General features: G+C 38.9%; 3 protein-coding genes across 5 annotated transcripts; 2 read left to right on the top strand and 1 right to left on the bottom strand.

Moving 5' to 3' along the window:
- Positions 1–40,757: 40,757 nt before the first annotated feature.
- sf3a2 (splicing factor 3a, subunit 2) lies at positions 40,758–44,159 on the bottom strand. Its single transcript, XM_041803726.1, has 8 exons — positions 44,011–44,159; positions 42,953–43,235; positions 42,798–42,844; positions 42,080–42,189; positions 41,915–41,964; positions 41,588–41,728; positions 41,435–41,503; positions 40,758–41,329 (listed from the first exon to the last, which is right to left on the bottom strand). The coding sequence occupies exons 2-8, from the start codon at positions 43,148–43,150 to the stop codon at positions 41,057–41,059; spliced, it is 888 nt and encodes a 295-aa protein (XP_041659660.1). The 5' UTR covers positions 43,151–43,235; positions 44,011–44,159; the 3' UTR covers positions 40,758–41,056.
- Positions 44,160–44,741: 582 nt separating this feature from the next.
- On the top strand, positions 44,742–50,893 carry plekhj1 (pleckstrin homology domain containing, family J member 1). Its single transcript, XM_041804371.1, has 6 exons — positions 44,742–45,369; positions 45,545–45,612; positions 45,741–45,807; positions 46,681–46,771; positions 48,917–48,980; positions 49,364–50,893. Exons 1-6 carry the CDS (start codon positions 45,276–45,278, stop codon positions 49,454–49,456), a joined length of 477 nt encoding a protein of 158 aa, XP_041660305.1. The 5' UTR covers positions 44,742–45,275; the 3' UTR covers positions 49,457–50,893.
- Positions 50,894–51,370: 477 nt separating this feature from the next.
- fzr1a (fizzy/cell division cycle 20 related 1a) lies at positions 51,371–62,991 on the top strand. 3 transcript variants are annotated; one of them, XM_041804315.1, is made up of 14 exons: positions 51,371–51,518; positions 53,066–53,139; positions 53,646–53,774; positions 53,956–54,019; positions 54,486–54,616; positions 54,705–54,790; positions 54,883–55,066; positions 57,541–57,606; positions 57,903–58,005; positions 58,131–58,315; positions 58,400–58,633; positions 59,046–59,150; positions 61,889–61,981; positions 62,118–62,991. In XM_041804315.1, the coding sequence occupies exons 2-14, from the start codon at positions 53,071–53,073 to the stop codon at positions 62,157–62,159; spliced, it is 1,491 nt and encodes a 496-aa protein (XP_041660249.1). In that variant the 5' UTR covers positions 51,371–51,518; positions 53,066–53,070; the 3' UTR covers positions 62,160–62,991. The 3 variants fall into 3 exon arrangements, with proteins under 3 accessions (XP_041660249.1, XP_041660250.1, XP_041660251.1); XM_041804316.1 differs by having other exon boundaries at positions 51,371–51,523; XM_041804317.1 differs by lacking the exons at positions 61,889–61,981; positions 62,118–62,991 and adding an exon at positions 60,463–61,140.
- Positions 62,992–72,089: the final 9,098 nt, after the last annotated feature.

The following is a 72,089-nucleotide window of genomic DNA, read 5'->3' as shown; positions in this document are numbered from 1 at the left end:
CAAGATGGATGTGTGAAACAAATCCATCTGGTGTGTTAGGTTAACCTTAACCCTTTTTTGCCACATTTCACTACTTAGATTGTGGCTTTTGCTGAGGTATTTTTCAACAGTTTGGCTCTTTGCTTGAGCAGGGTTGAGTAACGCTGCTTTAGCCAGTTGGCTTGCATCCTGTAGCTAAATGGGCGGAAGTCATGAGACTGCAAACACATAAAATTCTTTCAAACAACCTTTAACATCCTTGATCAAGGGCACTGTAGCAAAAAAATAGCTGCAACAGTTTTTCTTATACAACTCAGCCACCCACGCTTTCAAACACAGAAAAGATTCTTTTTCTTTTACTAACCTTCACTGCTGTCCTGTATCAGAGAACATAACAGATACTCTTTCTGTTAAAATAATGTCTCCAAAGAGAAACTGGCTTTCTCCTCTCTGTTGTCCCATTTCCTGTCCTTGTGCTGCCTTTAGCCTCCCAGGATGTCCGATCTGCATGACAGGAGAAAAGATGGCACATTAATCACCACTGGTACTACTCACAGCTCCCCTGGCAGCTTCTTTAACACACACGCAAACATTAGAGATAATAGACTCGAACACCCTCGAGCTTTTAGAGAAGAAGCACAGGTTCAATGACGTTTAAGCTCTCGGGGGCATCTCTCGGGTTTAGAGAAGGAAGGCTTAGAGCTGGGTTTGGAAAGGTCAGAGAGAAGGTCAGAGAGGGATAGGGGAGAAAAAGATCCTGAAAAGGAGGAAAGTAAAAGGTGGGGATTGGAGCAACAGACGGAGAGATTAAGCGGCATGAAAGAGGGAGGTCTAAATCGGAATATTTAACGCTTGAAGTGGAGGAGGATTGACAAGTGAGTGGGTAGAAGTGATGGGAAAATGGAGGCTTTGGCAAAAATACAGTATGAAATTGGTAGCAGAATTAGAGTGCATTTTGGAGACACGGTGGCAGAGAGGCCAGAAAAATGAAAGGATTGTGCAAAGAGGATAAGGGAGAGGAAGGTGGGAGAGCGGTTACCTCTGTTCACCTCAGACTGAAAAATATATCCTCAGCTATAGACTAAACAACACACCCACATGCATCTCTTCTCTCTCTCTCTCTCTGTCTTTGACAGTGGTGAGGTGGAAAGCTCAGCCCCAGACCCTCTGAGTCTTACTTCAAGTCCGTGCCACCACCAATTCTCTCTCCGTCTCTTTTGTCCTCGCTGGATAGCTGAAGTGAAATCAGGCCTGAAACACACAGCGATTATTCCAGCACGCTGCAGTTTATTACACCAGAACCACGCTCTGCTGCAGATGCATCCAGTGAAGAGCTTGGCCAGTAAACCACACAGGCCCTCACCACTTGTTTCATTGTTGTTTCCCTTCTGGTAATGGTTTTATATAAAGATTTTGGATTTGAAGCCTAATCTGAGATGCCAGGGGCCTTCAGCCAAGTATAAAGCCGGTAAACCCACAGCCAATATGTCTTTCCATAAACAGAGACAGGTAGCAGCAGCTGGTGCTCTGAGCTTTTGACAGTACTGTGCTATGATCTCACTAATGTGATGTAATGCACCATTATAGTTTCTTAGGGCTTTAAATAGCCATCTGCAGCCATGCAGTATACAGCTAAGGTATGTAATGCTTCCATAAGAGCATGTATAGGGAAATTTGTAGCTCATTAAAGGCGCTCAGAACCACAGACTTATATCAGTATAGACATGTCTCTGTCTCCTTCTCCAGTACATACAGTGCATTCAGAGACTATTCAGACCTCCTTCACTGTTTTCAATTTTATGTTGCAGCCTGACACTACAGTCATTTAAATTCATTTTCTCTCATTAAACTACACTCAGTGCCCCCATCTCAACAGTGAAGCATGGTGGTGGCAGCATCATGCTGTGGGGGTGTTTTTTTCAGCAGCAGGGACTGTGAGACCAGTCAGGATTAAGGGAAAGCCGAATGGAGCAAAGTACAGAGGTATTCTCCATGAAAACCTGCCCCGCATTGCTCAGGACTTCAGACTGGGCCAAAGGTTCACCTTCCAACATGACAGTGACCCTAAGCGCACAACCAAGACATCACAGGAATGGCTTGAGGCAATTCTGTGAATTTCCGAGAGGCCAGAAACCTTACATGAACCTAAAAATGGTTGTCCACTGACAGTCCCCACCATCGTTTCTTAAATTCTCATTTAGGTAAAGAATAAAGCATAAGTTCACATTACACAAATTAAACACTGTAAATTTATCCATTAAAGACATCAAAAAAGTCACTTTCACTGTCTTAGAGCATATCTTACTTCGGTGCATGTTCCACATACAAAAACGCACTGAATTTTAGCAACACTGACCTCTTGTGGCGCTACATCAACAGCAGACAGAACAAAGCTAACTAGCTTAAAAACCAGGCTCAAATTACAGTCATAACATGTAAATAACATGACTAAAACACTCTAACTTTAGTTGAAAATACATCAGAACACAACACAAAACCTTTACAATTTTTTTTTTCAAGGATAGACACAAAGAAATACTCAGTTATTACCTGAGAAATTATAATATGAATGAAGATGCTCTGACACGATGCTTCCATTCAGGCAGCTTCAGCAAGAATGAACAATAATACCCAGCTGCAGCCGCAGATACCGTACAAACCACGCCCCCTACAAAACACACCCACTCGTGCTATTTGCTTAGTTTAAGGTTAACTTAGATTAGTTTAGATAGGCCTTAATTAGCTTTAGGTTAGCATTTTAGCATAGCATTTTTATTTCCACTGGATAGATTTAGGGGTAGCTCATCGGGGTAGGTTTATATTTTAATTGATTAGCTTCCTGGGGTTAAGTTTGGCATTTAAATTCCACTTGTTAGCGTTAGAATTGATTTATTGTATAGATGGATGGGGCGTGTTTTGTACGGAGCGTGGTTTGTACCGGCTGCAGCTGCAGCTAGACCCTTCTCAGAATGAAGCATCATGGCCGAGAGCATAGCTCCTCCTCCAGACCCAAGTAGGCATGAGTAACCAATCACAGGCAGCATTTCTCAGAAAGGCTTAGCAGGTAGATCACAGATAAACTACTCTTGACGGGAAAATCTGTTTAGAGTAGCCTACTTTCAACCTTTTTAGAAGGATTCTATTTTAAACACTTAAGTCTTTTTAACCACTTTTAACCTTGCATGAATTTTAACAATTACCTTTATGACCATTTTAACAATAAAATCACATATCTAGGTCACCACAACCATTTTTAATTACTGTCCATTGATTTTTAACTGACTGCATTTTAAAATAAAATTTAATCTGTCACATAAGCACACCAGTTAAGCATGCTAGCGTCTGCTGAAAGCTTGTCAGGCCTACAGTGTATAGTTATGGTTGCTAACGTAGGAGAGGACAGTAGCTAGGGTGGGGCTCAGTGAAGCCTCCATTGGAGGCATATAGGTTGTCTGGAATCACATGATCCCAAATGTCTGTTGGGGGTCAGGAAGTGGGGGCCAGCTGTTAGGAAAGAATGGGAATGGAGGAAAGTTAGGACTTTACAGTTCTAAATAGACCTCTATGCAGTAATCATCAACAGAAATTTTAGACATAAAATGAGTACAATCCCTACACTTTACAAAAAGTGATAAAGCCAGATGAAGTAGCGAAAAGCCTTTCACTACCTTGGGACACAAAAGCAGTTTAAGAATTAAGAAAATGTATATTTTCAAACTTTGAACACTTAGCTTAGTCAAGCTCAAAACATGACCTTTTTTTGGGTTGCATTTCTCCATGCAGTAATCACTACTTGACACCCAAGGGGAGTTTTCTGCTGCTGGGTGATGCCATCTACAAAAAATCTATGACCCCCAGGTTGCAGTTCAAGTTTTACATTGCGTTCCACATTATTATGCAAACAACGTTTTTCGATTTTCTACATATCAATGCAAATGACAGTCATAATATTTTTCAAGTCATCAACAGTTAAAGTATAATTCAAACGTTTTTGAACAAACTTCATGATGATAACTATTATTTAAAAAAAAAAATAAAAACCTCAAAATGCACTTTTCCACGTGTTCCACATTATTAAGCAGGCCACAGGTTTCAGGAATATGGGAAAGAAAAAGGATCTTTCTGCTGGTGAAAAGTGTCAAATAGTGTAATGCCTTGGACAAGGAATGAAAACATTCGATATTTCAGGAAAAATTATGCATGATCATCGTACTGTGAAGAAATTTGTGGCTGATTTGGAGCACAGACGGGTTTGTGCAGATAAAGACATTATGAGGAAGGTTTCTGACGGACATCAGATTAAGAGAGCAGATGCTAAAATGCCATTACAAAGCAGCAAACAAGTATTTGAAGCTGCTGGTGCCTCTGGAGTCCCACCAACCTCAAGGTGTAGGATCCTCCAGAGGCTTGCAGTTGTGTATAAACCTACTATTCAGCCACCCCTAACCAGTGCTCACAAGCAGAAATAGTTGCAGTGGGCCCAAAAATACATGAAGACTCATTTTCAAACCGTCTTGTTGACTGATGAGTGCCATGCAACCCTGGATGGTCCAGATGGAGGAGTAGTGGATGGCTGGTGGATGGCCACCATGTCCCAATGAGGCCAGGACGTCAACAAGGAGGGGGCGGAGTCATGTTTGGGCCGGAATCATGAGGAGAGAGCTGATAGGCCCCTTTAGGGTCCCTGAAGGTATGAAAATGACCTCTGCAAAGTATATAGAGTTTCTGACTGACCACTTTCTTCCATGGTACAAAAAGAGAATCGTGCCTTCTGTAGCAAAATTTTCTTAAAGCATGACAATGCTCCAGCTCATGCTGCAAAGAATACCTCTGTATCATTGGCTGCTATGGGCATAAAAGGAGAGAAACTCATGTTGTGGCCCCCATCCTCCCCTGACCTCAACCCTATTGAGAACCTTTGGAGCATCCTCAAGCTAAAGATCTATGAGGGTGGGAGGCAGTTCACATCAAAAACAGCAGCTCTGGGAGGATATTCTGACATCCTGCAAAAAAAATTCTAGCAGAAACTCTCCAAAAACTCACAAGTTCAATGGATGCAAGAATAGTGAAGGTGATATCAAAGAAGGGCTCCTATGTTAACATGGCTCTTGTCCTGTTAAGATGTTTTTGATTGAAATAGCTTTGATTTCAGAAAATATGACCCCCTGATGCTGCAATTTCTACAAATGACCATTTTCAGTTCTTTACAACCTATAAAATGTTTTAAAAAGCTGTTGTGCTTAATAATGTGGAACAGTGCATTTTGAGGTTTTTATTTTTAAAAAAATGATTTTTGTCATTATGAAGTTTGTTCAAAAACATTTGAATTATGCTCTAATGGCTGATGACTTGAAAAATATTCTGACTGTCATTTGCATTAATATTTAGGAAAATCAGAGAAAAATATAATTTGCATAATAATGTGGGACGCGGTGTAGACTCCCTTAAGGACCTCAGAAGGCATAATAAGTCTGCTGTGCAACATTATAAAATGTATCTACCATCAAGGCAACATCTGTAGCCATGACAACAAGCAGTTTTGTTGTATAGCATCAGTAGTGAGTATCTTTGAGATGCTTACATCTCCTTTTTCATAAGTAAGTGTAAGTGTGTGTGCACCAGCAGGTTCTTTTCATTCAAGTGTGTGCAATGCAGATGTCCCAACAGGTTTTACAACTGACAGACACAGAAATGTGTTATCCTTTTAGACCCCTTGATGTGAATGTTTGTGTAGCCTCTGTGTGTATGTGTAAAGAAGTGTTTATGAGTGTGGAAGCAGAGATGTGTGCAGTGATGCATGGCCCACTCTTCCTCTGTGCAGGACATAATAAGCCAATCAGGCAGGCTGATGGAAAGAGGTGAGTGATGAGAGCTGCGTCTCCCTGCAGAATGAGTCTGAGCTGGATGGATGATGTGTGCTGATGCAGGCTGGGGCCGCTTTTTACCTTTAATGTCCACACAACACCTGAGACCAAGGCCACAGCAGCAGAGTCAGACATGGCTTTTTATGGGCCTCATTGTAACAGAGATCACATACACATGAACTATTGTCTCTGCACAAGCCTGGCCAAAGACATGACAGAATTGAAACATTGTTTATACTTTATGCATAAAGCTGGCAGAGGGATTAATTGCTCCGGTACAAGTTTTGCTAAGTCTTTGCTCTGTTTACAATCACAAAGTGCACCAATTATCATTTGATATATGAACAAATTAACAAGTTCTTTGTCAAACCTCTTGGCACTATACATACACAGAAAAGACAACAGAGATAAATGAGGCTTGGGCCTACATTATTTACTGCTCTCTCACTGCATTGAGAAAATAAATGTTATTTTACTTTGGCACCTGGCAAGGAACTCCTACGCACAGCTGAAATGGAAACAGTCTTGGAATATTATTACGAGGCATACATTGTTCACACTCTTATCACCAGCTGCAGATCCACAGAAACAGAAACACACAATCGAGCAGCTGTTTCACTAAACAGGCACACAGACTTTACAGGCAGCCTGTCACACATCTTCCTCTTGTATTGATCCTGTATTGATTGTTGGTTTTTCTCTGCAGTTCTGAATTAGACTGAGCTGTATATCTGCCTCCATGCCAGATTACAATAAATGTCAAATACAGACAAATAAAAACATAACTCCAGAGCGCTAAGGATGCATAAACTATGTGAATAATCATCAGTGTTTCTAGATGGCATTTCAGGGCCACAATCATGCAAATAGCAGCGTAATCCCTCCTCAAATATGCAGCCATTCACACATGCAAAATAAAAATTTCAGCTCAACAAAGGGGCAAAATAAAACAGCCAAAAGCATCTACATATGATGCCTGAATGTTCATAAGACAGCTGGTTACCTTGTTTAGGCACATCACAGCACACAATTATGCACAGGCATGTACACTGTGCATACACAATCAACAAACAGGGAGTGAGAAATCTACTGTCAGGTGCCAGGACTCACTTGGTGGGCACAATAATCACATGTGTGAAACCACATGTGAAATCAGACAGGCTTGTCTCAGTGCCTGCAGTGGTGAGATAAACAAAAAACAGCTACTGCCCATTCGTCAGTGTGTGTGTGTGTGTGTGTGTGTGAATCTGAGACACAAGCTCGTAGGAGGCCAGAGTGACAGCTCAGTGTATAACTGTATACTTACCGCCATCTTTTCTTCCATACTTCCTCTGTCTCCTGTTTTTACTCTGGCTGCATCATTTTACAGCCTGTAAACACAACTGAGACCAGATCTGCATTCACGAAAAGGAAAAACATCCTAATAGGGCACATACAGAGACTTTGTCACTGCTTGTTAGCCTGTCATAATGTGAGATTTGTTGCCTAACAACTACATAGTTGTCAGGCTGCTATAGTGCACTAGCAAGTTAAAAAAAAAAAAACTTAAGCACTGTTCTTTTCATATATGAGGTTAATAATAAAAAAGCATCTGTTGGTTCAACCCTGTACATGTGTAATATTCTTTCACAAAACATCTGATTCTGCTTTCTTTTAGAGTCAAATGTACTTTCTGTAATTAAGGCATTTAAAATTCAAGCAGAAGGTTTTTCTTACTCTCTATAGTAAGTCACACATGAATATTATATTTGATCCTTATAAGTCATGCCCTGTTGGAATCTGCTCGCAAGAAGTGTCTCTTAGAATTATACATAAAACAGTAAGATATCATAGGATACGACAGTGCAAAAAAATGGCAAAAAAGGAGTGTTTCACAATACTTGATTTTACCTCATGATCTGAAAGGATACGACACGCCATGATACAACATAATATGATGCAATACAATGCCAAAGCATACATTACAAAACAAAACAGCCTTTACAAAAAGGTAGGATACAATACAATAAAACACAACATAATGCAGTTTGATATGATACGTTTAGTTAAGACAAAACACAATATGATATGATGCTATACTAAACAATACTATATTACAATACTATACTATATGATATAATACTAAACAACACTACACTATATAATGTGATACAATACATATGTTACTATCCTACACTACACTATACAGTATGATACGATTTGATACTATACCATGCAATACGTTATGATATGATGTAGTATGATACTCTAGCCTACAATATGAAATGGAATGCTACAATAAGATAGGATACAATACCATTATACGATATGATACTGCACCATACGATGCGAAACCAAACACTACAGTATGATACCATATGATACAATATGATTAGATTTGATATGGTATGATACAAAATCAAACTAAACAGAAACAATTAAACCAAAATTATACCAAACTGAAAGTAACACGAGAGAAAATAATACAATTCAAAAAGGAAAGACATGAAAAAACATGATAAAGTACTAGACAACATGACAATATCCAAACTACAATACAATACACTACCATATGATACGATGATTAGATACAATATAACACGATACAATACAATACAGTATGATATGATATAATACGGTGCAATAAGGTATGACAAGAAACAACACAAAAAATGTCATGGTATGGTATGATACTAAACAATACAATACAAAACAAAAGGAGTGAAAACACAATACTACAATTCAATACAAAACGCTACGATACACAACATTATATTACAAGATGATAGAACAAGAAACAATAAGAAACGCAAGGATATAATATAGTATGTTCAGAAATGATATGAATTGCTACACAAAGATACAATACAAAACAAAACTATATAAAATGCTATGTTCCAAAATTTATGCTATGATATACTACAGTACAATGTGATACACTATGACAGGCCTATTCAATTAGCGTGCCTGGGGGCCACATGCAGCCCAAAACCAACCCCCAATTGGCCCAGTCTATGGTCATGCCTGAGATGCAGATGGTACGTTTTCATAAATTCCCACAGTATTTCAGACCATGAATGCAACACTCTGCCTAGCCTAGCAACAGTCTACCTAAAATGCATTGCATTTTTTTTTTAAGCATGGCTAGCAATGATGAAAGAAGTTGCCCCAAGATACCAAGTATAAAACACGTCCTTTTCAACTGTAGCTACAGCTGTGACCAAAAGTATTATTTACAGAATTTCATTTTAGTTTTTCATTCTATTGATTTTGTTTTTATTCAAGTGGAAAAAAAAACATTTCTACTACCTCGGGTTATGTTCAAATACAGCTCTGTTGTTTTTGGTGTGCTTTTGTCATGTTGCCAAATTTAAAAGGGAGACTATGAATTAAAAAGAAGACATTTTTCATCAGATTGATCTGTATTGGTTCCATGATGGTTCTACGATATGATACAATATGATATGACATAGTATGATACAATATGGTTCAATAAAATAATGAACGATGAATATATATATCATATAATACAATATGATATAATACATAAATATGATAAATATGATAAAATACGATACAAAACACAAGGATACAAAATGTTGTGCTTCAAGACAATATGATAAGAAACAATAAGAAAAGCCATGATATTACACGATACAGAATTTAATGAAGCAAAAACAAACAATATAAAGCCACCCCACAGATGATGAAAATAAAACTAAACTAAACAATACTCAACTATAAGATATGATAGGATAGGACAGGATTAACCTGACAAGGAAAACCTCCCATAGAGAGTGTTTGGGTATGTGAGAGCCTTTAAAAAAACACTCGGAGGGTGACTGGATGGTTCTGGCTGTCACATCTTTACAGGCCAATCAGAGCAACAGAACAAAGACCTCAACGAAATGATACCAGACAAAATAGACAGAAACTTGAAAAATAAACCAAACAATACAAGCCCACATGATTCAGCATGATACAATACCACATGATGAATTATGACATGATACATTTTATTGACCCTTTAGGAAATTTTCTCTTGGATTTAATGGGACATACATGTCTTCATCTCTATCCTCAGTGTAGTATGCAGATCTGGGTCAGTGCCACCAGAAGTATTTTAAGTTGTATCTAACTCAGGAAAACTTTCCAAAGTTTTTAGTTTGACACTACAGTGAAGTTGTGCCACAAAGTTTTGGAACCATCCATTTAGTCTTTAAACTCAAAGTTTGCAGAGGATTTAGGGATCTTATTAGTTGCTTCTTGAGCACCAACAGACACGTCCTTGTCCTTTTTTTTCCTTCCAACTCCTGTCAACTCTGCATCTCCTTTCATCACAGGGACAACGTCTGACAGAGTCTAATAAATGATTCACTGAACAAGATCCAAAAAACAAGTCACCACTTTGAAGTTTTGGGTCCACTTTGACAGAAAATACCTCATGTATGTCAAGTAAGAGGCCTAGAGAAGGAGGGCATGAGGAAGGGGGGTACACAAAGATGGAGATGGAAAGTTCATGTCTGTGTAGATGCATGTGTGTTGTCTTTTTCTACTTTGATCTCTTTTGCTATTATCCGCTTTCGCCTGCGGTCAAGTGTGCAGCTGTCATGGCTCCCCATGAAACAAGCAGACAAACCGAAAGGGGGGTTCCTGTTGAGCGAAGGCTGTGATGAGTCCTCAATTCTCTGCTGTCACTGCACACATCACGGCTTATGTAAGAAGGAGGGAAGGCAGGAAGGAAGGAAGGAAGGGAGGGAGGGAGGTAGGGAGGGGTAGAGGAAAACAATAAGCAGGGAGAAGATGAAGAAGAGGAAAAGTGTCAAGCAGGCAGTGAAAGAAACAGAGGGAGACGGGGAAAGATGGGGAGAGCTGTCATCATATGGAGTCTGACTCATTCCTACTGTTCTGGATATAGAACTGAGCTGAGAGGCATGTAGCTAATGTACGACAGCTCCAGAACAATTACAGTCCTTCAAACGAGGATTAGTCTCATAATATGTGAGAGAGCGGGCCTGTCTCTGCAAAACTAAGCCAAGAAAGAACTCCATGTCCAACAGAAATGCAACCAAAATGTGTCTAGCTGTAGACTTTTTTGACTGCTATTTAGAACTGAGAGACTTGCTTCATGTGCAAACATTTTGGTTAAATCTCTAAGGCATTTCGTGACATTTTTCCTTGAAAAATAATTGGATTTTCAAAAGAGCAAAGGGGATAATTTTTGTATTTTCCCCAGATCTGATTTAAATGATGTTTTTATTGCTTTTTTGATGTTTAATCTCTATTCCTTGAGCAACAGATCAGTGCAAACTTGAATCTGTTCAACAGAATGTACATATTACTGCATCTGTCAGCTTCGTTCCTCATATTCTATCATATTTGCTGATCCATTGTGTGTGTAGTTATCCACACACGGCAGTTTAAGGGCCTCTGCTTGGCATGTTCTCCCTCTGTAAGTGCCTGCAGAAAAGCACTGGCTGTGAAAGCCGCAGTCAAATAGCTGTAATTATCTACAATCAGTTGACAACCAGGGGCTGGCTGAAGGCTGCTCACACACAAACACTGCAGAAGGAGGACGACATCGAGGGGAGTGGAGGGTAAAATATCTCGGGCAAAAAACAAGAAAATGGCCAAGACGTAAGATTCAACCCAGCGAGGAAGATTGTGATAAATATGTTATGACTAAAATCACAAATAAGAAGCAGCAGATGGGAATTTAAATCAGTTTACAGGAAAAGAAAGATTGTTTTCTCTAAGGCCTTAAGCCTCCTATAAAGCTCATGTATTTCTCCCATATTTTAATTTATAATGCACAGAGGTTGAAAGGGTGAACACACATTGCATAAATGCATGCATATATTCCTTTTGCATTTCAGTGAATTCACTTTTCATTGTTAATATAAAGGCTGTTGACAAGTGAATCCATTTTGAAATTGAAACAGTTTTCAATAAAAGCACATTATAAGACTGTTTAGTTAATTGCAAACCCATTTCTTCAAAAGCTGGTACACTGTGGAAAATGTCAAATTTAAAACAAAACAATCGAAACCCCGAACTTAATAAAAAATATCAGAATTATCCTTGAAAAGCCAGTAAATTGGTCTGATTCTGTCATTAGGCAGATCCATCCTGCAAAGCTTAAAGCTGAAACATTTATTCCCTATCAGAGAATAGATGGACTCAGCGTCATTCGAGAAAAACAAAGCAGTAGAAACAGGCGGGGTTTAGTTCCACTTCAGTTGTACATGACGGAGGCCGGGTGAGGAGAGACCAGGACAATATTTCTTTGTCAAAAAAAAATAAGAACTGCACTGGAGGCTTTTCTTGGTGAAAAAGATGTGTTCACTCTGCTCCTGTCAACAGTTAACAGCTCACATTGTGTAGTTTACTCCCAAGGGCTGACATACCTTCTTCTATTTTAATGCTCTGAGTATTTTAATGGCGTGAGTATTAGGGCTTGGTATGTCCCGCAGCCTTGAACACTGATTTGAGATGATAAATGTGTTTTAATAAACATATCCTTCACTGAATTCACAACAGCAGCTTTTCTTTATTGTAGAGGATAAAAGATGATTATTAATTAGCTATTAATAAATACAAATACATTAGTATTTAACTTTTTAAACTTAAAATGACCCTCTTTAATGTCTTTGTCAGTGGTGGGTAGAGTACACAGTTACAGTACTCAAGTAAAAGTACTGATACTTAATAATAATAATTACTCAAGTAGAAGTAAAAGTACTCATAAAAATAAGTACTTGAGTAAGAGTAAATAAGTACCTCATTTAAAAACTACTCAAGTAGTGGGTAACTTCATTTTGTGCAATTTATCAAAACGTATTGCATTACAACATTTTATTCAGGGGTAGTTTGTAACATCAGGAGTGCCACATCTATTTCCTGAGAGGGGTGTGGTCAGGGGCGGAGTCAGACTGTTAATTACCGTTTAAAGCCACAGACACAGAAATGGCTCATCCTGAGCATGGCTGAAACAGAGGGTTTTTTAGACATGCACAAATTCTATACTGGAGTGTTTTTTCAGCAACAAACTTCACAGGCATGTTGGGGGGGGCTCCGAGAAAAATTTAAACTTGTCTTAAAAGGGTAAAATATGTCCCCTTTAATGTTAACACTTTGCAAGTTTATGTATTTATGTATTTCATGTTTAATCCTTTTACACTGAGAGGAAAGCTAATCAGAGTCAAATTCCTTGTTGCGTGAGCGTACTTGGCCAATAAAGCTGATTCTGTTTTCAAGCCTGCTCTGGCCCCAGGACTACACCTCACGATGCCAGCTGACTTCTCTAGTCTCGGTAATACATCTCAGTCATCTCACATGCACATTTGCACTAATAGATCATACTAACTGTAATGCAACTCACCGTGGTAAAATGCCTGATATGCATATTTGCACCAATTAACCTATTACCACAATAATTACTGATTTAATGTATTTACTGTACTCAGATGTTGAAGTAATTTTTCCACTGTAACTCAGATACTGTGGAGGCTCCCTCACCTAATATGCACATTTCACTAATCAACTGTGTGAAATGATCTTATCTCATGTAAAGCTGCCCACACCCTTACATATTTCATACTTCTGATCATGTCTAGTCAGCATTCTTGCACCCTTTATACACCTTGCAACCATACAATCAATACACATGGACTTATATATCCTAAAAAATAGTAACAAAGTTGTTACACATTTGTTTGGTCCATATTCAGATTGTATGTCTTGCCTTTAAAACAGTGCTATATAGCTGTAACTTTTTGCACAAACAGCTAAACAGGCAGTTAGCAATGTGCTAACCGTATGTCAGCATGTCAGCTGTATTGGTGGATGGGGACGTGAGTGGAAGCAAACGGAAGCAAAAAACTGTACTGTAGAAAATCTGTACATATTTATGATTTTGTCATGGTTCCAGTTTGGAACCAGTTTACCCAAGAAGTCCTCTGAGGTTTATGAATGACAATTGGAGCAACAGGGAGGTTTCGAAACAGACAGACAGACAGACAGCTCTCCAATTATAGTAGTGAGATATTCACTGTCCTCCTTTCTAAATAAAGGCATAAAAAGCCAAAAAATATACATTAAACTCGAAAAGCACTCAGAGAGCACAGACCTCCGCCATTAGCCCTATCTCCCAATGGTAAAGAATCCTTTAAAAAATTTCCTGGATACAGACGGTGATCCAGATCACTCTTAAAATCTAATCAGTTCTTCCTTATGCCATTTCCTGAAAATTTCATCAAAATCTTTCCATAACTTTTTGAGTTATGTTGCTAACAAACAAACAAACCAACAAACCCTGCCGATCACATAACCTCCTTGGCGGTGCTTAGTCTAGCATTTTTGCCCTCAGCACATTCTCCTAAAAGGGGCAGGGCAGACTGAAATCCCTTGTGGCTTAGAGTAAATAATATTTAACTGTATTACATTCAAAGTGAGTCAAGCTTCACTTAAACAGGGTATTTTTGTTAAACCTAACACCTATGATCTTGCCTTCAGAGATATCTCTCAAATGCACGGGGTTGACTCTGCCACCGCCAGCTCAGACTCACACAGAGAAGCTCAGTGCTCGTAGGCTCCTCCATTAGACAGAGAGGAAAGATGACAGATATGTAAGAGAAGAGTTTAGGATGCTGTTGTGATAAAGACCTTTCAACAGCCTTCATATGAAGTAGAGGAATATTTTAGCATGATGAAACTGAGCTTTAATTTCGCAAAAGAGACGCAAAAGTGATGTCCACCTGAAGTCACTAGATATCACAGAGCACAAAGTCAGCAGAGAAGATGATTATTTATTTGTATGATTTACACATGAAATATGAATATGAGATCATTTAGTTTTAATTATTTATTAGTCTCTGCAAACAAAATTCACCTTTCTCCTCTTGTTTATCCCATCTTCCCATCTCATCTAGCTGTGTGCAAATTACAACTGAAATTGATTTGCAGGTTCACCAATTCATAATGAGTTTAAGACACTGAAATGAGTTATTGATCATAGACCTGATTGCATACAACTAACCTGCAGAACACATATTGACAAGAAAAGGAGGGCCATACCTCAATAAAGGCAAAAAATATCAAATAATCTTTGGTACTAACTGATCAAACCTTGACATTTTGCATTTTCACACTCACGTGTGTGTGCCGAAGCTCCTTCACATGCCCATGATGTGGTTATCACTTTAAAGCAGTAATTAATCACTCTTCCTTGGTGCAGGAGGTTTCATTACTTGTCTCCCACAGGCACACACTCTTCTGCCCAGGCTTTAAAGCTCGAGTATCTAACACTCAATGAGAACCGTGTAGGATCAACTCTACTCCCCTTCCCTTCCTGTTCTTCTCCGTGTTTGGGCTCCTTAGCTCCACCCCTCTTCTCACATACCTCCTCACGAATGTGCACATCCGCTGAATCGTATACTGACGGTGGCAAAGCTCTTGTAGAGTGATTTTTGCTCCACTTTTCCACTGAAATCAATGGCCGAATTATAGGTTAGAAAACACTTCGTCCCAGCATGAACATGTATCAACTTCTCACTGTGCTGAGGCACAAACGCACCTACTATGGCGGGCAATAGGAACGCTCCCTCCGTCCTGAGCTGTGATTGACTGCGAGAACTAGCCTCCTCAATGGCTGGAGCACTGTCCCTTACTGGTTTTCCTCAAGAGTGAGAGTGCAGCGCGAGGTGTGTTATTCTGTTAGATGGCTTCAATACAAGCCTAACAGGTTGTGTTGTTTCTGTGGGCATATGACACTAAAAATAAATTGCTTACTGCAGCTTTAAGGCTGTGACAGAAGCTGTAAAACACCGGCCTGGAACCACACTGAAAGGCCTCAGATGAATAGATGGTAATTAATACACATAGCACCTGGGAGACGGTGTACAATCTCAGGGCAAATTACCCTATCAATAAACTGGCCTACAGGCACAATGAGAGACAGAAGGAGAGAGGAGAGTAAACTGTACATGTGAGGACCAAGCATGTCACAGGTGTGACATGCTTGGAAAAAAAAAAATGGAGCGACTCTGATTTTTAAAAATGAGTCCATCACTCAATCGTAGTTCAGTTTGAAGGGGTGTGACAAGGGGGGTGCCCTGAGGTGGCACAAGCCTCTCCAGTGGCTAATTGGCTAGCCTAGATGCCACATGATGAAGGGGAAAAAACACATCAATGAAAAAGGCACACCTGCACACTAGCTGGCACGCTACAAAATATCTTCATTCAAATATTTCTGACACCACTGTAGTCCTGTTCAGGTGTTACTCCATAAGCCTAAACTGTAATAGTTGTCTGGCTCATCAGAGCTATACTCAAGTTCAAACCAACAGCTTAATAGTATGTCATGCAAGAGAGCATCATTGACTTAATGGACTTAATTTTATTGATTCTCACAGTATCCTGACAGCACAGGAGCGATGCAGTTCAAAGAAGAACAAATTTTAACTTAACTTAACATAACCTGTTGCTCACCTGTTCCATTTGTTTTATCTGTTAACATGGAGGAGGTGGGGTTTGTGTCTGGGTATACTGTGCCTTCTCTGCAAGACCATCTCAAAATGTCATTCATGCCCTTAAAGTCAATGATGAGAAAATGCATAAAAGTACTGTTTCTAAATTAAGAATATACACAAAAACCAAAACTGTCAGAAGGAATAAAAGATAATGTGTTTTATGTTAAAAGAAAAGATATCCGTGTCAGATCACCTTGGCTTAAAATTACAATAAAATCACATGGGAATCTGTAGCAACAGGATGATAAAGTAGAACTTAATATTCCTGATCAAACACTACCAATTGGATTCTCCTTGCCTTTTGAGAAATCCAATATCTTCAACCCAATTACTCTTCTCTCTGCTTTGCTTCTCTCATCTTGCTCCTGATCTCTACTGTGTGCTCGTCCCATAATGATGAAACAAGGCTGGAAGAAATTTAAAGAAAAAAGATCAAGGATGAAAAGCATGGATCTGCAAATGGAGAAAATGTTTGCTGAATCTTTTCTCTGATCATACCATTACCTGTGCAAGAGTCATCCACCCGCTCCGTTCTCGAGTATGTATCTTGGTGTTACTCTTCCCTCCATGGAAAAATGAGGGACAGATTGTCACACTGTTTGGACATTTGAGCATTAATATGCCTGAAGGCATGGCTGCAGCAGAGCCCTCAGCAGGACTCGACTCTTGATCCGGTCAGGAACACGTTGTGGTCTGTAGAGGATCAAAGCCCGAGCAAGTCGCCCGAAGAGATACAGAGACCCACATAAGACCATCAGTGACTCCACGAGAAACATGAAGGCTCTGGTTTGAGATTCAAAGTGAAAGATGAAAAGCTTGGAGACATATGACCCACTCCATGTGGATACATGCTCTTCTGGCACAGGTTTTACACAGTCAGCATTTCTGAGAGAGAGCATGTTTAACACACGGCGCTGGAAGGCAAGCAGATGTCCTGTGAGGCTGTCTGATAAATGAGGGCTGTGGTTTGTCTCCAAAGATGGCAGCTGCTTTCCTTGTCCGTGATGATAATGCTTTAGGTCTTTCAAGAATTATCATTAAATCAAAGTTAATGAAGCAATAAAAATGCTAAACAGATAAATATGACAGGAAAATCAGTTTATGGTTGTTTAGTGGGAGAAATGAAAATACATGAAGGTTCACCTCCATCTATGTATAGAGCATAAAGTCTCCAAAGGGAGATTTATAGCTGGCTCAGCAAATTAGCAATCAAGACAGCACATGTACATGTGTGCATAGAATATTTAAAGCCTCCTTAACAAGCACTCACAAGCCAAGGAAAAGCTTTAAGTTATGCTAAATAAATTCAACATATGCAGAAACATTTCAAATGTATACATCTATTCCACATTCCCAGGGTAAGGTGGTTTGAATGGGCTAGCAAAGCTAAGCTCTCCCTTCCTTAAGGTGGGAAAATTATTCTTTGTATAACATACACAAATTGATTTAAATAATGAATAATGGTTGACTGAACAGGATCAGTCAAAGCAAACCATTGGCAGAAAAAATGTGAGATATCTAAATGGACTTATGTTCACAACCCAAGCACTGCGGCATCTTCTTCCATCCACCTCTGTAATGAAAATGAACGACATTTGCTAATCATTCAGTCTAAATCCATTCAACCGCTGGGACAACTGCCTGAGAAGACTGAACCACCTTTGGTCAGACTGTGTTGCCAGCTCCAGGCAGTGTTATCTAGAACACTATATCACCTGCAATATGGGAATGCCCTGCATATACCACCTTCAAAACCCATCTAAAGAACTGGCTCTAAACAAATCAAACCCTCACTCACTGTTGGGCAGATGTGCTGCAGCAAATGCACACATATACATTGCATAACATGTACGCGTTGTTCCAGTCTGCCTTGCATTGCACTTCTCCCCTGAAAAAGAGATCTTTGATCTCAATGGGACTTACCTGGCTAAAAAAAGGTTAAATAAAAAAATAAAATAAAAATGTATCATTCTGGTTTTGTTCAATGCATGCTTACATATGCATGCATTCATTCAACCAGCCTGCTTTGTGTACTGTAACTGCTATGTTTATTGTGACTATATGTTTTTCAGTATGTGTGATTTTATTGTATGCATGTGGGGGGCAGCCGAATATCCAAATTGTCACTTTTGATGGAGTATTATCTTGCTGGCTCTGTCCACCCCAGGCGGCAGGAGATTTACCTCAAGGGTTTCCCAAACAGAGAAACTTGAGAAGAGTGGACCAAAAGGCATTTCAGCGTACTCCGAAGAGCACACAAAAGCATTGATGCCTAATGTTGTAGTACTCGAGTCCAGGACTCGGACTCGAGTCCGACTCGAGTCCTGATATAGAGGACTAATGACTCAGACTTGGACTCAAGCTTTAACTGCATCAGGACTCGAAGATGAAGAGGAGGACTCAAACCTTTTTTGCTGAAGACTATTTTATTCTGTAATATTTGTAATATTGTTCTTGCAGCGCCCGGTGTGCGCTCACGTGAGTCTAACCTGCTGTCTGTGAAATAACTAGAGGTGAGAGAGCAGGAGGAGCGGGGGAGCCTGGGTGACAGAGATAGGGGCTGATAGGTTGACAGGTAGCTTAAACCTGTGGCTCTTCTCTGTTTTCCCGCTGTAATCTTTAGAAGAAATCAAACTAAAATGCTGTTGGCCTACCTTTGAATCATGGAAAATCTTTATCAGCTGCTCAGCCTCGTCATATAGCTGTTGTTGCTGCTGTACGATAATCCTCCTCAGTCTTGGACAGAGTGATAAAAACTCTTAAACCTTGTAGTGAGTCCTGTTATATTAAAATATCAATCCAACATTGAAATCTGCATTAACATCGGCAAGATAACTCTGATTAGAGAGCTAAACAAGGTGGCATATGGTAAAATTATGATGTGTTTAATGACAACTAAGACTTTAGCGTATCAAAGGGAGGACGAAGTTAAGACCTTTTTAGCAAGAAATCAGAATAAATCCAGTCATTTTAAAGGGGGAATATTTAATACAAGATAGATGTAAAGCATGTGATCAGTTAAAAACATGTCTCAGTTTTCCATCCTAAATACACAAATAATCCTGTTAATATAACTAATATTATCGATGAAGAGTGTAACAGCTCCTCTAGCCCTTTAGAATAAAAAGTTGAAGAAATTCATACTTTAATGAAACACATCAATGTAACTCACCTGGAAAGCTGTTCTGATAAAACTGCCATACTACAGCTACATCTGAGCTAATGGCTACAATGGAGGCTGGCATTACAAACAGCTTATAGTACGACTCAACCCTGCCTCATGTTACCGTCTCATTCTCTTCAAATTACGCTGATGGTCCTAACAAATGTTATCGATTGGAGCTTTGCAAGACGGATTTGCTTGATGACAGTAAAGTTGCAGTATAATCAACTTCTGCTCAATATTTATCAGCTCCAACTCCAACATCTATTAGTTTTAGTCACCATGGTTTCCTCCTGTGCACAAACAAGCATGGTGTAGACCAAAGCTGGAGTATAGACCAGGCTAACTGTGTACACCCCACTTTATCTATGTGAAAGTTGGACAACAATGCACCAACTGCTACTGCATGTTCAGTTTGATTATTCACCATGCATCCCAAGCTTGTCCCTTGTGTGTAAATAATCAGAATCTGAAGTGCTGACGCTGCTCTGAAGAGGGTTTCGTCAATAAAGAAGAGTAAGAGCTGAACAGAAGCATGTAGCCGTTTCATTAAAGAATAATAAATTGTGGAGATTACTGCTGAAAGATCCAAGGAGAATAAATCATTTTCTACTGCAGTTTGGCGGTCTCATCTTCATTTCTACAAGAGACCATTTATCAACCAGGACAACACAGTTCCTCCTAAGTTCACCTCCTCTGTGTTTAATCACAACACAGCATCCATGCTTCAGCTCTCACTCTGAGTCCTGATGAAGTGTACAACATCCACAGATATTTTCAATTTCAATTCATCTTTTGTCGCAAACTGTATCTAACATTCATAACTTTTCTTCTCTGAAGCTGTGTTAACATGAAAAAAATAAACAAATCAAAGTTCACTGGTCAGAGCTTACTGAACATTTCAAAACAAAAATCCATAGGAAATATTCTACAACTTAAAGTGTCCTTTCCCAGGTAGATTATAAACCTTACAGCTAATTTCAAAGATAGGGATAGATACTTAATTAGATTATTAAATCCTAAAAGATGTAAAGTGTGCATAACCATTGCTTCCAGCCCTTTTAAAGATAACTTTCCAATAGCCAACTGTTGTTTCTTTTTTGTTTTGAGATAAAACCTGTCTTTGAGAGTGGCTGTCAGAAATGCATGGTCTGCAGCCAGACCCCTCTTAAGATTTTCAATGAAGGTTTCTGAATTTTCCCATCAAAATGTCCAAAATGCTATGAGAATGATTTTTGGAAAAAGTCAAGGCAAATACAAAAATTGGAAATTTGCATCAAAGTCCCCAACACAAACTTCAGTGAGTAAAGTTTCAGAAATTTCAGAAGAATTATACAATTTTATGACAGAAGTTAGGAAAAGCATACGCTACATAAGCTGTTTTATATATCCTTTGCACAGATATATTTCACATTCATCTTGGAAACAGGGCAGGACTTTTGGAAAATTCTCAGAGGGTAACTGGATGAACGTTCTGTCTGTCATGTTCAATTTGAGCCAATCAGTGACAAGAAGAAATGAGTTAGTTGGGCATGCGCAACTGTGGTTGAAACCTCAGCTCTACAAGCTGGTGCTTCTACAAATTCTGAACAGCGGAGTTTCTCAATGGAACTCTGAGAAACTAAGTTTCCAGATGTGCAAAAAAAAATCTTTGCAAAGACCATCTTTTAATGTGGCTCTTTGATTTTGTTCTAATGAAGAAATGCTGTCCAGTTTTGATTAAACTGCCGCTATACTACAGTTACAATACTGTATGTAGCTACCAAAGCAGTAGACATTGCAAACCCAACCTGCACCGATCACATATCCATGCCAAAGCAGGTAGGCAGAAGAGCAAAAACATATTGTCCTTCATAAAAAGGTGTGGGTGTTGTTTTTGCTTTTTATTTCATACAGAAGCGTGATCCAGTTCAGATAAAACTGCTGCTATACTACAGCTAAAACCATGCCATTAGCTACCATGGCAGTAATCACTGTACTGTACTATATAAACACCGGCAAATCCCATCCATAATGATCACAAACTTATGCCAAGGAAGGCCGGGAGTCAGAATTTTGCCCTTGGATGAAAATACAAGCTGCATACTTAAGGAAGAAAAGTTTGTTTTCTGTTCCACCCTGCCAAATATGAGCTCCTGCAGGGCCGGATGAGTGAATAATGGCTCCTTTCGTAACTTTTCCTTTTCTAAATCACACAAAGGAGAGGACATGCATCATAAATAGCTGGCATGTGGGTGTAGCTTTGCTGCCAAAACCACGTCTGTTACAAATGGGCTGTCAAAACTGACATCAGAAAAGGGCAAAAGCTTTTGTCCTTATTGCACTTTGTCCATTAGTATGTAATGTTATGGCAGCAAATAACCACTGAGAAAACCCATTATGTTGTTATTACATCATAAGGATGTCAGGAATCTGCTCTGATTCAGGCTTTATATCTCAGTAGTACCCTGTGCTGGCTCCAGCAGCCACCTCCTTTTCACCTTTAGCTTGGCTTCCTTATTTACATATAAGTAACAGCAGTAATGTGTTTGTGCTTCATATTTATTGTTTTATCCTACCAAATAACACCATGTTTTAAGTTATCAATAAGAAGTTAAGCAGTAATGGGCTATTATAAAGTGTATATATACAGTATATATATATATATATATATATATATATATGCACACTTCTGAAAACTCTTGGTACCTCTCTGAATATAAGGCTACCTTTTTTCAGAGTGAACTATGCTCATGCATGCTTCTCATTCAAAGCTTGAAAATAAAACTGTTTAGTTTACAGTTCATCAGTGTTAAATGAATGTGTCTGTTTGTGCATAAAGCTGCATATAAAGCAGGAGTCAGATATATCCTAACCATATATGTTGTTAAGATCTGGCTTTCTAAAATTTGAGTGAAATCAACCTCCCTTTGAGTTTGTTGTTCTCAGCTCTGTGTTCACACCAGTGGAATAGCTCTTCCCACAGCTTGTTAAAGTTTTACTCAGAGACACAAACATGCCTCATATGTGATTTTTAATGTTATTATCAGTGAACGCTTGATCTAAAATAATAGAGCTCAACAGTGCCCACCCACTCATCAGCCGCTTTGGTTCCAAAAGTGAAATGCACGATTCAAATCCCCCATAGACATTCCACAAAATCCTTCTGACAATGCCTTTAATGCATGAACCAAGCTAACCAGCTTACCGAATACTCATGACTATAAAATATTTAATTTGTCACAAAAATGCTTTTGAAAACTGAGAAAAAGGAAAGGTACAAGACTGTGTATGTATTTCTTTACAAGGAGGAAGGCACTATGTGTCCCACAATTCATTGTGATTGATTTAATATTTTATTAATGATAGTTTTTCAAGCTTTTAAACCATATATACTATACTGCCAAAAGTATCCACTCACCCATCCAAATAATTGAAATCAGGCGTTCCAATCACTTCCATGGCCACAGGTGTATAAAATCAAGCACCTAGGCATGTAGACTGTTTCTACAAACATTTGTGAAAGAATGGGTCGCTCTCAGGAGCTCTGTGAATTCCTGCGTGGTACTGTGATAGGATACCACCTGTGCAACAAGTCCAGTCATGAAATTTCCTCGCGCCTAAATATTCTACAGTCAACTGTCAGTGGTCTAATAAAGTTGAAGTGATTGGGAATGGCAGCAACTAAGCCACGAATGGTAGGCCACGTAAAATGATGGAGCGGGGTCAGCAGATGCTGAGGCACATAGTGTGCAGAGGTCACAGACTTTCTGCAGAGTCAATCGCTACAGACCTCCAAACTTTATGTGGCCTTCAGATTAGCTCAAGAACAGTGTGTAGAGAGCTTCATGGAAAGAGTTTCTATTGCCGAGCAGCTGCATCCAAGCCATACATCACCAAGTGCAATGCAAAGCGTTGAATGCAGTGATGTAAAGCACGCCACCACTGGACTCTAGAGCAATGGAGACGCAGTCTCTGGAGTGACGAATCACACTTCTCCATTTGGCAATCTGATGGATGACTTTGCCGGTTGCTAGGAGAGCGGTACTTGTCTGACTGCAAAGTTTGGTGGAGGGGGGATTATTTTGTGGGGTTGTTTTTTAGAAGCTGGGTTTGGCCCCTTAGTTCCAGTGAAAGGAACTCTGAATGCTTCAGCATACCAAGAGATTTCAGACAATTCCATGCTCCCAACTTTGTGGGAACAGTTTAGGGATGGCCCCTTCCTGTTCCAACATGACTGTGCACCAGTGCACAAAGCAAGGTCCATAAAGACATGGATGAGAGAGTTTGGTGAGGATGAACTTGACTGGCCTGCACAGAGTCCTGACCTCAACCCGACAGAACGACTTTGGGATGAATTAGAGAGGAGACTGAGAGCCAGGCTTTTTCGTCCAACATCAGTGTGTGACCTCACAAATGTGCTTCTGGAAGAATGGTCAAAATTTTTTATAAATACACTCCTAAACCTTGTGGGAAGCCTTCCCAGAAGAGTTGAAGCTGTTATAGCTGCAAAGGGTGGACCGATGTCATATTAAACCCTATGGATTAAGAATGGGATGTCACTTAAGTTCATATGTGAGTCAAGGCAGGTGAGCTAATACTTTTGGCAATATATTGAATGTGCCTCTTGTATTTTATCTTATTGTAGTGTTTATATTTTAAACGATAATGTCGTTACATGTAGTAGTTTGCAAATTTATTGCTTCACATTGTGGCAGCATGTATCGTCAACACCAACGGTCGACCTCCATTGTTTACAGGCTCAGTAAACATTTCCATGGTAACTGGAGACCCCGCCAAACAGAGCAGTCACTGTGACACTCAAGGATTGTAGGTATTGTAGTATCTTTGGCTGGGATAATGAATAAACTATGTTTTCTTGAAAAAAGGTTGATATCTTACAAACTTTTGTCTTCTACACCAGTATACATCATTGTTTCATTCTCAGGTAGCCTGTGGTTAAGTCTAACATGGATACTTAATAATAATAATCAAATCCACTATGGAGAAAATGAATGGGATTTTTACTTCTACACTGTTGAGCCCTACTAGCCCTACTACTGTTGGAGAAGAGAGATGGCCCAGCCCACCCCACACAGGAGTACTATATGGAATGGCACATTGGCGGACTTTCCCAACTGAAGAAAAGACTTTTATTTAGTCCAAAGTACTTCAGAGAAATAAGAATCAAATTAACTCTGGGCTCTTAATGGAGATTAGTCCTCCAAAAGGCTGCTGTCCATCGTAGTTGAAAAGGGCTGGGGGAGGAGGGAAAGTAGAATAGTTCACTTTGGTCTGAGAGACTGCTACTCAAGTTCACTCAACTAAATCTAATCTCATGTCTTTGAAGTAAAGGTGAACTTTTAAGTCCTGCATTAATGACTTCAAGGTCATTAATGCTTAAGGTCATTTATGTTTTTCATCAAACAGTTGTTCCAAGTGTTGCATGACTGCATCTGATTGCCACAGCAGACACCCAACTAAACTTTCTGCTTCCTAAAATTCAGTTCATTTTCACTCAGCTCACGGCTGCTGCTTCTGTTGTGTACTAGTGTACAGCGCCAACTTCCACATCACCATAAACACCCACACAAACAGATCAAACTTCTTGAAATCAGTCATATTTCTTCTAAACTACTCAGTTTCCACTGCTAGCTATGCCAACCTTCAATTACACTGCCACTCACACAGCACTGACCACAGACCCCGACTGTGGCCGCCCCCTGTGTGATTCATCCATAACCTCCTCAAACATTAAAAAAAAAGGAAACTAACTGCAGAATTCAAGCTTTGTGCTGTCGCTGCTGTAAATAGCCCTGGTTTGAAGGTTTCTACTTTGAGACCATGCAGACTCTGACAACAAATCCCCTCTCTAGCCTATAATAAATAATGACAACGAATCTTAAGGAAAATTATTTATAGATGTTCTAAATGGAACCACTTGAAATAATGATCACAGAGAGGACAGAAACAATAAATAGCACACCTTGAAATAAAACAGTGCAAGCTTTTTCTGCATAAGTTTTCAGTATTCATCCTCTTCTTGACAATTACTGTATAATAAAAGACATGAGTGTGAAAAAGGGTAAAAGTGAGTTCAACTCTGCACACAAATGTCCTTACTACATGAAGGGAGCATATTTTCATATGACTAGCATCATTGCTTTCTACATTATGTGCAATGTTTTACATGTTATTTGTATGGAGAAGATAATTTCAGCGCTGGGCATTAGGGCTAGAGTTTTTTATGTGCAATGATTACTTTCACTCTATGCATGTTCTTAACCCCATTCAGCTAAACACCTGTTTAAATTGCGTTGAACCGACTAGTCTAAAGAGAAGACAATACTTAGAAAACAAATTATACTCAAATTTATCAAAATTATCACTGGGTCACTGTGTTAGTGGGTGTGATGTGAGCCTGATAAACTCTGCACAGCGTGGCTCACAGCAGCAAAAGCTCCTATCAGCCTTGGTTTTCAGCCTCAACCTAGGAACAGCCAGCAGTGCTCTACTAGATCTCACACTGCCACTTGGTTTGTTATGTCATGTTATTGTAGTGTTCGTCATGTGTGGTGTTATACGTGACGACGTCAAGGTGGGCGTGGCCTCTATGTTACCAGAAGGAGGTGAAATAAAGCAGCATGAAAGCAGTCGAGTATGGTTGGTGTTCTCACCGTGTCTCCACCCCACCGGCGAGGGAGTAATTGGCGAATTAAATTTTGTGAGTGATCTGGATCACCTTCTGGATCCAGGAATGTTTTTAAAGGGTTCTTCACTATTGGGAGATAGGGCTAACGGCAGAGGTCTGCAGTCTCTGAGTGCTTTTCTGGTTTTCTCTGTGATTTATTTTATTTCTACTTTCTTTTCATGTCCCCCTTGCTCCTCCGGGAAAAATTTATATTTAAGTTTAACCACACATTTAATGGTGTCTTATGCTTCAGCATTCTTCTCAGAAGAAAGAGAAACTCCCACTAGGTGCTGGACTGTCACTGTGTCCTCTGAGCACAGTCCCCATTATGTTAGGACAAAAAGCTCAACAGATTTCTGCTGTATCTCGCTCTAGAACATATATGCCTGCAGGCAGAGTTTGTGAATCTCATTGGGTACAAAGGCCTGTTTTGCCCTTGAAACACTTGAAGACTTTGCACAAACCTGACTAAGTTTCTTTTTTAACCCCATTATGAGCTGAGAATAAGAAAGAAGGAGATAAGATTGCTTATTGAAATTAAGCAGTAAATGTGGGCTTGTTACATCAAAAATGGTGATGTGGTGATGTGAAAAGAACCTTTTTTGTGTAAAAGAAAATGAATTCAGCCTCAACAACTGAATAGTGTAAAAGTGAAACTCAGTACAATTTTTAAGGTGGTTGCAAGTTCTATATTTTTTTTGCATTTATGTTAACTTCAGTAGATTTCATTATCATTTAAACCTAATGCATAGTCTATGTTTCAATTCTGTCTTTAACTTGGCTGAAAGGGTCCACTATAAACCCAATGGGGAAACTTTTTTGTTTGTAACTTAAGTTGTCTTTGGTTGTATCATTTGGTCAGTAAGGTTAATCTTAACTACTGTTGTAGAGTATTATGTCCAAAGTAATCAAAATTTTGGTGCAGATGTTTTCAATTTACTGGCAGATAGCTAATTTTTACTCACTAGCACTAAAGAAATTTTCCTGGGTTGCAAACCAAATGTATCAGACAACTTGCCATGGAAATGCCACTAAATGCTTAGACAATCATGGTGACAGGGTTGCCAGTTCTGGGTACTAAATCTAGTCCAAAACCAGCCCAAAATCAAGCCCAATGCTAAAACTCAATTTGAGCCAGTAAAACTTCTGCGACACCACATATATTGCTTGGTGTGCTTCTTCTGTGTGGTGTATATGTCTATGGGCCGGTGTGGCACAGAGGTTCTTTGGTTGTGTGCCATGTTCTATGTTTTCCTGCTTCTCTGCTGGTTGATTTAGTTGTCTGCTTTGGATATTAGATACACATACACAAGTCATCTGCGGAAAACCACGGACCTGCCAACCCTGGGACCTAATCTTCGGAGGGAAATTTGTGTCTATACAAAGTGTTACGACAAGGAGGAAAGGTCCGCACACCAAGGAGCTCCCATATCAGGCTTTTATTAACAATCAAGTGACGTTTCGAGCCAGAATGCTCTGCTTCAGACTTGTGTGCCGACCACTTCTCCTTGTTGTCTACTTTGTTTTTGGATCCAGCACCCTTTTCAATGATGTGTGTGATCCACCTTGTATTTTCTAAGCTATCCACCTTATTCCTAGTCCCCATGATCCTTTCCGTGAAATATGGGTGCAACTTCCAGTCCCTTCTATCTAAATGGGACTTTGCATTGAATACAAGATGTGAAACCTGATTTTTAGAACAATTTGGACATTAAATATGTAACTTTTGACTGCTTCACCTCCATCGTTATTATTTCTCTGCCCTCTACTAAAGAGTACAAAGTGACAACATTATCTCGGATAACCTAGACAAGCATATCTAACTAACTTTATTAGCTTTATATCAGTATAGATAGAGATGATCACATTTGTTAAATGAGTTTGGACACCACCTTCAGATAGCATTTCTAGTTTGTGGGGTTGCTGAAATCCTTATTCCACCAACTAATCCCTCTTAAAATGTGGGAATTATATTAAATAAAATTATCCATGAGTCAATTTGTCAGCTCTTCAGTTTGGTAAATGCCAAGTTTTGAATTAATGATGAATTAATACTGAAAGAATTACATCCCAAATGCATTTAATCAGTGAACAACATGTTTAAATCACTGTTGTTAAAGACATATATTTAACTTTGTCACATAATTAGTACCACAATGGAAGCAACAGGTACTGAGCATTACAGAAAATATTATTCAAACATTCAGCTCATTTAACTTTATTGAGTTAACAAAAAGGAAGCAGTATTTATTGCAGCAAATATTTATTTATTTCAGAACAACCACTGTTGACGCTAAATCACTTTAGTAATCCTTTGGAAGAATTGTGTTTTGCTATTATTGCTACTGTATGGGAAAATCCAACCACATTTATAGCAGTAGACCCCCCAGGAATAATGTAGTATCCCCCTTATTTACTTAAAGCTTACAAAAAAACAATGTGAGCATGTGATTTCAAAAATATATCAATATTTACAAATTCGCGGTGAATTTCTATCAAACAACTGTCATTCATAGTTAGTATCTATCACTAGCTGCTGTATTAAATTACATGTAATTATGTACTTTCGCCTTAGCACCAAAAGTCTCGACCATATTCAGATTTACAGTGGTGGCCCCAGGAGCAAGGTGGATACCAAAGTATTAACCCTGCAAAGACAACGAAATGGCCAGATTCCTTGTCTGTCATTAGGCCCTATCCATTTTGAAAAACTTCAACCTGATACACTTGTTCTGAGTCAGAGAATAACTAGTCAGCGTCATTTGAGGACAAAGAAGCGTAGTATTGGTTTAGCTGAATCGACTGCAAGCCTGTATACAACGGCAGGCAGTGACAAGACTGTGGCTACAAAGCATGCATCTCTGACGGCCCCTCTTGTAGACCGTTCATGTGAAATGGCATCACCGTCAGAATGGAAGTGCCGTAATTGCCTGCACAACGTATTTTTAGTTTTTTCCAGGTTAAAAACAAAGGTCATCCATAAACAAAGTCTGCCCATTATATTAATGAAATAACCACATCCAAAACATTGCAGACTGAAAAACATTTCATAAACTAGAATGGCCGTCTGAGGCGGCAGACCCACACCTAAGCAGCGCCACTGATGAACTTACGCTCCCATTGATTACTATGGTGTTCAAAATTTCAAAGTCTAAGAAAAAGTGTGTTTAACATTTAACATTTCTACATAGGCCAAGTAAGCTTTAGCAACTTGAGCTAAAGCTAACACAAGCAAGTATTTTACATAGATTAGTAGCTTACATAGTTGCTTAGTGAGCTGCTTTTGTTACATTAGCTATGTCAGCTACATAGCTACATTATTAACATAGCTTACACAGTTTAGTAGCTATGTAAGCTATACTGGCTATCCTGTAAGCAGACTGCACTCTGCTTTATTAAATATTTCATTAGGTTTTGCATGTCAGGTGTTTAGCTTTTGACTTGTATTATTCTAACCTTTACTCTAACCCTAAACTGAATCTAAGTATTTTATTTCAAAGTTTTGAGCTTGTATTTCAGTTCGGACAGAGAGGGTGTATCACATGAACAGTCTGCGAGAGGGGCCATCGGCGATCTACGATCTGCAGCCAGACCTCTCTCAGCGGTGAAGAGATTAGCATGGATGCTGCCATAGTAGCAGTTTTATCAGAACTGGACAAATTATTATCAAAAGAAGAGAAAAAGAACTTCACTGCAAGCTTTTCCTGGTGGTAGAGAGGTTTCTATTCTTCTCCTGACTAATTTTAGTAAGATTGTGTTAGACCAAGGACTCCACTGATTGTGAAGAAGTGTGTATTGACATTAAACAGATGCCTGTTGGCCTGTAATGAATGCTACAGAAAGACCCAGTCTATCTGACAGATCAGGCTATCAGTCTTTGATATGGTAATGTGTGGTATACCTAGCATGGGGGATACGGTAAAGTAGGAATGAGTGCAACTAACCAGCTAAACAATGAAGTTATCACCTTAGCTGGCATCAGAATTACCACTGACCTCGTCATAAATATTTTAAAAGTCAAATACTAGTAAGATATTAGCCTATGTCCAAGCTGTAACACAGCCATGCACCACTGTAGCCCCATTTAACATACCTTCCCTCCCTGCTCTCTGCTGTAAACTTGCAAATTGACTGGAGCAATGCATAAGTAGCATAGGCATATGATCTGTAGGAGGACCTGGTGTTAGTAATGTCAGCATTAGCCACACTCAGGACACCAATTCGACATTGTTTCCCTGGAGATGCTGTGATATCATATTCAGCTGTGTTTAATAAATTGTGCTCAGTGAAACATTTCTTATCTGTAGTCTAGTAATTAGTCTGATTTAAAAACTGCGTCAAACCACCTTTGAATTTTCCTGCCTCAGAGCATCCCTTAAGTAAAAAGACTCAAGAGGATTCTGATTTGCATACCTGAAAGAAAAAATATTTGTGTACATTTCTGTTCATTTCATCATCTGATACAGCTCTGGTGACTGCTTGAAAGCCCGGACTTTTCTCGGTCAGTTCACCTAAAGGCCACACAGCTCATACCAAATTCCAAGTAATCACTAGGTAAAGGTATGAAGATGTTTCATCTGGGCCGAGTCCCAACAAAGGTGTGAGTCATCAGCATCACCACAAATCTGTTTACCAACACCTCCTCCTCGCTCATAAAGGTGGTCTGCAGCCACCTCAACCTGATAAAACTCAGTCATCTTTACATCTGTTTACTCTGCTGCCTGTTATTGGCCTTAATATCATGTAAACAGGTTAATTTACCTGCAAATCCACAACACTGAAAGAGAATATTCCCTTGTATTACAAAGAATATGATTTACTTAAAAGAATAACACTGAAAATATGATGACATGCTACATTTTTGATACAGAGAGGGCAGATGATAGTCAGCTCATAAACAGGAAATCTTCCAGCCCTTCTGGTAATTTCCTTGACACTTAGTCTCTCTGACAGTTTTCATTTATAGAGCAGACCATGCTGAAAAAGTACATTGATGCCCTCTGCTGGTGAAATGCAAAACAGCCTTCCTGTAATGGACTATTTAACATACAAGTAAAGCAGGGGCATACTCCTAAGAAACAGCATTCAGCATGTATTTCTTATATTTCCATTTTATTCCAAAAAAGACAGAATTTATTGATGTTTTATTCAAAGTCTGCTGCCTAAATACTCAAGCTCATTTTGACTGATGAATTATAATCCCTAAAATACAAAGAGTGTTCCAGTTCTAGCGTTTTTTTCCCTGGCTGGGCATACTCTGTCACTTCCCTCTTGGGAAATGACAGCTGTATGGTGCATGTTAATGTCGACCCTGTCTCAGCGAACGCCACTGACTGACTGACTGACACTTTTTGTTTTTTCTTCCTCTGGCACCTGTGCTCGGCTGTCAGACGGCTCAGAGTGTGACTCTGCTGTCATCTCTGCAGAGGAACAACAGCCTCTGTGACAAAGGTTCCTCCGCTGGCACTCAAGGGACCCCAAATGTTGAGGCAGGTAGGTCCTTCATTTAGCCGGGGTCAGAGTTTACGTTTCAGCATCAGAGAGGCTAAACAGGGGTTAAATTGGAAGCATAATATGATCCATAACCTTTTTCTTTTTCTGTATTTATATGCAGAGTATCCATCTGTCCCTTCAGTGGCGTTGCTTTGTCTATTTATAGGACTGCTAGGACATTAGCTCTGTGTCTGTGTAGAAATGTCATGTAAGACATAAAGGCCTCAAAGCATTATCTGTAAATGTGAAGGTCAAGAAACTGCTTCTGTCTTACTCACAAACTGGACAATTTGACCTTTCAATTGAATCTTTTTGTGTTGACGAATTGAAACTGATGAGACATAGCAATAACTATTTCTGTTGGACAAGGTGAAGAATACTGATAAGAATGTTAATCCATTGAATCATTGTGTTTCTGCAACAGCTGGCAAGCAGAGCATTTCTGAGAATACCAATCCTTTGGCTGCACTGGATTCTGACAACAGCCATGTTAATATGCAAAGCTTTATGTAATATGTACAGTTCTTGCTGTGCTGAATCATCGTAAACAAACTCATTTAGTGTGATCTTATTCGCTCTCTTTCTCTCAGGGAAGGGATGGAAGAAAGCTATGAGACATTTGAGGAGGAGTTAGGGCCACCAAGAGCAGATCCTCCTCCACAGAAGCCTGTTCGACAGATCCGCAGACCAGGTGGCCACACACAAACACTCAGTAATGGCTGCACATGAAAGCCTTCATCCATTGTACATAGCTATATTGTACTACTCTATAAATACCTGGGAGCAGCAGCACAGGGAGCTGAAACATGACTCCTCGGTCAAAGGCAGCAGAGTGATAATGCAGCTCAGACGTGCTGACTGGATGGTGGGTGTAATCAGCCTCAATCCTTAAAACATTAAATCCTCCTTGTGAGACAGAGATACTGAGCTCTTAAACTCTACAAAGTCCATGTGGGAGAATGTTCTTTTTAGGCTGCACACTGAATTTTAGTAATCCATCAACTTCTTTTTTTTTAACGTAGCGCCTTATTCAGGTGAGTGTGAATTTATCAAAAATGAATTCGGCCAATTCTTGATCAATATTGTGTGCATGGCCGCTTCTTCTTTTGATTAATAAAATTATCATCATCCACTACTTGGAGTCTGTCTGTTGATTAGACACTCAAGAAAAAATACGTAAAAAACATGAGAAAAATCCTACAATATTCAAAGTGAGGACACATGTAGCATTCACCCCATTTTTAGCTTACATCAGCTTTAGGAAGGATGACTAACCATAGTGTGTTAGCTACGAATAAAATAACAGTTTGTAAGCTATTGTTATGTTAGCTACCTAATGCTAACTAATACCAAAATACCAACATTATTTACAAAAAACAACTCTTTAATGTCAGAGTGAAAACAGATTTCTATAAAGTAATGTCAATTAAACAAAAATATGAAAGGTAAAGACATGATTGCATAAATATTCACTCCCTTTAAACGGACTGACCTAATTCAACAGAGGTCCAGCCGGCTGGTACTAGTCATCTCACATTTAGTAAAAAGGGGGTCACCTGAGCGTGTCTCTAGTGATTGTAGTATAAAGACGCCTGTGTCTGGAAGGTCCAGTCACTGATTCATAAGTATTCCTGGCTACCATTACACCATGAAGACAAAAGAACACTTCAAGCAACTCAGAGAAAAGATTATTGAAAAGTATAGGTAGGAAAAATTTCCAAGACAACAAACATCCCTCGAAGTTCAGATAAATCCATCATCACTCCGCATAACAACTGTTGCCAGGTTCTTCACCAGTCAAAGCTTTATGTGAGAGAAAACCACCGTTAAAGGTCACATTTTATGCAACATACACTTTTTTCAGGTTTTTCTTGCAAAATATGTGCACCTGGCCTGTCCACAATACCCCCAAGAATCAGAAAAATCTTTCCCTGCCCCCTCTCTTTCTCCACCTTTCAGAAAATGTGTTGCTTTTCAGCAACAATCTTCACATTTTGGGGACCTCTGAGACCAATATAAACTTGTCTTAAAAGGGTAAAATATGTGACCTTTAAAGAAAACTTGTATAGAATCTGGACTGGAATTCCCCAAAAGGCATGTGGGAAACTCTACGGTCAAGTGGAAGAAATTTCTTCAGTCTGACGAGACCAAGATGGTGCTTTCTGGCCATCAGACAGGATGATATATTTAGCAGACAGCACTGAACATCACCACAAATTGTAAAGCATGGTGGTTGGCAGCATCATGTTGTGGGAATGTTTCTCAGCAGCTAGCCCTGGAAGGCTTGTAAAGGTAGAGAATAAAATGAATGCGGCAAAGTATGGGAAAATCCTGGAGGAAAATCTCTTTCAGTCTGCAAGAGAAGATTCATTTTCCGACAAGAAAATGACCTGAAACATACAGCGAAAGCTACACGGAAATGGTTTAAAGACAACAAGGTAGATTTTCTGGAGTGGTCTCAAAGCTCAGACCTCAATCCAAAATTTGTAGCTGGACTTTAAAAGGGTGCTCTCACCCAATCCTCGGGTAACCTGACAGTGCTTTAGCAGTTTTGCTAAGACAAACGGAGTAAAAGTAAAGTTTCCAGATGTGAAAGCCTGATTGAGCCCTATCCACACACACTCAGCGCTGTGATTTCAGCCAAAGGTGCGTCTACTAAATACTGACTTGAAAGGAGTATTTATCTAGTCACTTCCTTTACATTACATGTTCTTATTTAATTGGCATTACTTTGTATGATTCCATTTTAACTTTGACATTAAAGAATTTTTTTCTGTCAAAAAAGCCAAATTATATTGACCATGACTGATTTATAAAATCAATAAAAGTGTAAAACATCCAAGGGGATGAATACTTTACTTACGTAACATAATAATAACATAATAATATAAGGCTCTGACTGCTGTTGGGGCCTCTGGGTGTGGTGCTTGGAAAGGATTCCATCTGGGGACTCCATTGTTTTACTAAGCAACTTCAAGAGGCTAAGTCCTCCTCCCGGGGATAGTCAAGGATTTACAAGAACAAACACCATATTCAAGCCCAGGGATGTTCACAAGTGTGCCTGGTTCAAGAATAGTCTTATCATCAGAATTGTAGCTATATATCTTGGATGGTCAGGTGAAGAGAGGAGTAGAGCTGTCGGCTGATCGTCTCTTGATGTTAAGTTGGATCTGATTGCAGCGAAGGCTGCCAAACAGATCTGGTAAACTTAAACCAGTCATGCAGATGAATTGGGAACATTTGACATGAGGCCTTCAACTCTCATCTCTGGAGAATTTCTTGAGCACCCTGAGGAGAGGTTGGGGACATAGAGTCTGAGTGGTCCATTGTAGAGGTGTCTGCCAGAAGATCACCGGCAAATGTCATTGCTGAAACCTTAGAACTCACTGGTGGACAAAGGGATTGAAAGAATCCATCATGCTGAAAAGACTTTTTGGGCTCCAGTAGTAGCAGACAGGTACTGGGTGGCACATAAGGCGGCAGCTTCAGTGGCGGTGGAATCAAAACCCAGATGTGGGAGAAGTTTTAGGAGGCTATGGAGAAGGACTTTGAGTTCACATCAAGGATGTTTGGCAAACTCTTTGATGACTCAGGAGGCTATGGCTGGGCTTGGCTCCAGTTTTTCTTAGCAGGAATGGAAAACTGCTGACTCAGACTGAATATATTGTTGGACAGTCAAAGAAAAACTTTGATGAGATCCTAAAGCCATCCAACATGCTCACTGATGAGCAGGCAAAATCTGAAGATCAAAGGTAAGACTCACTTACATCCTTGGCAGAGGTCACTGAGGTAGTCACAAAGCTCCTCAGTGGCAAAGTGTAAGGTGTGGATTCTGTCCTGGCCGTGGGACAGTGGACCAGCTCTTTACTCTTGGAGGGTTTCCTGAGGAAGCACTGGAATGTGCTCTGCCAGGGTTGCCTCTTGTCACTGATTCTATTTGTGATTTCACAGGCAGTGTCTTAAGGCCTAACCAGGGAGATGACAGTTCCCAGTTTGGGGACAGCAGATTTTGATTTCTGCTTTTTGCAGACGATGTAGTTCTATTGACTTCTCCAGGGACTTCAAGCTATTGGGGCTGTTTGCAGCCAAGTACAGAGCAGCTAGAGTAATGATCAGCACCTCCAAGTTCAAGGCTATGGTTCTCTGCCCATAAGTAGCGTATTTCTTCCTCTAGTACCCCTTTTCCATCAAACCAGTTCCAGTGCTGATGTATGGATAGAGCTAGCACTGGTTTGGAGTTTGTTCAATCCAAGAACTGATGTAGAACCGTTTGCTTTTCCACAGGATGGATTCTTGCCCCTACAGCTTTGTCATTAAGTCAGACATCAGCGCAAGTCTCCAGTTTCCCAGCAACGCTTGCACCAAAGTCTGGAACAACAACAATAATGACAGATCCTGTTGCTCTTCAAGTGTAGCTGTTGGTTTTTTGAACTTTCCCTAAAGTTCAAACTACATTAGTCCAACGGATTGTTGTTGCTCATTGTGACTGAACATCAAGTTTCAGAAGAAAGGAAAAGTAATCTGAAGTCATCAATAAAAGAAACTCTCACGGTTATCCTGGCAAACCATAGCTGGAAACAGTGCAAACCCCTCGAAAATGAAACTTACCATTCTCTGTGAAAGCAGATGACAGTGTCGAATCCTCCACCATCGTCTGCTGTAGCTAGGTTTAAGGCTCCTGTTGTCCAACAAGATGGCCGGTTTTTGAGCACTGCTTTAATTATCATCATGTGCATCAAACATAGACATGGCTCATAAACTCCTTGGACCACTTCTGCTTTTTTTCCTGTCCATTTTTACCATAGGTTTGCAGTCTTATCTAAAGACAAGCTCGACTCTTTAAAAACACCACTCTTCGTTGTCACTGCTTCTAATGCTAGCCCTAGCCCCAGCGCACAACATACTTCTACATACTTCTACCGGCTCTTTCCTTTGGTCCAGCAAGAAGTTGGTGCAGGTTTTTCTGGCCCAGAACCGTTTCTTTGGCTGTAGAAAAACAAAGAACTGGTACTTAGTCAGACTCTAGCTCTGAAAGCTCTGGAATGGGATTGGTAAAAAAAGGACTGGGTGAAGAGTGAGTCTTAATTCAGGGGACAGGAGGTCAAGTATCTAGCAGTCTTGTTCACAAGCAAGGATAGACTGAAATATGAAGTTTACAGGTGGATTGGCAGGCATCAGCTATATTGCAGGCATTGTGCTGAAAGGTGAGATGGTAAAGACGGATGTATGCTAAACTATGATGGCAAAAAGGCTAAAATTATTACTTTCATGGTCATCATTTAAGCATGTTAACCATATTCTACTTGACTCCATCAGTCCTCATGTTCATGCTTGATGTTTTGCATAACTTGTTCTTTTACTTAATTTGAATAATTTAATCATCTGTTTTATTTAATTAATTTACACTGTAACCCATTTTTCTTAATGCTCTCATGAACATCAATGTGCCTTGGCACCAGATGCCAATGTTGTGCCAATAAAGCTTACTGAATTGAATCTTTTGCATTTCTAATTTAGAGGGTAATAGAATGAAGAACAAGTCAGCTTGCAATTAAGTCTAAATAAATGGTACATTAATGTAATGTGAATAAATAAATACCAGACTGATGGCACGGCTGTTTGTTTTTACGGTTTATAATGCCACCCTTCTGTTAATCTCAATCTGTCTGTTTCAGAAATGTATGCTTCAAGGAAAGTCAGAGAGGTAAGTAGAAAAATAGCCAACATAACCAAATGTTTGTTGTGTTTACAAGTATAATTTCCTCTAAGCCAGCTGTTGTTACTCAATAGGAAATGGCTCCACCACAACCAAGGGCAGAACCCAAGACCCTACCCAGAGAACCCAGCTTCCCTAGAACAAGTCAGTCATTCCCATCACCCTCTTAAAACTTCATCAGCCATTAAGGATTGTTTTGAAATGCTCAACTTTAAATAAACCTCACCTTACTTTCCTGTTGTTCTCCTCAGCAACCTTGCCTAAATCGTTGTCCATTCAAAACCCGACCCAGATTGAAACACCTTGGGAAAATGTCACCCTCAACCGCTGTCTGTTTGTGGCCATTACCATCCTGGTGCTTACCTCGGGCTTTCAGAAACTTCACGGTAAGAAAACCATTTTAAAAAATGAGCACAGATTTACAATTGCACATTGGCTGTAACTCAGTGGTGTCTTTGGACCAAACAGAAACCATGCGAGGTCAGGCACCAGCAGAAGAGGATGAGGAAGTCGTTCTTATAGTGAGACGGCCGAGTGCTTTACGACATAGAGGACTACCAGCAGAGGTAAAAGGAATTCTCTTATTTGACTGATTTTAACCAATCATATGCTGTTTAACTTCCTCATGTGCTCTCCCCCCTTTAGCCTGAGACAACACTATGGGACATCATGTTCTGGTGGCTCCCAGACCTTGATGATGAAGACGAGGAGGACGAGGAGGATGAGGGCTATGAGTCCTTTGAAAAGGTTAAAAAAGCAAAGTCAAAAAGAGGAGCACTGGTACCAGTATCAAAAGGTCACAGAAACAGGCCACTACCTGACAAAAAACTGATGAAGCAAAGAGAGGGGAAATTAAAGGACAGAAAAGCCAAGAGGGCCAGGGATGAGGAAATCAAAGAGAATAAGGATAAAGATAAAACCGAGGATCCTGATAAGGAAGCAGATAACGGTGAAGATGCAGAGGAAGAAGAGGAGGAGGCAGAGGAGGCAGTGCCAAAGAAGAGTACAAAGGTGGTGGAAAAGAAAGAGAGGAAGAAGAGTCAGAAGGGATGAGCTGATTCTTTCTTCTGTCAGTTATTTTTCCACCAATTTTCACAGAAATTAATTGGATGATTAAACTTAAAGGTTGCAGAAATAAAGGTAATTATGTTTTTCTTAAACCAACATCAGTACTTGAACTAAAAATACTTCCGTTTTAATGACTGATTTAAACATTTCAAACATGTTTTGCTTTACAGATGAGATTTTATGTTTTAGGCTTGGTTGTTCAGGGGTAATCCAACAGCATTAAAGCTATCAGATAACATTAAGTCTTCGATTTGGATTTTTCACAAAGTATAAAAGATATGATCACTGAAATATACAAGCTAATCCAATCCTGACTTTCATTTGAATAAAGCCTCCAGTTTCTGTTCAAAACTTCTAAGATGAAAAAAAAAATATGTTACACAAAACAACACTTACAGAAATCTTCTTCATATATTTTGCACTAGAATGCCGTTTTGCTTCTATAACAAACTAGATGAATTACACATTAGGGTTGAGAAAGTGATATTTCCCTCAAACAGCATCAGTATCAAATATGAAATACTTTATTTAAAACAGCAGTGAAGATCTATCAGTCTGTGTAGATTTTGGCGCCCCTCTGTGTGAAGTCTCTTTTTAGTCTGGTTAACTTGATAATCCTTATGACAATACAGGTGCATCCAAAAAATAGGAGGATAAAGCTCAATTCTCATTTTTCTGTGGTTCAGGAGTGACTCCACAAAAGGAACATGACACTTATAGACCATTTCCTTGACTGGTCTGTGTGTCATAGCTCTTGATTCACCAGTCCTTATGAAGTTCCAGTAATTTCTTAAATCTGCTTTGTGTGACAACCCTCTGAAGACTGCTGCTTTTTCCATACACTTTCCCTTCTGGTAAACTTTCCATAAATGTGTTTTGATACAGTCTCTGAACAGCCTGCCCTTTCAGCAATGGCCTTCTATGGCTTACCCTCATTGTGAAGGGTGTCAATGATAGTCCTCTGGACATCTGTCAAGTCAGTAATCCTCCCTATGATTGTTGTGGTGTTTACTGAGCCATAATGACAGAATAAAGGCTTAGGAAACCAATGCAAATTGGGCATTTCCACAATATTCTAATATTTTAAGACAGTGGATTTTAGATTGTCATGAGCTGTAATCCTTAATCATCAAGATTAAAACAAAACAAAAAAAGTATTGGAATATTTTCATTTTTTTAGATGCACCTGTAAAGTCCACATCTAGGCATCTATTTTTGAGAAGAGGTATTTCTCCTCTGTTTTTGCACACATGAAAGTACAAAAATGTACTCACAGTAAGGACCATGCCATGTCAACAGTAGTCTCAGCTTCACAGAAGCTCTCAGAGACTGTGACAGTAATGATGTCCTTGACATGCAACTTTCCTTGCCATTTCTCTGCAATGTCCATTTCATTTTCAAAATTGTCCCACCAACCCAAACCAGACTCCTCCAAAACAGCCGAATAGTATGAGGTTTGTGTTGTATAAAGTAGCACTGACCTCTGTAGTCCATTCATGTGCCACTGTTCATCATGGTAAGAGTTAAGTGTGTACGTGTAAGCATGTCAGAAGTCTACCTAACGTTAACACCACTGGAAGTTTGCTATCTGCCGTTGCCATGTAATCACAGTATTCACACACTAGAGGAGATTGTGACGTTATAAGCCCAAAACTCTGCTTTGCTCCCTGACACGTAACATGCTGTAAATGGAGTTACTAAAAGAAATCTTCTCTGCAAGTTTTCCAAAAGGTGTATTTAGTGACCTAAAACACTGTTTGTGTGTCTATGAAAGGCCTAAACGCACAGAAAAACCTGTTATCAAAAATAACCATCTACATGTGGACCAGGCCTAATTTTGTTCATGAATTAAGTTGATTCATTCCAGCTTTCTCTAAAAACAGGATAAAAGTGAGCTGGATTACTTGATTCTTGGTAGAAATAAGTTGACCTGTCAATATTTTTTAAACATCAACATGGGATCATTCAAGTTCAACTTTTAGCGAATTGTTTATGAACAGTGTAAGCTCAGGTACCATTAAATGTTGAGAGGAAAAAAAGCAATGAATCCGCAGAAGATCAGTGTTCAGCTGTTACGAATTGACCTACTTAGCTCAAGTTATTTCATCTTAGAGCTGCTTCTAAAATGCTGGTTCTTTTTTTTTGCAATATCTAACTTTTCTCTTGATCTTAGATGTATTTCAGGATCTTATGATGCTCTTCCTTTCTGCAAGAACTGATCACATTATAATGTGATGCATAAATAATTTCTTATGTAGTGATGTCTTTGAAAAATAAAAAGATTCAGTCTCAAATCTCTTTCTTCATAGAGTTTTATTACAAACGCAGCACCTTAAAAGAAGAGCCATTTTTCAGTCATAGCTCTTTGTCTGGGTTAAAGCAATTATAGAAAAAAACATGATCATTGTGGCTGCCCTACATGTACATAAACCAAACAAATGTATATTAGTCCACTAAATGTGGACTTGAAAAATCCTCTATAGAAATAATCTACAGAAATTACCTGCCATATCAAAAGGGAAATGTTTCTTGTAAACAGGCAGGTCTGTGTGACTGTGCATCATGAAAAAGAAAACATGACAGCTTGGTCAGAGATCAGTTAGATATTGCAAGACCCTCAGGAGGGGGTGGTCGCATTGGCATGGGGGGCATGGGCATCTGAGGGGCTATATGAGGGGCACCTGGTGCACCAGGTGGAAGAGGGGGGACAGACATCCCTCCAGGCGGAGGAGGAGGCAGACTCTCGCTAGGGGGGCGAGGTTCAACTCCACTCATGAGAGGAAGGGGGCGCTTTACACCTGCAGGAGGTGCCGGGCCACTGGACTGGGTGACAGCCTTCTCCATTTTGAAGTGGAATTGTAGGAAGAACTGAGTGATTGAAAAAAAAAAAACAAGACAGTGTTTAAAAACAGTTTTAAATGAAATGCTCAGACAGGCTTCATGGAAGAAAAAGCTGATTAAGATAATCAGTACCTGTTTAGTTTCTCTGTTCCAGTGGGTCCAGAAGCGGTTTTCTGCTTTATCAATTTCTCTACTGGGAACCTAAAGGAGAAAAAAAGAAAATTTTGTTAACTCACAGCTGAATAGGGCAATGAGGAGCACAAAAGAAGCACGGCTACCGTGTACCTTAAAGGCGATAGTCTCGTACGGTTCAGCAGCCAGGAGCAGATACTGCCAGCGGCGATCAGGCGGCTCGATACGTTGTTCATAAGCAGACATGAAACGATGTCTAGGTGCGATTGCTTCAGCAATCTCTGGGTAGTCAATCTGATGAAAAGGGAGAAAAAGGCAGCTTTCATGCTTAGACAATACAACACTCTAAAAACATACAGGGCATTCACAAAATGTACAAGTAACAGCATTTCTTTAAAGTGGAACACCAAAGTGAATTTGGTAATCTTTCCAAATCAACAACTTTCAAATTAAACTAAGATTTCCTTTGAATCCACTTACCTGGAAAAGTAAGGACTGCTGTCCAGTCTCTGGGTCTCTCTGTTTGGTTACTAAAAATAAGACAGTCAAAGATCATGCATTTAAACACAACAAACGAACTTTGGTGGTCCTATCAGCAGAACAACAAAATAAAAGCACTGACACATAACCTGTAAGCCTGCTTACCTTTGTATCCTGGACGACCAATTTTGACAAACTTTTTGACCTCAACTTTGACCTTTGCTGGAGCAGGCTGAGCAGGAGCTTCTTTAGCCTCCTTGGCTGCTCTCCGCGCTCTGTTACAAAAAGAAATACCAGTACACTGTTTCAGAAAATCTTTTAACAGTGATCCACCACATGTCAGGGATTTATAAAACCATGTTTAAAGCTGATCAAGCCTTAAGCTGGCCACACACTATACGATTTACGACCAAATTTAGTCCAGAACAGACCACCCTGATGATCAAGGCAGTGTCTATATCATCCTCAAGTGTGTAGAGTCGAAATGATTATTATACTGATCCCTTTCATTTAAGAGCCTCAGTGGCATCAAATTGTCAATATAGAACATGTTTGACTACCAACAACAACCAAAAAGAGTGAGCAAACCAAGTAACATCTCAAATTATGTCCGTAGTCTGCCATGTTTTTGAAATTGTTTGAGATTTGAAAGCTTGTCTAGTGTGTGGCCAGCCTAAAATACACAGAGTATTAAAGTATGATTAAATACAAACAAATTTACAAACAGTTATATGCAAAGCTGCAGATCAGCTCAGCCCATGCATGTTTTAATGGAGCAGTAACCTCAGCACAAAGCTTAGTGTTGATCAGACTGAAGAGACAATGTAACATTGAGGTTTCCAAGTGTACAACAGAAAGTAAATTGCCACTACTTGCTACTTACAAGTTGGTCTGATGTTTCTTTCCCTGTGTGTGAGCCAAGTAGCTGCCCTGTGATGAAGAAGGCAGGTGTTTGAGTTTTTCATTACAAGCAAGTTACATCTATAACAAGAAAAAAAAATCAGAAAGAAACATATTTGTTTCCCTGGGCCTCCTTACCTCATTGTTGTGCAGTGTCAAGCAAAGTTTGCACTCATAAGATCCTAAATGATTCTTCATAAAGTAGGGGTCCTTGTTGATATCAATGGTTTCCAGGGCCAACTGACGTAACCGCTCTCGCCTATCACGGTTACTCTCAGAGGCAGACGCCACTCCACCACTCCCCGTCTTCCCTCCAGCTCGATGCTGGAAATCCATTTTTGCAACTGACTGGCTCGATCACACAATAACCCAAGAATGTTTATCAACAGACAGATATAAAAAGTAGATCCTTCCTGGTAATCTGGGAAATGAGCAGAAACCATTGACAAGAATGTTAATAAAGACTAGAAAATAACATTATAAATGGACCAAATATGATTTAGTTCTAATGTTACACTGCTGCTTTGAGATGCATGACAACCTCTGAGAAAATAGTAAAAAAACTTCCACCATGACTCTGTATAACATGTGGTAACTATTCACATTTGTAAGTCACCAAAGCATGGACTTGATAAAAAGTTTTTAGTGTGTCCTTTTGAGATTAGGTTAAAGAACACTTTACGACAGGTGCGTTTGTTTTTATACGCATCTTAACATTTCAGTGCTTACAATGGTTGTTATTTCAAAATAACCTAAAATCTCAGTTTGAATGAGGTACACAATCAAGGCAAGGATCTTCACTCAATAATTCAGTCAGACCAGTATTTCCTTCGATGAAAAGTAAAGGAAATTCCAAAGCACGGATATTTCAAGGTTAGGTCAAAAACCTGAATAAACGGGGAAGTATCATACATTAGAATCACATATGCAGTGTATAGAAGCAATCATAAAAATTAAACTTCACCAGATGTCTGTTAGTTAAAGGTAAAGCTTGTTGATGAATATACACTGGCGTGGCTAATGCTAAGCTAACCGTCATCCCGGCAAGTAAGCATATTGCGTAGTTTAATAAACAAACAACCGGTAGACCTTGTCACGACCCACATATATAACGACAAATAATTCATCTAAGGAAACAAATAACTTTCAAATGTGACTTGAAATGGTCAATTGTTTTCTTTGTCCTAAACACTTACCAGCTCCTCAACGTTACGATCATGCAAACGTATATTTACAGTGCGCATGTCCGTGTGGCTTCCTCCTTTGCGCTTGGCATCGGTTTCCGGTGCACTGCCGCCACCTCCTGGACTGGAGCGATCATTGGACTGGATCAAAAGCATAGCTATAGTATTATTTGTTTGAATAAAGATGTTTGTTAAAAACTCAATTAAAGCGACTGAAAGCAGCCATAAAGAAGTCGTTATTTTAGTAACTCCTATAGATAAAAAATGAATAATTCTGATATTAAAAATTCAATGAAAAATAGGCATTATTATCCCACTGAGTAAGACCAGTAAAACTTAAATCCAATGACTAACATTTTTGAGAATTCGACATGTAGATACAACCCAAAGAAACAAAAAGTATACAAGCTTGATGTAGTCCTGGTATTGTTCGAGTACTAAATTTAAATACCTACTTTTATTCTTAAAAATATTTAAGTTGGTTACTCTTAAAGAAAAAAAAAACAATCACTCAGATGTTGTCGTCTTGCACTCCAGTAATTTAATTTATCATTAAGAAACGTTGACAAAATAAGTCAAACAAAAAATAGTGAATTGATACACGGAGATCAATAACCATTGGTTACACAGATAGTTCAGTGGAAATCAACAAATGAATTCAAAAGCAATAATAACAAATAAAAACGTGAATCTGATTTTCAAGTTGAGAAGTTACAGTCCCATAGTTTTCAGTTACTAATTCTATTTATCTGTTCAGAAAAAATACGTATATAATGTACGACTATTTTTGTTTTAATCCGTTTTTTTTCTAACCTGACACGCCAGGTGGAATTGTTTCGCCAGTGTGAAACAAGGAAACGGGCGTATCCATCTGCTTTGCAAGGTTAGTATTTTTCTAAAAGCAATCAGACAATTTCTCTCTTAGCTGTAGCTTGCCAGGCAGCTTTCAAACGCATCCATAGTGAAATTTGACCCTCAGCGTCTGCCGTACTGTTACCAGCGAGGAGTGTCCGTGCCACCGGGAGGACTGTGTCCGGTGGTGTAAAAGAAGAACTGCTTCGCTTTTTTGATTGTAGAGATGACCAAACGCACGTTTTTACATTTTGAAAACAGTTTCAACCGACAAAGAGACGTTTAAACGACACTATAGACCGCAGGTTTGGTGTTTTCATCCTTTCTTTTTGCTTCATCTGCATATTTTCGGTCGGTTGAAAAGACTCAGATGTAGCGAAAGTATCCCCGTCACCTGAGTATTACTGCGTCAGCGTTTGTCGGTGATGCGTTTTAACGAGAAGGAGCTGGTGTCTCTGAGCCGCCAGCCCTCAGAGAAGGCAGCTGAGTTGGGGATGAGAGGACCCAAGAAAGGAGACGGTAACTTGGTCTATTAAGCATCGAATCAGCCTTATCACAGCTACTTCCGTTTCATGTGATCTGAACTGTATCATTTTAAATTACAGCCTGAAACCATCAGTGACACTGATGTGACAACTGTACCACACTGTGTGTTAATGACGTGCTATCCCGTTTCCTTTTTGTCATCGTACAGTAGTGAAAAGGAGGCTGGTGAAACTGGTCGTAAACTTCCTTTTTTATTTCCGGACTGACGAGGAAGAGGTCAGTTGAATCACCATTTGAACACCTGCATCATATCAATGTTTTCTCTACTACATATGAAAGTGAAACAGCTTAACGGCAAATGGGAAAAACAAATAATCCAAACTGGGCTATTATTATTTTGTCAGCCAATCGGAGCGTTGTTGTTGGAGCAGTGTCGGGTGGAGAAGGAGGACAGCCTGACCTTTTCTGTTGGTGAGCTGCTGCATTTTGATATTATCACTCTCCATGAAACATGATAAGTCTACACTTTCTCGCCTTCTTACCTGCTCAAATTGTGTTGTTAATGAAACGCTCAGCAATAAAGAAAACATGTGCCAGAGTCCATTGATTATGATTTAGTATTGGAGATCTACAGATTTGAGATTTACAGAACAGTACCTGTTTAGAAGGGCAAGAGTTAGATTAGATTTCCACTTTGCCTTTTAGATATGTTTTGCATTGTGTTTTTGCATTATTACAAGAAGAATTTGTACTTTATAAATGTCCTGAGGAGATATTCCTTTTTTTCTCTTAGTTCAATATGTTTCACACAAATATGCACTAACAGGAGACATGCACTAATGGAGAGATGTCAGAGTGAGGGCAGCTCCCACCAAGGAGCGCCTGAGCGATTCAGTGACTTACTCACTGGCACTTCAGCAATAGTCAGGAAGTGAGCTGGCATTTCTCCTCGTACCATACTAGTTTCTGGACATGGTCTAACCGGGACTTCAACCAGCAACCCTCAAATCCGTACAGACTGAGCTACTACCAAAATCCCAGTGAAAACAATTATGTGCTCAGTTTTAATGCTTTGTCATGTGATGCAGACAGAGCTGGGAGTATTATAAGCAAGTGGAACAAACCATTTCTTAAGCATTTTTATTTCTTTTCTGTCAAAAAATAAAATGTAGTTTTAGAAATAATTTTAAAACATACAGTGCACCAATATTAATGATAATGTGATAGATAAATATTTTAGGCATTGATATTGGTGAAGGGAAATATTGTTAACAACTTTCTTTACATAACAGTTACTCTTTTTACAATGGCATGTTTTAAATCTAGGTAACTCTGTCTTTTTAGCATTTCTCGATGAAGCAGAGAAGAAATACTTGTTTGAGTGTGACACTGAAGAGCAGTGTGGAGAGTGGATAGACTCCATTATTAAAGCTAGGTAAGTGTTTTTAGTCTTATTTTATGTATGCTGTATAGGTTTAAATTAATTGCATATTATGTAAATTTTGTGAAGACAAAAGCTGCACTTCCACTAATTATCCACTAATGAACTGGGCTAATGTGTGCCTTCAGACTCAGCTTGAAGTTCTTGAAATAAGGTCCTCATAAATGCCAAGAAACTTGATATATAACCACATATCCATATACCCAGTCCTGGAAACAGTATGGATCTGTCGAGTCCAAATATCCCCAATTTAAGCTGATATTAGTCTGTTTTTCCTCCTGTTTTCACCCACTCCTCCTGGAGCAGAAAGATGTGTTTTGTCACTCTGCATATTCTATTGTTGCTCCACTTTTTTGGATGGATAGGTAAGCTTGACATCCCTACAGAAGGGTCCCAAAAAAGTAGGATGGTACAGGTCAGTTATCTGAAACCCTTAACAACTTTTGATAATAGAAACGCAAATAAACACCAAACTGGACTGGACCACTTGGTAGAAACAATCTAAAACTGCCCAATCATCTTTGGTTTAAAAGACACCATAAATAAAGCTGCGTTGTATATAATTCATTACAAGGTTGCGTGTTCCCTTTACAGCTCTGTCATTAACAGTATTTTCTGCCTTTTCTCTGAGGATTTGCAAACAAAATCTGCCTCAAAAATGAAGTACAGCCAACTAAGTTAGTCTAACCAGAACAAATGGACCTTAACAGAGAACATTTGACTGAAAAGTTCCACCATTGATGTGACAGTAAATACAAGAATCTCAGTCTCAGTTTCACCTAACTCAAACACCAAATAAACTCTTGGACAAACCATCCATTTTCTACACTGCTTATTCCATTGCGGGCCGCAGCTGTCACTGGGCGAGAGGCAGGGTACACCCTGGACTGGTTGCCAGTCAGTTGCAGGGCTGACATACAGAGACAACCAGGCACAATCACACCTACAGCCAATTTAGAGTCACCAGCATACCTGTCTTGCTTTGAGGCAACAGCGCTAAATACCTGTGCCCTGAAATTACTAAAAAAAAAAAAAAAAAAAAAAAAATCAAATTTTATTATCTCAACAAACCTGTACTTTAAAATATTTGCTTGTCATTTTTGTACTTAAACAACCCAAGATCTTTTCATAATGGAGACTGGAGCAATAAAACTAAAACATCAATATAAAATCGTACAACTATTTGTTACATCTTGCAGGTGATGCTAAAAGAAAGATGTAAATTTATTTTAATGTCACAGTCTGTATTCATTCTATATATTCTGTAAAATTTTTAATCTTTTCCATTTATTGTTCAGTATGTCAACATTAAATAGAGGAGCAGAGTCTTTCCTGTAAAACTTACACCTTAATAACCTTGCAAAGCAGATGGATACGCGCGTTTCCTTGTTTGTCACTGGCGGATCCATCTTGCAAAGCTTCCATCTGAAGCATTTGGGCCCGGTTAGAAAGTGACAGGACCAATCAGCGACGAGGGGCAGTACTTTCAGGCGTGGAAGAGTCCTGGCGTAAGTAAGCAGCAACAAGAGGCCAATGCAATTATGGCAGAAGAGCTTAGCGTGGTTGCTGCTAATTTATTATAGTTGCCATGGTTTGCGTTATTCCTCGGTAGCTGCACACGCACACCTCAGTCATGGCTACGTCATGTGTTTTGTTGCTCAGAATGTCTCGTAAAGATGTGACGGACAACGTTCATCCAATCACACCGAGTTTTTCCAAAGCCTCTGCCCTTTCCCAAATGCTTAGTATTGAAGGTTTTCCAGATGGATGCGTGAAACAAATCCATCTGGCGTGTCAGGTTAGCACCTTAAATCATAAAAGGATTTGTTAAGAATAAAATGCACTATTTCTGTAGTGCTCTGGCTGTTTGCAGAGACACAATGTACACACTGTGACACAAGTTGTATAGTTTGCAACTCATCTGTCTCTAGTTGGCATTTTCAAGTTTCCTGTGTGAAGCAATCGCTTTTATTTACATGTTTGCCAAAATGCTCAGTAATTAAATAGTCACAGATTTGATTTGTAACACATAGGTTTGAAAAGATACAAAGAAAATCCAGAAGCAGGTCATAATCAGTCGGTTATCATACTAACTAAACCTCTAATATTTCCCCCTGATCTGTCATCCCATCTGTCTAGTTATGAGTTCATGAGGAAGAACCTGATATTCTACAGAACAGAAATCCACAGGCTCACCGGCAAGGTAAGACCCGTCACAGCAGCACGCTAATACACTTAATGCCACACAGATGGTGCTTCTATCCAACATACTGGGATGAAATGAAATGTCAAGAGTTTGTGTGTCATGCTCCATCCACTTTTTAAATCTGTTTGACAAATATTGGCAGAGTATAGACTGCTAAGAAAGACCTAGTATTTTAAAACAGTGTCTTTAATGAAACTATTCCCTAGTTTCTCAGGATGACAGAAACCACCAAAAGGTTCTCAATGAAACCTGTTTATAGCAATCTTTTCTTTTATCTAAGGCCTCTCTGGGGGTAAAATACATCTTTTTCTCACTGTACCTGCATACTCCCAGCATCTCTTCTCTTGGTTTTTCTTTCTCATCACATTTTTGTATTTTAGGACCCTTTGGAGCAGTATGGCATATCAGATGAAACTCGCTTCCAGGTCAGCAATGGCCTGCAGATGATGACGAGAGATACCTCCTCCCTGTAAAACAGCATCCTTTGTTTTGATGTTCCAAAGTTTCATTTTAGTCCACCCTGCCTTTCCAACATTCACTCTACTGGTTTGAAATCTGTGACATTTCCATAAGCAAACACACTTTGTGCATTTTTACTGCTCTTATTGACTTTTTTTTTTTTCTTTTTTTAAGTTTTTCCACAGACTTACAGAGGCAGTTTTGTTCAAATGTTAGTATGGAGTATTGGAGGCCTGCAGAGGGATAACTCTAAACATCTGTATTGTGATATTATGGTGACATATATCTTTGCTATTGGGAATTTATATGCAGTTATCTGTTGCATTTTTTTTACTTCACCATGGTTGATTGTTTCTGTATGAATATTTTATACTATACTTTCTACTGTACATGCTGTTCTTTTAGAAAATGTGACTTTGAAAGCATCTTGTTGTAATGACGCTGTTGAGCTGAGGCTGACTTACTCAGTACTGTTAGTAATATGAACATGAGCGGGTTTATTATCACCATCCAGGATATTTGGTGAAGACTGGTATTCACAAAGTAAATCCACACTGTCTGGAGAGGTATAAGCTACGTTCACACTGCAGTCCTTCAAGCTCAGTTCTGATTTTTTGCTCAGATCTGATTTTTATGTTTGGCTGTTCACACTGCAGTCTAATTTCAAAAGATCAGATTTGTACCTGATTCAGTAACACATATGAAAGTGGCTTGAAGCTGATACAAAAATGTCAGATTCAATGTGACTGTGGCTCTTTACTCTGTCAGAGGAATCAGACACAAGTCACATAAGAGCAAAAAAAAACAACAAAAAAATCAGACTTGGGTCACTCTGTGAACGTAGCCTTTGTATCGTAATAAACTTAAGAAGCCTTCAGAGTTTTGTAATCACATAGCTCTTAAATCTGTCCAGAATCTGAGTCCTTGTCTAATTTTTAGGTATAAATTTAAGTTGTCCCAGTTTGTAATAGTCATCCAGCCCATTTGGATGCATATGTTTTTAAAAAATCACAAGATACTTTTGCACATCCTTACCTTTTTCCCCCCAAGAATTTCAATAATTTACTTGAAACTACTGTACTTTTCCTGTGGCACTTTGAATCTGATTTCTTTAGCTAAGCTTGGTGGACCATGATGGGACAACTGGCTTTGTAATGTGACATTTTTTATTAATATAATGCAAATTCCTCTGTGAGTGTGACTACAACACAGTTGCAGCTTATGTTGAGGTGAAATATTTCCTCAATGTTTCACTAAGTGGCATTGCTGTATCTTGCAGATTGTTCATTTCATATGTGCAGTTAGGAGTCTGTCTCAGAACATGTCAACGAATGTGTCTTCATTTATAACTTTTGCACATTGAATTTGTTCAGTCTGTTTTTACTTCATGTACGGTTGTGTTTGTTTCACTGGCAACACTTTTATTTTACTAATAAAGCCATTAAAATATACTGTAAATTTTTATTGTGTCATTTATAAACTAGAATACACTTATATATCACCAAAATGTTATTAAAAGGGAAATTTGCCACATGATGCTGAAGCATGTTTGCATCATGTATTCAAAACGTTTTGATACCTTCTGTTAAAGACAAAAAGATTAGTAATCAAGTAATGATAACTTGCTAATCAAAACGTTTTAACAATTGCAATAAACATGTAATTCTTTAAAACGTAAAGGAAACTTTTAAACGATAAAACACTGCATCCTCTTATCTAAAGCTGTATTGGTAACATTTGTTAAATAAGTTTATTGGCTAAATATTCTTTTGTTAACTTTTGATTTCCCCGTGACGGTGAACTGCTGTCCCTCTGTGAAGATGCGGGGGAGCAAATCAACCGGTAAGAGCCATTGTGACTGTTTCCTTAGCAACGCAGAAAGTGTAATTCAAAATCAGCGACGTCACGCCCTAACCGTGATGCTTTGCGAGCCCAAATTGAACGCTCGATGAAAGAAAACATTAGTATCTTTGCTCTGTTTGTTGGAAAAGAAAGCACAAAACAAGACATTACAACGGAAACCGACAACGCTTTAAACAAGACTCGGACGGTGTGAAACGGGAGGAGTTTATCCGGGTACGGTAGGTCTGGAAACTATTGAAGAATGAGAACAAACAATGTTGCTAATCTGTTAGCCGGTTGGTTAGCATATCTTACGCTAGGTCAGCCAGTCGAGCTAGTGTTAGCATTAGCCAACCCCTTATCTGATGGATGATTGAATTATTCTGTTATTTAGTCAAATAATTAATTTTTAACTATCACAGACGAGCACTTAGTTCCTCTCTCCTTCGTCAAGAAGAGAAAGCTGATGAATGCCCCTGGTTATAATAGTACCATTGCTTGAAACAGTCGTTTTCGTCAAGAGACTCTGAAGTGTCGTAAACTAGCAGCTACTCAGCGCTGTAACTGGTGTCAATTTCAATCTGTCCATATTCTTGTCTCATATAGTCTAATCATGTTTTAAAATTATTTGTAGAAGCGTATTTTTGTTAAGTATTAGACTTTGTTTGATGCAAAAAGGGGAAATCATTTTTGATGCTATATTTATAACTACGGGTTACTTAAAAGTCAAATATCTCACAGGACTGGCTTCATTTTTTAAGTAGACGGTAAAGTTGGATGTTACATATCCCTGAATTAAATGCCCTGCTATCGTTGCTGTTACAGAAGTCAGATACACAAGTCTTCTGTTCAATGCAAAACTAAACTATCAAGTCAGTTTAACGTGAAATGTCGCACCTATCCAGGAAACCTGCAGACAAAAAAGAATAAAAACTGGGATTTAACTCAAACTCTGTTAATTAATTTCATGATATGCATAAAGCTAACGATAAAGGTCTAATAAGCCATTTGTTACCTGGGCAATTAATCAAGTAGAATGCCATATAATTTCCAGTATGCTGCTTTGCTTTTTAAAAAATTATTTATTGTTAGAAAGTAGTCCTGTTTTGGATTTTTCTTTTGTATAATGTCTTGAGCTTTAATAGTATTAAAAAGCAGTTGAATTGAAAAATGTATATTCATAAAGATGTAAAAGTATACCAAAGGGTGAAGAGATGAATTGGTTTATTTAAAATAACCTATTAAGTCATTGTATGTTTTTATGATAGTCTGATAGATGATAGTCTGCATATCACTTTTTATTTGCTTAATTTTCTGTGTTGTTAAGTAGAGCACATTATTTTCTGAATATAGAGACCTGTGTTTTGCACAATTTCTAAAAACTTTTGTCCAACAGTATATCAGAATAGGTATGTAGATAAGACCACTTAGAGGTCAAAAACCCATACAATTAAAGGAAAAGTTTCTGTTTTGAAACATGATTTAGGACAGCGTTTTTCAACCAGGATGCCGTTGCACCCTTGGGTCACTCCAGGAACTGTCAGGGGTGCTTTCAAAATACCTTAAATTCAACCAAGAATTACTATGAATATGCATATCAATAGATAAAAGCTAAGACATTCTTTTATAAGTCCCACAAGGGCAAATTCCAACCCAGTTCCAATATCCTGGGGTAAAATATCACTTGAGAGAGAGTGACTTGAGAGTTTTCAAAATTTTAATGGGTGCCTTGACAGAAAAAAGACTGAGTTTTGTCTTGATTGAATTATCTTGTTTGTCAGGCATCATGGATCAGGACTATGAGTCCAGGCTTCTCAGGCAGATCAACATTCAAAATGAGAATGCAAGCCCCATTGTAAGTAAATGATGTGACTTTTTTCTCTTTTTTGTCTATTTCCCTGTCTTAATGCTAAAAGAAAATAGATTTCTTCTTGTACCACTGTTAGCACTGGTGATCTGGTCAAGGTCTTAGAGTCGTGACAGTCAGACTTTTATGATTCACTCGTTATCTTGATGATACAATGATGAAAACCCATTCCAAAAAGAATTACAAACTGGCAAAGGACTTACAATGAGCAGAGAGAGTGTTGCTCTCAATGTGTTAAAGGAGTAAACGGTTTAACAGGCCAGTCTCTCCCATCTGACAGTGTCATTAGTGTTGAGTGAGAACAAGACCTTGCCGGCCAAATGACTGGGTTTTGTGAATGTAGCCTCCTGTTATTAACACCTCAAACAAATGCACCATCTGCCTCTTAAATTGTCACATTTGGTTGTTAAGTTTTCACATCTCTGTCCAAAGCCTGTTTGTGTTTGGCCCTCGGTCAGAAAATACTCTCTCCTCTCCTCATCTCTCTTTTGTAGAAAGCTGTAGGGGCTATGCGAGCTCTGACACCCACTAGCTCCCCCCTGTCGTCGCCTAGCAAGCATGGTGATCGCTTCATTCCCTCCCGGGCTGGAGCCAACTGGAGTGTCAACTTCCACCGCATCAATGTGAGTCTGCAGCAGTATACCAGGACTTCACTGTCCTTCCAAAAGACCAGTGTTTTCTGGATCCAAGTGTGGATTGTAGCTGATTAGGAAGCATGGTGCTTTTTTTCTGCAGATACTTGAATGCAGCAATATGAAATATTTGTTTCAGTGATCTTCTTTTAAATTCTATTTTCTGGCATAGGAAATTGAAAAGTCGCACAATCAAAACAGGAAAACCAAAGACGGAACAACGGACAGCAACAAAGGTAATCAATCCGCCTTTATACTAATTACTATATACTCTATACTACTACTATACTACTTGGCATAAACATGTTAGCATGCATGCATTTTTTGCTGAAGCTCCTAATATTTAAAGTAAATATGTTGAAATTAGAACTGTTTAAGAAATATGATGGGAGATAGTCTGTCAGCCTTCAATTTAGATCTATCTTTCAGTTATGGCTGTAGATTAGTGCAACTTTTATGCATTTTTTTCAGCTCATTGCCAAAGTTCCTTGTCTCTTCTGGTCAGAATATGACCTTCTCTTGTTTACTCAGCCTTGGTAGGTTCATAGAAAGTGCAAGACTGAACTAAGTCTAGTGAAAAGTCTCCCATGTCCTTGGAGATGTGAGGCTTAGCTTGGAAATGGCAGAGAGAGTGTAGTGTTTGAACATAATAATTTCCACAGCCTTGTTTGATTTCCCCTCTGTCTTTTCCTTTGCCTTCAGCGGATGGTCTTGCCTACTCAGCTCTGCTAAAGAATGAGCTGCTAGGTGCCGGTATTGAGAAAGTCCAGGACCCTCAGTCTGAGGACCGCCGTTTGCAGCCGTCCACTCCTGCCAAGAGGAGCCTTTTTAGTGTAAAAACACTAAATATTTTCCTAACTATGAATGTGCTCTTTTGGTTTGAATCTTTTACATAACTAATCCTGTGTTTGTGTTTTGTAGTATTCTGTTAGTGCTAAACGAGCTTTGCCTGAAGAAGATGGAAACACAGTCTCTCCATACTCTCTATCACCTGTCAGTAGTAACAGGTAATTCTCCCCCATTCATTACTCAGATCTCATCTGCTCCACTACTATGAAGCTGTATTGCATTTCTTACCGAATTATATTTTGCTCTGCAGCCAGAAACTGCTGCGGTCGCCTAGGAAACCTACACGCAAAATATCCAAAATTCCCTTTAAAGTTCTGGATGCTCCTGAACTGCAGGACGACTTCTACCTCAACCTGGTGGACTGGTCCTCTCTGAATGTGCTCAGTGTTGGACTGGGTACCTGCGTCTACCTGTGGAGTGCCTGCACCAGCCAGGTAAGAGTGTGAGGATGCTGCAACATTTAATAGACGTGTTTTTCTCTCAAACGTTGTTTTCTAATAGAAGCCTACTGTGGACCCTTACCAGCTCTACATCACATTTTTAAGTTTATGTTCACATCATTCCAGAACTTAACTCCAAACATAGACCCATGTCTCCTTTTTGTACGTTTTATAGCTTTTTGAACAGTATATGTAGAAAAATCTCTAAAACTATATTGACTCCCTTTAATACAAAATAACTTGTACTAAGTCAGGGAGTGTGTTTGGTTTTGATCCGAATATTATTTGCGTTGTTCTGTAGTAATACAAGTCATATGATTTCATGACATGGGATAAAAGGAAAAAAATGCATCTGTGTGAGCGAAGTACTCGGCTTTATTGATAATTCTTATGGCTTGTTTTTGGGAGAAAAATTTTTTTTTCAAAAACTTTCAATGTCAGCATTACAGAATTTTAATTTCATATTGCCATCACTTTTCCTTTTGATTCCCTAAAACCATAAATTAAGTTTTCTTAATATTTGAAGAAACCTAATTGACATCAAACCAAGTTTTGACATTTTCCAGCTCCCTTTCAACCTCACACAAAAGCTCTTTTAAATCCTTACCAGAGTAAAATAATTGATATCATCTGCAAATACTACATATTTAAAAAACAGTAACATTGCAGCTCTCACTGATATAAAGAATGAACAGCATTGGACCAAACACTGATCCACTGGTACTTTGCTTGTAATCTTCCTAAATCCTGACACGGTATCATTAATTTGAACACACTGCTGTCTATTTTCTAAGTAGCTTTCCAGCCAAGAATGAAAGGTTCCATGTATCCCATGTGTTTATTCACATGGCAAATTACCATCAGTTATAGTGCATGCCTGTCTGTCTGGCTAAGTCCCGCCACAAATTGTTGCAAGAATATTTAACAGAATGAAGTAAATTATGTTTTATACACATCCTATTAAATATAGCTCACAATGCTTAACTAAGCTAATGCTTAACTAATTCTATGACCTCTATGCAACAAGTTGCCCGCTTCTAATGTGTATGGTCCACCCTTATTTTCAGGAGAGCTGGGATTCTCCTTTACAATGATTTATTGACTGGATTCCTTAAGATCCTTAAAAAGTCTTAAAAAGTATTAAATTGGACTTTTGAAATTTAAAGGCTGCAACAGAAAACAGTGGAAAAATGGTGGCAGCAATGCGACTGCTGTAGACTAAGTTCTCTGGCTATATATCCTATCATTGAGATCATATTCAGCGCCGCAGCTTATTTATTTATTTATTTATTTTTTGTAGAGAAAATAGCAATCTCACGTTAACAAATCAGCATTTTAGCAAGTTATAGCATCACCGAATGTGTTATAGACCAATTAATAAACATAGCATATTGACAATTGAACAGCAAGAACAAGACAATCTGAAAAACTATAAAACTAGTCAGTGATGCTGGGAGAGTAAGAGGCTTCATGTCAAGTTAGCTTTAGATTGTTTTTTTCCAGGTATTATTGAAGTTAACAGAACTGTCTTTTGGTTTCATATGAAAGTTAAAATGACTGAAAAATAAAAGATTCAAGCTTTAGGATCTTTATAAAGGACACAGTATTGTTTATTATTAATCAGTTATTTTGTGTCTCTAATTGAATTTCCACCACAGATTATTTCCTAACAATGTTTCGTTTTTTTTAGTTTTGGTTTCTTCAGCAATAAAAGATATTTTGTAGGGGCGGGATCCCAAGGGGTCTGACAAGTTCAAATGTTTTAAACTGTATTCAAATAGACTGCTCTTCTCTTTTCATTCATTTATTCCAATTTGATATTTGAATAAATAAAATTACCATTTTGTGAAGTCTTTGACTCTCCAGGCCTGGGTATTCATGCCAGTCAGTATCCTGCTGTCAAAAACTAAAACTAAGGATATTTTGTGCCTAATTTCTTGTATTTTAATTAGTTTTGTGAGGCTAGAATAATGTTTTTTTTCTTTGTAAAGTTGAGTTTATGTTTAGTTTCAGTTAACTTAAATAACCCTTGTAGGAACCCTGTGTAAAATATTGGGTTAGCAAACTTGCTAAATATGTAAAGTTATATCATTGTACATTATTTCATTACACAGTGGCATTAAAATTGCCACAAACCTCACATTTTTTGAGTTTGTAGCCAGAACGTTTTTGTCTTTAATCATTTAACATTTTATTGAATCAGATAATTCTGCTCCTGTATCTGCTGGTTATTTTTGATCTGTTTGTTGAAAAAAAAATGATAATACACCACATCTGTGATGACTGCTGTTTGCTGTTCAAAATACTGTGTTCATTTATCTTATTTCAGGTCTTTAAAAGGTCTTAAAAAGTCTTTTGATTTCAAAAAGTGTGTGGGGGACCCTGTAAAAACACTGGGTTGGCCAATTAAATTTGGTATTGCTAATTTATAATAAATAAAAACATGTATTTTCTTCTCCATCTTTTAGGTGACCCGTCTGTGTGACCTCTCTGTTGAAGGAGATTCTGTAACATCAGTGGGCTGGTCAGAGAGGGTAGGTTTCTGTGTCATCACTTATCTTTGATAATTTGATTGGTTTTATCACAAAAATCACTGAAAATCATACATCGGCTAGTTGCAGAGCTTGCTTACCAAAGCTACTCACATTAGCACTAATCAGGCAAAGAGGGATTGTCAGCTACTTAGTTACACGAGAGAAATCCGAAAGATGTAGATTTGAATTTTAAAGAAAAAACAACACATTTTGGTGTGCATGTTCAATTGAAACCTTTGAAAAACTTTTTTTTGCTAAATGCCAGTGTGTTATTTAAAGCGTGATCTCTTTTTTAGGGAAACCTGGTGGCAGTGGGCACTCATAAAGGCTACGTACAGATCTGGGATGCAGCAGCAGGGAAGAAGCTATCCGTTTTAGAAGGACACACAGCCAGAGTGGGTGAGTAACAAAGCTGGAGGGCTGGAGGAGTAACATCCTTTTCACACTGTTGTTTTTTTTATCAACCTCTCTCATTCATGAGCGGTGAATCATCTTTTCAATCTGTCTCTCATCTCGACTGTTAGGTGCGTTGGCCTGGAATGCAGACCAGCTGTCATCTGGGAGCCGTGATCGAGTGATCCTGCAACGTGACATCAGAGCCCCGCCTCTCCAGTCAGAGCGTCGTCTCCAAGGACACAGGCAGGAAGTGTGCGGCCTTAAGTGGAGCACAGACCACCAGCTGCTAGCCTCAGGTGGAAATGATAACAAGGTACGTTTGCAGAGAATCTCACCTGTTTGTATGTGAGCTGCATGTGAGTATCCGGGTTTTCATTCCTCTTCCTGTTGTGTGTAGTTACTGGTGTGGAACCACTCCAGCGTCCTCCCGGTGCAGCAGTACACAGAGCACCTGGCTGCAGTTAAAGCCATTGCCTGGTCTCCCCACCAGCATGGGCTGCTGGCTTCAGGAGGGGGCACTGCTGACCGCTGCATCCGCTTCTGGAACACTCTGACAGGGCAGCCTTTACAGTGCACCGACACCGGCTCTCAGGTCTGCAATCTGGCCTGGTCTAAGCACACCAACGAACTGGTGAGTCACCTCAAGGTTTTGGTTTGGATTTGAACTCACAATTTTAGTAAAGATCCATCATAATAATGAACAAATAAACACATAGAATCTCTCAATTTTTATGTTAGTTTTTTTCTTTGGAAATCACAGCATCTCTGAACAGTTTGTTTACTTATTTGCTACTAAACAAGATGGAGTGAATAAATCACACAGTTTAAGTGCATTTCAAGGTTTATTGTGTCACTTCTGACTTACAAAAATGTTAATCTTTGCTTTCAATTTCTGAGCCAAGATAGATAAGCACATCCCTCAGTGAAGAATCTCAAAGAATTGTAGCTAGTTTTATTTTGCATTTCGCAGACACCCAAAGCTCCATTGGAGCTTTGTGTCTTTTTACACCTGAGTTTTATAAATAACAGTTTGTTTTCTGCAGGTCAGCACACATGGTTATTCCCAGAACCAGATCCTGGTGTGGAAATATCCCTCTCTTACTCAAGTGGCCAAACTAACAGGACATTCTTACAGAGTTCTCTACCTGGTCAGTATTTACTTTCTGTATTTTTTTTGTATTTCTTTTCAAATCTTAACAGATGTTTAAAATGTCAGAGACCCCAGAGATTTCAAGAGTTTTCATACCATAGGGCTTGTGCTACAGAATGACCACAACAACACACTACCAAGATTTAATTCATGAACAGCCAGAATGACCCAACTGGCGAGCTGGAAAAACATCTTGGGCTATAGATGGTTGAGCAGTTAAGTCATGCCCCATATTCAGAGGACAAGGTCTTCAAAACCCGATATCAATTTCCTTTTTTAACGTGCAAAAAAGTTCAGAGGAAAAATGGACTCAGTGTGCAAACGCTTTTGGGATGGTGCTCGTGATGGTCACTGCTGTCAGAACCAAATTATTGCAGATCAAATCAAGCAATCTGATGATGCCTGCAATTTAATTTGGCAAGTCGAAGACAGGTGGTTGCAAGATATTGCAAGCAGATAAATGGGAAACCGTGTTTTCAAGGCTATAAACAACAACAAATATTTGTGCAAAGTAGAATATTCATTTCAATGCTGTGAACTTTGGAAGTTATTACATCTGTCTTTTCTAACTTTTCACGTGGATACCTCTGCCCGTAAACATTTCTGTCCCCTCCAGCAGTGCTATATGACCTAATACATAAGAAATTCAAGGCTGCAGGACTGAAAATTGTCTGAGAAAAACTATTTTCAGCAGATTTCTTTGTTACCAGAAGATTTAGCTAGGAAAGCACTTTTGGTTTTTTATGTACCGTGAAATTGCACTGGCACCCTACGATGGTGACGACAGGGGGATTTATTGTCCATTCGCTGTTGTTCACCTGTATGTTACAGAAATGTTAGACCTTGCCATGAGAATAAAAACAAATCATAAAAAAGAGTGAATTAGCAGTGCTGTCTCCATTGTAGAGATGGTTTTATTGCACAGTAAATTGAGAAATAAATCACTTTAACCCCTTAAAGCCTGATTCTTCAATGAAAGCCAGAAGGTTCTTATTTTTGGTACTGAGATGTTTATTTAACCTTCAACTGAAATCCAGAAAAGAAAAATTGCCATAAAAATGAATGTTTTTTCCTTGTATCACATTTGCTGCATTATGCATATCTTTCAATTAATAGTCCATTTTAGGGCATGTTTATCATTCATCAGATTTTATTCAAAAAGTTTTCAAGTAATTTATTGATCATGTTGATTAGCTACAGGTCTCATAAAAGTGTGCATCAAATGTGATACCGTTAGCTTTAAAGGGTTAAACTGAGTGACTGGTTGAATCATTGCTCTGGAAATGATCCATTGTCTCCTTTTGTCGCAGTGCTGTGAGCTGGTCAGTTTTAAAATGTGGCAGAGTGGCTCGTCGTAAGCAGTTGGGAGTTTCAGTCGGTCTCATCTTAAAACTCTGGTTCTGACCTGGGCTTTACACTGCGGCTGGAATTGACTAAAAACTCATTTGATTTTACGCCTCTGTGTTGCCACTAGAGCTACACAGTTAATGACATACATCAGCCTCTGCCTCTCATTTTCTTTAGTTAACTGTTTTGTTGGCAAAATTCATCAGTATAAACACTGGAAGAAAAAACGTATGTTTTAACAGCTTCTCTCATGATTCCGCGGTAAGATTTGATCCAAATGATATATACAGTTTTTCACTCTTTTTCCAATTTTTTTTTTTTTTTTTTTATACCGTAGTTTAGTTACCATTTAACTGGCAATAAACTGGAAGTCCTTCTGTCTTCCAAAATAAGAGCATTTCCCAAACTGGAAGTAATAAAATACAAAAGACATACATAATGTATGAATGACAAATAAAATCACAGCACTTAACGGTTTGCTGAGAAAATCTGTTAGTTTAATCATTATTAACCAAATTTGTTCCCAAAGCAGTCCATATTAAGCCAACATTTTAGGTTTTATTTGATGAAATACATTTTTAGATGAGTATTTAGTGCTGAACACTAAGTCTAATTCTTTAACACTGATGCCTATCTTTATATAATCCACTCCTCTGTACAAATATTTTGTTTCCCAACAGTGGAGCAGCATACATTTCAAGGCAGATGTTCGGGGCTAAAATGCCACCGTAGAATTTTTGTCCCAGTCTAGTCCTGGAAAGAGGTTAGTAGGCGGATATAAGAGTTTCAACATGAAAAATCAGTAAAGAGAAAAACTGCCTTTTAAATTAAAAAATATTGTGATGGATAATCATGATAGAATTACTGAGCAAAATAAAAGTGATTATAATTTTGGTCAAAATAGTGCAGCCCCTAGTAGCCATTAAATTCTTCCAAGGAAATTGGATCACCCTTTTATTTTTACACCACAGTAATATTTGTTAAAATGTGTCCACAGCTATCAAAAATGTGACTTAGGTAACTTTTCCCCACAAGGGGGGAATTCGGCCCAAAATCAAACGGATTATCTTATTGTGTTGACTCCACCAGAGAGTGTAGCAAAAAAGGAAAAGAAAGAAAAGGAAAACAAATATTCATGTGAAAGAATGACTTTTATTGGGTAGATTTTATTTGTTTGTGATCATTTTTAAGAACATGTTTTTTTCCTGAAGTGCTGCTCGCTGGAACAAATTATTAAGCATCCATGAGGACCTCCTGCTCCCTGAGCAAGTGGCAGCAAAGCCACCCACACTTCCGGGAAATAAACCAACAAACAACGCACTGATCACTCTTGATTATATAGTTTACTAATACTGTATACTCGGTGTGTAATGATGAGTTTATTTACAGGCCATGTCCCCTGATGGAGAGGCCATAGTGACAGGAGCTGGAGATGAAACTCTTCGCTTCTGGAACGTCTTTAGCAAGATGAGGTCTACTAAGGTAATTTCCTTTTTATTTCTCATTAGTTTACATGTAAGAAACCTTCTCTGTAGTTTTTAGTCTCTTCCTCTCATTATTTTGTTTTATTTTTTTGTAATATTTTGTTCCCTATGTCCCTGCTCTGTCTCTCTTTCAGGAATCGGTATCGGTGTTGAACCTCTTCACTAGGATCCGGTAGTAGCGGCACCTCTGTGCTACGAGGGAATGACACTGGGAAGGGAATTAATCTTTGCATGTATGGAGCAGTAGGTGGCCCTTTCTTGAAGTATTCACCTCAGTAGTCTGCAGAGGGCCCCCCTTGATTGCCCTGAGTTTTTTGGCCAAGTTGTAGCTGGAGGTGAGGAAGAACTGAGGAGGTGTGCAGCCTGAGTGTTGAGGGTCGAGGGTATTTACACACAAACATACAGTATTCTAGTCTCCTCCAACAGACCAGTTATCTCCGAAGACAGAGAATTTTCTGATATTTTTGTTTACAGACTGGCATTGTGCTTACCTGCCAAATGATAAGTTTGTCCTTTTGATTGTCTATTTATTTTATTTTGTTTCTTTTTTTTTTTTTTTTTTTTTAAATAATTTTAACATATTCTTACCAGTGTGTTCATTTTCTTTTTTGTGTGTGACTGAGGTGTTGGTTGTATCTGTGGAAAGTGTTTGGTTCTGTTTGGCTCTGCAGAAAATATCCAAACCAATCTTTTTAGTTCGCTGAGAGACAATAATGTTTCATGTTCACTGATTTACATATAACATAATCCTGTCTGACACTATCTTCATTTTAGTCTGATTCAAAGAAACGGTATCCTCTCATGTAAAAAAAAAAACAATGTGATGGCATACAACAGATCTGAGTGGAAAATAATTTGAACATGCTACAAAAGAGATTTTAGTATGACCTGTATGGAAGCCTTTCTTTGTCTGTTCTCTTAATTTAAAATCAGGATGGGAACATTAACGTGAAAACACTGGTTTTGTTAACAGCAACAAAAGCAGCAAGTAAAACATTTGGGATTTAATCGGAGTGAAATGCCATTCTGTGCAGAGCTTCTGCTCTGTGCTGCGTCTGCTAACAAATTCAAGCTCGGGGCACTTTTTCTTTTGCAGCTTTCAGACCATTTATGTGCTGAGAAGTCATGCCAGTGTACTTTGTTTTTAATATGGAAAAAGTCTTTTTCTCCCAAATTTTAATTTTTCTCCTTTGAATCTTTGAGTCAGTCAGTTAGTGAGCCCCATCGAAATGATTGCTATTTATTTGTGTTGTGTACAGAAATGGCATGCTTGTTTACTCATGCTGTCTGAGGGGAAACTGATGGGCGGTCTCACTGCCAGATTAGATGGAAGTTTCTTTTAATGCCACTTCAAAATCAAGACGATGCTGCCAACTTGATTACAGAACGAATGTTAAAGGAAAAAATATTTCTGTACTGAGATAATCAACAATTAAATGAACATATCTTGTACTTAAAGTTGTTGCTGCTTCATTGTCTGAGATTTTAAACGAGACAAATCTTTATCGCTTTGAAGTGACATGGGCTATCAGTGTGAGAGTTTTCTTAAGCTGCCCTGGGTAGTATGTCACTCAACTCAAATGTACACTGACATTATAACTAATCTCTAGGAAGCATAATATTACTGGCATGATAATGGTATCGGCAGATACTAGCTTAAAAAGTGAATTATCAGTAATAGCAGCAATATAAACAAATGCTGATATATCAGCTGTAAAAATCGGCGTATATTAGCTTTGAATGTTTTCTGATTGTTTAGTATCAGCTAAAAGGAATTTGTAAATATCAGCAAAAAATCTCATATCTCGCATCCCTACTGATTTCGTTTTTAATGCTACCATGCCCATTTACTCAAAGCTCCAGTGAGATACTTGAAGTTTGTCCATATTGTTGCCACCTGTGCACAAAGCTGTCAGGGTTCCCTAAAAAGTCTTGATTTTGATTTTAAAAAGTAGGCAGGAACTCTGAAAGCAGTATCAAATTTCTCATTGCTTATCCTCTAACTCTGTTAGACAGATTTCCTTGGAGAAAAATCAAAAAGTCCCCTCCTGCTGTTTCTAACAGTCAATTGTATCATCAGGTCTGCAGCTTACTTTGTCAGATATCTACTCTACAGTTGTACAACCATAAAAAATGCTATTTTGAAATTATTAATCTTGCTGCCAATGACCTTTATGCTTTTGTAGTTCATAGGGAGGCGTCAATATTAATTTCAGTGGGTTTCATAGCCTGAGAACAATACCTCATAGGAATGTTAACCAAATTTGTGATTTTGTGCAGCTGAAATTGTCGTAAGTTGCAGCACTTTTATTAGTTTTAGTGATTACAAAAATACCATGTCTAGCTTTGATAATGTTACATGTGTTATGCAGTTTTTTTTAAATACACCACTTGAGATTGATCTAAAAGGACTGAATATCACACACCTGGGAGGGAAGAAAAATCAGCACTTCTGTAGGATTTCCGGACAACACAACAGATGACGTACTTTCACTGTTCCAAAAACTTGGAAAAGGTACATTTTTATTATAAAGCGCTGGTTTTTAAAATAAATATGGATATTATCATACAGTTAACACAGTGCCTGTAAGAAGTATTCACTCTCTTGGATGTTTTACCCTTTTATTGATTTTAAAACTCGGTCAAAGTCAATTTAATTAGGCTTTTTGACAAAAAAACTGTCTTTAATGTCAAAGTAAAAACAGATTTCTTCAAAGCAATGTCAATTGAATAAATATATATTGTAAAATAAGTGATTTCCTAAATATTCCCTCCCTTTAAAGTGAGTGACCTAATTAAACGGAGGTCCAGCCAGTTGGTGCTAGTAGTGTCAATTGGTGAAATGGGAGTCCCCTGAGTATAGTAAATGTGTCTCAAGTGATTGTAGTATAAAGACACCAATCCGTATACTGGCTACCATTACACCTTGACAAAAAGGACACTCTAAGAAACTCAGAGAAGAGATTAATGAAAAGTACAAGTCAGTGAATGGATTAGAAATTTCCAAGGCACTGAACATACCCATGAGTTCAGTTAAATCAGTCATCATCAGAAATGGAAGGAATATGGCACACATGTAAATCTGCCCAGATCAGGCCGTCCTCACAAACGGAGTGACCGTGCAAGAAGGAAAAAGTGTGAGAGGCCACAGAGTCACCTATGACTACTCTGAAGGAGTTACAAGCTTCAGAAGCTGAGATGGGAGAGACTCTGCATACAACAACTGTTGTCCTAGAATTTGTGGCCTGACTTGAAAAGGGCTGTTTTTTCCTGATCCCCGTGCAACCTTACAGAGCATCAGCATGTTTTAAAAGAATGGAGTTAAATTGCAGTGTCCGATGTGCACGCCTGATTCAGACCTATCCACACAAACTTAATGCTGTGATCACAGCCAAAAGTGCTACTAAACACTGACTTGAAGGGAGTGAATATTTATACATTCATTTATTTTGCAATACAGAACAGTTTCAGTGCTTTTTCTTTGCATGAATACAGTAAGTCTTTTTACTATCCCATAATTCATAAAATAAGTACTTCCTTGTTTGGTTCGTTCATATTAGAGTTAGATTTTCATTCAGTGAATGTGAGATCCACAGCATTATTTACATGATTTCAAATCTATTTACATATGCTTTCCCCCACTCTTTTATCCCATCAGATCCTTTAATTTCCCTTGATTTCCACTCTACAGAGGAAGTGGAAGGCTGTTTTGTCCAAACTGAGAGAGAACACCAGAGGGCGCCATCATTAGAGCAGCTCCAAACTCTGATTCACAGTGCTACACTTCTGCTACCACACCCAGACGATCCACCTCAGCCATGCTACCTTGAAGGGGAGACTCAGGTGTAACACATAAAAGAAAGATATCCTGTCAGTTAAGTTCACTGCATGATTTTCAGGTTCTGAGTAAGGTTAAAATCCCAACAGTCTACTGTGGTTATTTACCCCTAAGTCAGCCTGCACCACATGTTTTTAACAGGAGCATGAGACAAACAGAAGAAAGAAAAAAATACCCTGCAGTCTCACCTTGCTCCCTGGAAGTCTGCACATTTCCATCATATTACTAGTCCAGCCCACACATGCATAGTTTTGACCCAGAGCATGAAAAATAATGAACGCTCACTAAACGCCTCCCAAAGCTCCCACACCTCTGCGTGTGCCCTGTGGCCTATCCAAACACACGTACACATTTAAACAGTAAATGGATTTTTATCAGCAAAACAACAGCTGAAGGGCCTAAAATTATGAAAGTGAAAAGGATCTTAGATCATTCTGCTCCTGTGGTTCTCGCTATCTCACCAGATAAGGGATGTTGGTTCTTGGTTGGATTTTGGATTCTGTTAAGATGAACTTTGTAAAATAAAAACCAAAATATCACAGAATTTAGTTGCTTCAGAAAGATCTTTTGTGCATCTTTGTGAAGATCAGGTATTGTAGGTCACTATGAATCAGCTTCACTAACACCACACGCCCAGAGCCTCTCTCCCCTTCAGACTCCATTATAATGTCATCTAAATAACATGCATAGTCCATTATAGTGATCAGATAAATCATCTCAATGGAAGACATTGAAAACAGTCTTGCGGCTCATCTGGGTGACTCTGGGTGGGCAGATGTTAACATTAAGCCCTGAAAGCAGAGAGGGGTGAACGGAGGGGGAGCGTTAATATGTGTAATCCCACCGCCTGATGTTCCTATCAAGAGGCACAGAGTGGGATCTTCATTATATGAATAAAGCCTCAAAACACAGCGAGCAGGATGTTTCCCCAGGTTCCTCCATAAGCCCCAGCTCTCAGGCTACACTGAGACCAGGCCTGCAGGGATATCAAAGGAACAAGGCTTTTGTGATGACTGATGGCTGCAGCCAAACCAGGATGTCTTTTTGGTCATTTTTGCCTCAAGGAACAGAGCACAGGAAGGGTCATCTATGAGTGTTTACAAAAAGAATCTCAGCTTCACCTCTGCCTCATTGCACAGGGGTGTTACTCATCAGCCTTTAAACCACAAGGAGCTGTCCATTTGCGTTTTCCAGGGGGTATGTTGTGATTCAAACACATCCCAAAGAGATCAATAAGTTCATGATCAGAAATATGTAAGTTTTTTTACAAGTGGGATAAAGGATAAAAAAACTGGAGTGATCAACTAAACAGGGACGGAGTTAATATTGTAACATGTGTACTGAGTTATGTCTGTGTATCTGTGACAGATAAAGAGCAGTGTAAATATTTGAATGTATAAAGCTTGATAAGTTTAAAGGCTCAGTCCTATTGAACTATAATCATAAGTAATGAAACATTAATGTTAACAGTAATGGAGTTATTGTTAATAATGCACATGTAGCAGAAAAAAATGATTTTGCAGTTGAAAGCAGGACGGATAGTTAATGTACAAAATTTTTATTAAAACTTTTATGAAAAACTATTCTTGCAGAGAGTGAATGGTAGTTACAGATGAGATGAGGACAAAATGATTAGCTCTCTATGAAAATTCCAGTTTGTCCCAGCTATTTCTGAAGTGCTGTTGAACAGAGCAAGACATTTTTCAACACAGCTTTTCCAAACATCCTAGTTTAAATTTGAATGCTTGTATTATTTTTAGTGACCTTTTTGTTGAGCTATGGCACAAACCACTGTTGTGCAGTGATGTGTTTTAACTTTGTAATGCTCAAAGCTTGTAAAATCGAGTTAAAAAGGGGGTTATCTTCCAAATAACACTCAGTATAAAAACTTCAGTAAGGGTTTGAGCTGTCACTGGAGAAAGCATCACAGCTAAAACAAAAGAAATCAGTTTAGACTGGAGGAAAAATAATTGTTAATGCTCATAAAGCAGGAGAACAATATATCTATCATAGCATTTCCATGTTTCAAAATCTGGAGTGAGAAGTATCATGAAGAAATTCAATGAGAGCCACACAGTACAGCCTGGCAGAGGTAGGAGGAGAAACATTTCAAGACTGGAAAGAAAACTAGTGAGAGATGTGTCTAAAGACCCCAGAACAACTGCTAAGACACTAGTGAAGGACTTGTGCTGTGGGGTTTCTCCAGTGCAGATGGAACTGGGAATCTTATAAAGGCAGAAGGAATCATGAAGAAAGAAGGATATCTGAAGATTTGGAAGGAAAACCTCAAGTTAAACTGGGTCTGAGTCATCACTTTGTCTTCCAACATGATGACAACGCAAAATATACACCGCTCCTGGTGAAGAACTACCTCCAGAAGCCCAAAGTGAGCATTACTGACAGGCCTGTTCAAAGCCCTGACTTGAATCCATTGAAAATCTGTGAGATGAACTGAAGACAACGGTCCATACCAGAAGAACATCAAACCTGAAGAAGTTTAAGAGATTCAACAAAGAGGAAAGAGCTTGGATTCCTCAGGACAAGTCTGAAACCTGTTGAAAACAGTAACAAATGACTGCAGGCTGTTATTCAGCAAAAAAAGAGACACAACTGACTACTAGCATCAAGGGGGTAATAATTTTGACCTTGCTAGTTTTTGGTTTGTGTAAAATAACTTTGTTTCTGTGTGCAATGTAAAACAATGTAAGCATCCAAAATAAAACTAGGATGTGTGGGAAAGCTGTGTCAAAAATGCCTTTCTCTGTTTAACAGCACTAGGGAAATACTTGAGAGAAACAGAAATTTTCTTAGGAGGGGCTAATAATTTTGTCTTCTTTTGCAGCTAATGTCCATCGGTGCTGTCTTGCACAGCATAAATTAACTTCAAGTTAATCTGGTTGTTGGTCAGATTATAATAAAATTTAATGTTTTGTTGAGGACTTATGGACTTTAAGATTGGATCCCTGAAAACAGTGTGATGATGTGATGTGTTTTACTTTTAAAAAAAAAAGTAATAATAAACAGAAAGATAGACTGCAAATTAACTGAGCTCCAGCTCAACTACTGTATTGTACCTAGTAGATGTGAAACTCTAAATGGCAAACAGATGGTATCAAAAGACCAACACAGCTGCACAGAAAACTGCACTATGTGGATCTTTCTGAACGAGATGGAATTCGTCGCACAGTAGGACCGTTTAAAATGTTTTCCCCCTGGTGACTTCAAAAAACAGACGGTTTATACACCAGAGCAACTTATACTTTGGATTTTACAGCAATTTTCAGTAGTTTTCTCTTGTTTCAACCTATTTGTATGTTGGTATTGAGATCACAAAACCATTCTTTCAAGGTAACAGGTATATTCGTTGAGATGTTAGGAAAATGACTAAAATTTACCAATCATGGTATTTTTACGCCTGGATAAGTAAGTCATGATATCAAGAAAACATCCAAAATGTTCTTATTATGGGAAAACTGAGTAAATCAATGTAAGGATGCATGTCCGGGTTCAGTCGCTTTACAAATATGAAGTTATGCATTTTCTCTGTACGTTGCAATCAACAGAAAACAACAGCAAAGTTTCCGAAACATCACTGGGGCTTCGGAAACATGTCATGGTAATTTGGAATCACTTTTGATATTTGAATGCAAACCTGTGAGAACAGTAACTGGATAGAGCGCTAAAATTTGGACTTTTATGCATACAACCTGTCTAAGAATTAAACAATTCTCAAATTAATTTAAAAGCTTACCATTTGTCTGTATAAACAATACTTTTTAAGGCAATACTACCCACTATTTACAGTTGAAATGTCAGTTTTCAACTTTAGTACTTGTAAGACAACTGAGAGGTCATAGATTGGTCCTCTTCAGATAGGACAAGAGAAAAAACCTTGGCTGTTTAACAGTCAGTACAGCACTGGAATAAAACTCTAAAAACTTTTTTGAATGTCCAAAAATGTGATCATTTAAATCCCTCTTTTGTACCCTACCAGCCTACATCCAGTGTTAAACTGCTAGGGAGGTCAAAAAACAATGAGTAACAGTTTAATGTGACTATTATGTAATTTTCTGAAATTTACACCATTAAGCTCTGGAAAAAAAGGGGGGAGCTGTCCCATGGGATCACTGAATTTATTTTTTCATTCTTAAGTACATTATTGTCTTTCATGTTTTATGCTGGTTTTATGTGTCAGTGTGTTGACTACATGCTATGGTCCAGTATGACATTCATATTGGATCCCATCAGGCCTTTTTAGACAACTTATTTTTAGTCAGTGTGACAAGCTGACGAGAAACAATCCTGAGTGTGTGAGTGTAATTGTGCAGGTAGATAAATTAAATTGTATTCAGCCCGATTGTAATCCAAAGCAATTAATTTTACTGTTTGCAGTTTCCCCAGCCCTCAGGTATGTAACAGTTGTTTCCATTTACCAATTAATTTGAAGCATAATCTTGATCTCACAGCTCAGGTTTAATTCAATTAGATGAGAGCTTCTTACACGGTCAGCTGCTCAGGTGAAGTCTTTAGGACCCCTGAGAGTCATCATTTCAATTTAGGTTGTATTTCTATGAGTGTGTGTGTGTGTGTGTGTGTGTGTGTGTGTGTGTGTGTGTGGGGTCCTCCATCAGATTAAAATGACGTGTAGAAATGAGGTTGAAATACTGCCTTTATTTTATAGCCCACAGCTATGTCTGTCCATAAACAGAAGCACAGATATTTTCCATCATGGACATACATCTTCCAGCCTCCATGTTTGATTTGCATGCATCTTTAACCTCCATATAATGTAATTTGGCTGCTTGGATTTAGGGCCGCACCCTTAACAAGGTCTGTAAAAGAGCAGCGTTGATTGGTCCTCTCTAGCTGTCGTCACTCCGTACCGTCCCGCCCCGCTACTTGTCCTCTCCGGCAGAAGCAGGCGTATATAAACACGCTGATCCATCTTCCTCGAGCCTACCCAGTAACATCATGATAAGCATTACGTGGAGCTCAGAGGGGAGGGCGCACGCGCTCAGATCGTGGCTGATTTCAATAGAAAGCTGAACAGTGAAAAGAGACCCAGCCTTGGCTACTCACCCAGCACGCGCTGCATAACATTATGTCGGCTTCACCTGTTGTTCCCGTCGATACACGGTGAGTATATCACTTATGGGGGTTTGTCCTGCATGTTTTATCTAAATAATGCAGAGTTAGGGGGTTTATTTACCGCTTATACATGTGTCAGCATGTTTTTCACTCATTAAAATGCCGCCAATCCTTCCCTCTACACTTCACGATTTAAAAGACAAATGTAAAACAGCTAAAATAAATGGAAGTCTTCGAGGGAAAGAGCTGAAAACAATACTGCGTGTACGGGAAATTAAAATGACAGCCTCTTCCTGCCTCGCCTGGAGGGAAAAATGTTTATCATGTCGTCGTGTTGAGCAAAGAAAACAGGAAAAAAAACGAGAGTTGACCTCACTTTAGACCAAAAGCAGGGCAGCTACAGGTTTCATGCGTGAGATATCAGAGGTCTATCTGGCTCTATAATCTCTTGAGAGAGAGAGAAACTTCGGTGCAGCAACAGGTGGCATGTTTTTTTCTTTTCCCGGGCCTGGACTCGAGGCGAAATGCTGAGAAGGAAGGAGATGGACGCGGAGGAGAAGTAGGGCGTCATTCAGCACCGAGACAGTGGACAGCTCCCACGGCGAAGGCTACTCGTTTCCCTTAAGCTACAGTGTGGACAGAGTGGCGGCTTTATTTGTCGTTTTTATCACATTGTGGACATGTGTTGTGTATATTTCTGAAATGTCTGTATTGTTTGGAAACTTAATGGGTATTTTTTGATTGGCAGGTCCCCCTATAACAGCAGATGAAGCCATTTTTTCTGAATCAATACTATATTGAAATAACTTTAGTGGGCATTATTGATTATCTCTTCTGGGGGCCCTTATTGGTCTAAATAGAGTGTCCACTCTGCTCAGCACTCCTCTTTTCTTGAGTTTGCACTCCCCCCATTCCCTCCTTCCTTCCTTGCTTCCTTCCTTCCTCCCTTCCGTCCTCTCACTAAACTGTCCCCATCTTCCCATCCCCCCTCTTCCACTGACTCCCAGTCTTGTTGCATAGCTACCAGCTCAGAAACATACTGGAGATGCAGGACAATCTGTCTGTCTCTTTTCTCTTTCACTCTAAATGTGACTTATTGAGAAAAAAAACAATGCAGAAACACTTGTAGAATTCATGTTCCAAATTTACTTCTTCTCCATCTAATCTGCATATTGTGCAC

The sequence above is a fragment of the Cheilinus undulatus genome, linkage group 13 (genome assembly GCF_018320785.1).
Source record: "Cheilinus undulatus linkage group 13, ASM1832078v1, whole genome shotgun sequence".
In the NCBI taxonomy this organism is placed as follows: domain Eukaryota; kingdom Metazoa; phylum Chordata; class Actinopteri; order Labriformes; family Labridae; genus Cheilinus; species Cheilinus undulatus.
Note: the sequence above shows the minus strand (reverse complement) of the source record. Positions and strands in the feature narration are given on the sequence as shown.

Coding starts and splice junctions, on each gene's coding strand:
- sf3a2 (XM_041803726.1), bottom strand. CDS start 43,150: ATGGATTTCCAGCATCGAGCTGGAGGGAAGACGGGGAGTGGTGGAGTG. Junction 42,845..42,952: donor TGACACTGCACAACAATGAG/GTAAGGAGGCCC, acceptor TCTTCATCACAG/GGCAGCTACTTGGCTCACAC. Junction 42,190..42,797: donor AAGAAACATCAGACCAACTT/GTAAGTAGCAAG, acceptor TTTTTGTAACAG/AGCGCGGAGAGCAGCCAAGG.
- fzr1a (XM_041804315.1), top strand. CDS start 53,071: ATGGATCAGGACTATGAGTCCAGGCTTCTCAGGCAGATCAACATTCAA. Junction 57,607..57,902: donor CAGTGGGCTGGTCAGAGAGG/GTAGGTTTCTGT, acceptor TCTCTTTTTTAG/GGAAACCTGGTGGCAGTGGG. Junction 61,982..62,117: donor GCAAGATGAGGTCTACTAAG/GTAATTTCCTTT, acceptor TCTCTCTTTCAG/GAATCGGTATCGGTGTTGAA.
- plekhj1 (XM_041804371.1), top strand. CDS start 45,276: ATGCGTTTTAACGAGAAGGAGCTGGTGTCTCTGAGCCGCCAGCCCTCA. Junction 45,370..45,544: donor AGGACCCAAGAAAGGAGACG/GTAACTTGGTCT, acceptor GTCATCGTACAG/TAGTGAAAAGGAGGCTGGTG. Junction 46,772..48,916: donor GACTCCATTATTAAAGCTAG/GTAAGTGTTTTT, acceptor CCATCTGTCTAG/TTATGAGTTCATGAGGAAGA.